This window comes from Thermobia domestica, chromosome 4 (assembly GCF_964235325.1).
Source record: "Thermobia domestica chromosome 4, izTheDome1.hap1.1, whole genome shotgun sequence".
Taxonomy (NCBI): Eukaryota; Metazoa; Arthropoda; class Insecta; order Zygentoma; family Lepismatidae; genus Thermobia; species Thermobia domestica.
The window spans coordinates 140819805-140891893 of NC_137457.1; the positions used below are offsets into that span (position 1 = coordinate 140819805).

At 36.7% G+C, this 72089-nt stretch overlaps 1 protein-coding gene and 1 pseudogene across 1 annotated transcript; both read right to left on the reverse strand.

Annotated features, from left to right (window-relative positions):
• Positions 1-4357: 4357 nt before the first annotated feature.
• On the reverse strand, positions 4358-10946 carry LOC145682890 (ATP synthase subunit a pseudogene; annotated as a pseudogene).
• A 27996-nt stretch (positions 10947-38942) lies between these two features.
• On the reverse strand, positions 38943-39716 carry LOC145682891 (uncharacterized). The gene has a single exon (XM_081754253.1). The coding sequence runs from the start codon at positions 39714-39716 to the stop codon at positions 38943-38945; it is 774 nt and encodes a 257-aa protein (XP_081610379.1).
• Between the last annotated feature and the right edge of the window lie 32373 nt (positions 39717-72089).

Sequence of the window (72089 nt, forward strand, 5' to 3'; positions counted from 1 at the left end):
TCTATATGGAGTTGGAGGAGGCAAATGGTATACAAGTGATACCTTTCAATTAAGTACCTGTTAAATCCCCAGATGCAAGTCCTATGGACTATTGTGCATTTGGATTGTTGAAGAGGTCTTTGGGGAAACAGCGTGTGGCAACTGTGGAAGGACTTTGGAAAGCTGTGCCAAGGGAATGGGATAAGATTCCCCTCCCATTTCATCAGAGAAGCCTATTACAGTGAAAATTACGCTGTTAGGCTATTGTAAGAACCAACGGAAACATCGCGGACTTACGAAAATTGTGCCATGGATTCTCCTAAATTTTTAGGTAAATCGAAGTTGGCCAATTGTAGACGTAACAACCTCTGTATTTTATTAACCATGCAGCACTGATTTCGATCATTATAAAATACTATAGTCCAGAAAATTCAAATTTTAAAAAAATGACCTACAAACACAAAAGAACATGAAGCAGAAAGTGGTCTTAAAAGTAATTCGAATCCTTAACCTGGAGCCACAGACCACTTTTTTTTCCGATTCACTGAAATTATCTACGTAATTTATCACTATTTTATTCGGTTATTCTGGTTTTATAGTTATTTGCTATAACCTCGAACGATGGGGACACGAACACAGATACATAGAGGATATCTAATATTTCAAATGCTCTCTCATTGGGAATCGATACTGAGACCCCGCCTACAAAACTATCTAGTGGATTTCAGCAATCGCGAAAACCATGGATTTGACACTAATAACGGTCATTTTGGATTACTTTTATATGTTTTGGTGTCTCACTGCCCTTCCGATGACCCCCGGCTCGGAGCCGAATAGCGTGAATTTGGAAGTTAATGCGACTGGAGTTTCACCATTGATTTCAGCGACCGCGTAAATATGAATTCGACACTAATGGCTGAAGTGGTAGAGCGTTGACTTCGCATTCGGGAGGTTGTGGCTTTGAATCCCGCTTCCTCCCATCCAGATTGAGGATTTCTAGGGTTTCCCTCAAACCTACCAGGCAAATGCCAGGATGGCACCTACTAAACAGGCCCTGGCCGATACCTTCCCAAATACTTCCCATTTTTAATGTTGTAGGATATCCGATGTAAAATGGCCTCTGATCTGTATCTGGTGATTGTTAAATAAATAGATAAATAAATATCGGTCATTTTCTACTACTTTTACATGTAACGGCAAAAGCCCCCCTAAGACCAACCCTGGGTCGAATTTCCACAAAAACGTTAACTCTGGTCTGGAGCCTGGACCAAGGTATTCGTGACTAAAATTTTTTAACTCTCGATCAATTTGTCTGGTTCCCAAGCCGGTTCCGGTAAAAGCCCCCCTGAGACCCCACTGTTTCGAAATTTAAAAAAAAGCTTCGTCCTGATCTGGGGCCTGGGCCAAGGTACACCTGTCCAAAATTTGGTAACTCTCGGTCGACTCGTCTGGTCCCCAGGCCGCACACCGACTGACAGACAGACAAACACACAAACTAACTCTTTATTTTATTTATATTAGAAGATATAATAGTTTACAAGACAGTATTCAGAATGTACTTTTTATAATAATTGAGGTCAGAACGAAAGGAAAGTTGTTATGCTTGAATAAACAGGAGATGGACGTAAATATTGCAAAATATTTTTCAATATCTTTTTTTTTATTATTTTGCTCGAAATTTCTTCATAGTTTGTTATTAAAATGCTTGCCAACATATCCTAATTTTATTGTCTTAACAAAACAATATATTTTGATAGTAAAGTAGTTTAGATTGATCGAGCTCCTGGGCCTTCAGAATGTCATGTCCCCCCCCCCCCCGTTAAAAATCCTGGCTAAACGAACCAATTTATGTTCCAGTAAAATAGTTTAGAGTGATTGATCCCCTTTTTGTGATAACCACAGTATTTCATGTCACGGACCTCGCCCCTTCACGAAATCCTGGCTACGTGCCTGCAACACTGTCAGTAGCTATGTCCTCGACTAATATGCATTTACATGTACAGCTTTATGTTCGTATTTTTTTCAACAGTTAATCAATTTAAAACTGTATTATAATTCAAAGTACTTATCATATTTCTATCGTAAACAAGAATATGTAGGTAACTTCTTAAATACTCCGCTCCGCAGGAACACGTTCAGCGCGTGCAACAAGGAAAAACATGTTTGGCGTTTCACGAATGACAGAGGACAAAACGAAAAGCAAAAGCAGCACAGCAGTGCCTTATCGCGGTCAGAGCTGACAATATAGTTTCGGTCATCACTTACGCCAATACACCTACAAGCGGTTATACAGGTACAATATACGTTGTGCAACAGTAGCGCTACTGGCGGAATGTGCACGAACTACAAATCAATATGTTTCTTACAAGTATCAGTCACTGTTGCACCCTCTTTACATTCTACACATCCTTTTTCCCCACTTTTTGACCTTGACAAGCAGAAGTACCAGGCTTTTTAAGTTAACAATCATAAAGTGTTTGTGTACAGAGTACGTTTTCAGTTCTTCGAATGACTGTGTGAGCGAAGAACAAGGGTGATGATCTGACAACCGTATATGGCAGTCAGATACACCCGGTTGCAATTTTAAATGTAAAATACAAATATAGAGCCTTGACAATGCCGTGAGAATGTATATATAGGGTTACGCATACACAATTCAAAAATGTATATTACATCAATTTTCAATGGGTGTGCAGAGTATTCCATGCAGGATATAATTCTCAAATATCCTCTCAATAGAGTTTCCAGATGCAGTTTCAATTCAAGGGAGATCCAAAGGACACGGGTGGTAACCTTGACAACATTCGACATCCATGGTTCGGAAGAAAGTCGGAAGTGTTATGAACCTGCAGCTCCATGGTTTTTGTGTTCGGAATAACGTGTGATGCGCTGTATTTCGTCACTATATTTTTCACGTTTTCTTAACTAATAAATATACTCCCTGAAAAGAGCACTCTCTTCTTTACCGCGAAAAGGTAATGTAACATTTATACTAAGGGGGTGTAGTTGTTTTGAGTTAAGAGATGTTAACGGTCTAATCCGCTAAAGATAGAAGTTAGCAGCTTCTTCTTTATTATTCACATCTCTTTAGTTGGGGAACAAGGTCCCAATGGTATCATTAACAGTGAAATGCCTCTTTTTGGCTTCAACTAAGCAAATAGGGGCCAAAGGGACCAAAAGTTCAGGTCGAAACTGAGTGCAATTTTTGCTTCCTACTTATGTGATAAGTTTACAACAACACCTTTTGGATGCAACCCAAATATTATATTTAACTATTATCCCGTTTCATTGTTTAGTCGGCTCATATTAGAGATCTTTGATTTCATTCATGGTAAAGACCTCCGAGAAGAATTACTAGAAACGTTAGTCTGACGAGAGATCAGGATACTGTATTGGTGTTATTGAGGGTGATTGTTATTGGGAGTAGGAGGGCAATTTCTACGTCGAAAATGAGGAAAATTACGGCGATAAGGAAGAATCGTAGGGAAAAGGGAATTCGAGCGGATGAATTAGGGTCAAATCCACGTTCGAAAGGAGAGCTCTTTTCTTGGTCGTTAATAATTTTCTTGGAAAGAACAGTTGAAATAGTTATAACAATTAAACAAATAATGATAGTTAATAGACCAGCTGTTAAAATTATATTAATTGCCTATTTCATTTAAATGATCTTTTTGATTGGAAGTCAAATGTACTGTATATATTAAATAGGCTAACCTCCTCATCAATAAATAGAAATGTATAGGAATAATCATACTACGTCTACAATGTGTCAGTATCAGGCGGCAGCCACAAATCCGAAATTGTGAGCAGGAGAAGAGTGTGATAGAAGATGACGTAATAGGCAGGTGGCTAGGAATGTGGAACCAATAATAACGTGGAGACCGTGGAAGCCTGTTGCTATGAAGAATATCGAACCATAGACAGCATCTGCGATGGTGAATGAGGCTTCATAGTATTCATATGCTTGTAGAGCAGTAAAGTATAGGTGTAGTAGGATTGTGAGTAGTAGACCTTCTGTGGCTTGAGTGTGGTTGGCTTCTTTTAATCTGTGATGAGCTCATGTTACGGTAACTCCTGAGGCTAGGAGAATTGCAGTTTTGAGTAGAGGAATCTGCATTGGATTAAAAGGTACAATTCTTGCTGGGGGAAATAATAAATAGAATTATAACTCAGCGAAGACCTAATGTAACTTGTATAGTGTGCAGTCCTTGGTATGTCCCCTCTTGAGTTACGTCCCGTCATCACTGAATTATACTTAATAACGTGATTATAAATACCGAGGAAGAGTAAGGAGGGGTCATATAGATGGAATCACTTAGTGAGGCCTGTAGTTGTAATTAAGGCTCCTAGAGCTTCAGTGAGTGGTCAGGGGCTTTGGTCAACAAGGTGGTACGGATGATTTTGTGGTGCTGACATAAGTAACTTCTCTTGAATGTAGTGTGACTAAGACTGCAAATACATAAGATTGAATTACTGCAACGGCAGATTCCAATATTAGAAGGGTAATTTGTCCAATTATTAGTAATGAAAGTATGGAGCGAGATAAAGAAGGGCCAGTATTACCTAGTAAGGTTAGGAGAAGATGGCCAGCAATTATATTTGCTATTAGTCGTACTGCTAAGGTCCAGGGTTGGATGATGTTACTGATTATTTCAATACATACTATAAATGGTATAAGAGGGGCAGGAGTTCCAGAAAGAACAAGATGACCAAATATATGTTGAGTATGGTTAATTCAACCATAGATTATAAAACTTATTCAGAGAGGGAGAGCTAAGGTTAATGTAAAGGTTAAGTGGCTAGAGCTGGTAAATACATAGGAAAATAGTCCTATAAAGTTATTGAACAGGATGAATAGGAAGATTAATCGGGAATCGGGAAATAAATAGGAAGATTCTTTCTTGATGGCTAGTGGGGCCGAGAATGGTTTTGAATTCCTTGTGAAAAAAATGCAGGATTTTTTTCCGAGGACGAGAGACAGTGCTGTTGACGATTCATAACGCTTCCGAATTTGCGCCAAAGGATTCCGTGTTACGGCTGTCATGGCATATCGTTTACCTACTTTGGAGCAATCATAAAGTCAGTGCATATATCAAAATTGTTTGATGGCAAGTCTGGCAATTTCACCTTGCAGCAAATATTCATCACACCCATTGAATATTAATGAAATATGCATTTTGGGTTTGTGTAGGTATGACTTCCTTTACGCTGATATGATCCGCTACTCCACGATTTCTCGAATTCGAAATGGGGCCTCTTAAAATTTGTTTTTTCGCAATTTTGGACAGCCATAGCTCTGAAACTATGCATAATGGCAGTTGATTTCACGAGACAATAATAACATCAACTACAATCTAGGTACTAGACGTGTTCCACCATACTTGGAGTGGGACAGTGGTTCAAGTGAGTCGAGTTTCTGAGTGGGTCAGTGGAGTGTTGGTCAACAGTATGTGATCCACTGCGATCCACCACCCACCGTAACCCACCTCGACCCACCACCCACCATGATCTACTATGACCTACCGACCAACTCTCCTCAATGCAATTGTAGATAGCATCTTCTGAACTGCATTTTTTTCTTCACCCACCACACTAGCCATAGAAACTAAAACACGTTTCTGATTGATTGCAGTTTGCGATTGTCCCAACCTTCTGGTGTATGTACGTATTGTCTCATAGTAGTAATAAAAGAAAATTGTCACTTTGTTGGAATTGAAGAACAAGAACATTGAATAAGCAGTTGTGGTTAAATTTATATCATGGTAGTCTAGGTGGAACAAAACCACCCAATCGGGGATTCTAATCCATTCCTACTACTACTACAACCCCTACTCTTACTACTACCATTACGTATACAGTTTAATCGTATAGCAAAACTCAACACGTAAGCAAATCACTTTTTTGAGTATCTTCTATAAAAATAAAAAATTATGTCAGGGTTTGAACCCACACCAAAAGCTATTATAATTACTAGCTCATGCGCTAGTACGCTCGCCCACGAGGACCACCAGTAACAGCCATTTTATTTCAGCTATATCTATGCTACGTGGCGAGAAAATGATAAATCCAACTAAAAAGAACCAGGTATTTAGCTCCTATAAGTAGGGATGAGAGTGATTTAAAAATATGCTTCTGAACACTGGTAAATGTTTCTACATTTTACTTTCAAGGCCTTCATTTTCCTTTTTCATTTGTTTCTTTTCGCTTACCTGAGATGAGTACCTCTAAGTGAAAAAATAAAACTTGAAACATTTTTGGATATTGGTACTTGTAATTGTAACAAGAGCAATAGAACTAATACTACTACTTTACTTTCGGGACATACAGCTTGTGAGTTTTTAGAGGAGCCAACTACTGGAAAATATACCTTTTTAATCACTGTTACATTTAAATTATGATATAAAAAATTGAATGTAACTATGCTTGTCTTTTCATCACGGCCAAATGGCAATCAAATGAAATGAAGTTTGGTATACAGTTAGGCCTTAATCCAAACTGGAATGTTACCATATTGCTTTCATGTTCTAAGGGATACTGGGGATACGAACTTTTGCGAAAAAAATTAAGTATCTCACATGCCATTCAACTTACGAATCTGAAATTAAGTATATTGTCTCTTTATTGAAAATGAACAGAACATCTTCTAGCACCTTTAAACTTCTCCTTTATGGAGGGGCAGTATTTTTTTATATATGGTAAATTTATAGTGGGTTAGTTTGTAAAATATAATCGAAAACGATCGATATTATTTCTAGTTGAGAAACAAACAATACAGTACTTCGTATCATATATCCATATATGCTTACCATGCGCTTTCTACTATAATTGCTGAAGCTTGTTTATTATATGGAGCGCTTAGAGCTGAGGGCAATCAAAACATAAAGTTGTGAGAAAAATAGACATAAAATTTGTCATGTAAGCCTCTGTACGTTGGTCAACTTCCTTTGATTTGGGACTTTAATAATTTCATCCGTTTTTCCACTGAAAATTATCGATAATTCAACAAAGAAATAATTAGAGCATGATAATTGAAATTCATCGAATTTTACCCATGATAGACCTACTATGTTATATCGTAAACGTCAGATCCATCGTTATTTTCAGTGCTTGAGAGATTGACCACAAAAATTCAATCTCCGATTATTTAAAATTTCACGACCTGGTTTTACTTTATGTATAAACAGTTTCCTCGGTAGAGAACAGGCCGTGGATCATGTTCTAAAGTTGATGATGATGTGTTGTCGTGGGATATTGGTTCATGGTGGGTCCTGAGTCAGAGTGGATCACGATGGGTGGTGGGTCTTAGGTCAAGTTTTCATTGACTCGGTTAACAGGTTTGAGTTCGGTTAAAGATTGAAACAGAATGTGTCCGTTTTTTTCAGAAAAGGAACCGTAATTTGGTTGCTTTCTTTGAAAATAGACACTATATTGCCATTTTTCAGAATACCCGTATGTATTTTGGAAACGTTCCAAACGATATGTAATGCCTTCGTTTTAGGATAAGATATTTTGAGTCTGTTGTTGCACCTTTTAATGGAATTTCAACTACCCATGCTTTTTCTCTATATATTTTCTTTGTAAAAACGTTAATGAGCAAAAGAAAATATAACTGTTTTTCAGTTTGCATTGGTTTGTGTTAGCAGCTTCAAAATGTAATCTTTACTTTTAATATCTGACGATTATGCGTGTTAGCTTGAGGAAGACTGTGATTAAGGCAAGTGAAGTATGATGTAGGAATTGGAATGAGAACGTGGGAGTGGAATGACAAAGTGGGAGTGTCCTGAGAAAAGGCACGAGCACGATGTTGACCGTCTCAAGCTTACTTGCCTTGGGAACGGACCAGGTACCCCACATATCAGATAGTTTAGTAGGCGTGGTCTCAGTCTCGATTCCCGGCGAGAGAGCCTTTGAAATATTAAATATTTCTCGATGTATTTGTGTTCGTGCCCCTGTCCTTCAAGGTTACAGGAATTAACTGTAAAACCAGAATAACCGAATATAATTGAGATAAATTAAGAAGATACTTTCGGTGAATCAGAAAAATGTGCTCTGAGGCTCCAGGTTAAGGATTCGAATTACTCTTAAGACAATTTTTTCTTTCATATTCTTGCATGATTGTAGAACTTTTTAAATTTAATTTTGAATTCACTGGATTATAACATTTCATAACCGCCACCAGGTTATAGAAGTATTTTTTGTTGACGCCCTGTATATTTTGTGAAGACAGTGATTATTATTTTCGATTTATACTTTATTCTGCAACGCATATAAGTTCTTTCTTTGGTGGGAATTGCTTCTTTCCCACACAATTGGACAAAGAAGTCATTCATCGTTTTTTTCATATATATATTTAAAACATTGCTTTTGCTGAGAACATTTCAGTTAGTGACTAACCATTTCAGTGTTTCTCTCTGACTTATTATATGCACAGTATATATTCTGCGGTTATTTGGAACTGAATTAAGTGCTTTCGTTAATCGCTTATGGAAACATTACAATAGATTAGAGAAATACGGGCTGACCAGATGTCCCAGTAGCCAAAGTGGCACCAGCCCAGTGTTGCCAGACCAGCCAGTTGGAAAAGCAGGAGATTCGAAGACAAAAAACAGGAAAAAGCAGTAGACACATACAGTAGTGGCGTTTGAATGTAAATCCGGGGAAGCAATAAAATTTGCCATTATTAAGGGGGCAATAGTCAAAACAAGCAGTCCAGAATTCATTTCCGATGAACTACGTTGAGCAAATGAAAGGGAAAAGTCCCGATTTATATTAATATTATTTGATACACACATGTGTGAAGTAAAACGTAGTGAAAGATCAAAGTGGAGTGGGAAAATGTCTTTTCATGCACGTAGCGATAACGTAGCTGTGTTGTGCACTCACACGTGATCGTGGCGTAAGACGATTTCTTGCTGACGATCGTGGAGAAACGATCTAAGCCACTCTTCCAACCCAAGTCCCAATCTAAACAACACTCATTTGTTAATCTTCCAGAAAGTCATAAAAACGCTAACCATAATGCATATAGAAGATGACGTACAGCTGTATTCTTTGGATTCATATTATATACAGTAAAGCTCTACAACTATACGCTCTATAGAGTTTTGTGTAAAAGAGAAATTTCGTCTTTTTATATGAAGAAACATTGAAAATTCAATATTAATAATATATTTCTTTAACTTCTCGAAGTAAGGAAAAAGCAGGAGATTGTTTACTTTTCATTTCCTTTCGCAGTAGATCAGTAGAACGTTGAAAAAGCAGAAGATCTCCTGTAAAATCAGTAGATATGGCAACACTGCACCAGCCTCACAATTTTCATAGTTCGTTATCTGTACTTTCTCACGCCAGTGTTATCGCCGTGTCTAGTGCATTATAGGCAGTTGGCTAAAATTAACATAAATTGTTTTCTATATTCTGTTTGTATGTGCATACAGGTGAGTAACTGAGTGAATTTTGAAATGAACTGCCAACACTTTTCCGTTGACTATTGCAACCCGTAGCTTGAGCTTGGATGCTCGAGGAGTTTGACTCCAGGTCTGGAAGATGTAACCACGCATCTCGCGTTGAACTTCAAACATAAGTTGTGTTAAGGAGCACAAGCTATTTAGCCGGTGAAGGACGATTTCTTACGGCTAGCCCCAATCAGTGAAATCCCAGGTCCTCAGACCTTGTGCGTTTAAAATGTTATATACGCGCCCTCCAATATCTGTATTCCATTGTGGAGATCTTCTTTTGTGTGTTTGCTGAAGATTCACCTTTACGCTGCAGGACTGTTCAGCGTAACAACTGGATTCATCGTGGGACGATCCAGACAACTTTTCCCCAGTGCGAATCCCCCAAGTGTGTTAATGGTGTGAGCAAAGTATTTATAGGGATATCTGAATTATAATCATATATATATATATAAAGGGCTATATTTTCCGAAAAGGGCAAAACGTAATTTCAGCGGCAAAATTTATTAGTGTCCAGTGTTGTGTTCATTTCTCTTCGTTATTGTTTTTCAAAATAGTGTTCTAATAAATAAGTATAGTGTCATTTAACCCAGTGTGTTTTGGTTGTATGTATGAGTGGTGTTTGTGTGCGTTATGGTCTGGATGACCGTCTGATCGTCCGTGAGGTTTTCGAGACGAGACACCCGAACCTCTCGGCGCCTAATGCTCATATTATTGAGACCGACGGCCAATTTGGAAACAGTTTGTAACCTTTTCTTGGAGAGGTCCTTCATCGTCCTGTCCAGGTAAGTTAAAGTATCAGGAAGATACTTATTGGTAGTACCACGAGCCCGAACATGGACCACGAACTCCAGCCGGTTACAAATAAATGACGCCCGAACTACCGACCCGAGTCGAGACTGTTGGTGCTCGAATATACTTGTAAGATCAATATTTTAATATACCATTTCTCTTTCAGCTTAGTACCAGGAATCCGAAAAAAACCTTCTCTTTCAGGTGATTTTAATCATATGTTTTGGTGATAATATATTTTATTCTATTCATACGTTTTAAATTTTACTTTTGTCCATAATGGAACATCAAGAAGTAGATATTATAACTAGAATGAGTTCACTTCTCGAAGAATCGATGAGAGACAATAAAAATAATTTTGCTCAATTTAAAGAGAATTTTGCTAGATTAGAACAGGGAAATAAAGAGAATATTGAAGATTTAAAACAGGAAAATAAAGAAAACCTAGCTAGATTAGAAAAAGAACTAAAGAGTGAGTTAGGTCAGAAGTTAGACGCTGTACAAAGGGAATGTCGCGAAAATAACCAAAGATTAGAACAAAGTATTAGGAATGTGGAGGTCGAAAGTAAACGAAGGATCGAAATCCTCGAACAAAAATACGATGGCATCACACTTAAGATTCATGACCAGCTTCTCGAAATCAGTCATAGTACTAAACAGGCAATCGAACTCGCCACACAGACCAGCGTCGACGTTAGGCAACAGACTGAAGAAACATGCCATCGCGTAGAACAAATAGAAACAAAGGTCTGTAAAATTCAGAATCATTTAGGAGGCTTGCACGATTACACACAATCCCTCCAAGGGCAGTTGGAATCAGCCCGAGATGTGTGTCAGGCTAATAAGGAACGCTGCGTTAGTTTACATATAGATACAATTGATAAATTAGATGAGATGCATGACCGTATTGAGGAAATTTCTGAACGCGTAGAAAGGCAAGGTAAAGACATTAAAATGGTATATGAAGAGGCGAAACTGATAGATTACAATATGAAGGTAAAAAATGAATCTAACGCAGAATGTCGCGCCGAAATACGGGCAATAGATAAGAACATAAAAGAAATTAGGCGTGATATGGTAGAGCTCGCCCAGAGAGTAGAAAGTACCGAAAATAGAGCGTCAGAATTCGAACCCCAAGTAGAAACAGATACTCCTAGACAAGTTAGGCATTATAGTGATTCGGCTTATTCGGAGTGTAAGAACACCAGTAGTAGTGATAGCACAAGTGATGATTCAGAAATCAAGGTTGTATGTGACCGAAGGCGCAAGCGCGACAAAAATGTTACTTTCACTAATCGCCAGAGAAAAAATACGAAATTAAAAGACGATGTCATGCTTAAGGAAATTCAGTGTTTTCCTAAATTTCAGGGTGATCCTTCTAGTGAATCAATTCACAATTATTTACAAAAGCTAGAGCTTACAGCTCAATTAGCCAACCTTTCTGATAAAGCTCTGTTTAAACTCATTTCACATTTGTTGCAAGGAGTTTCATTAAGTTGGTACAATATCAGGAAAGACGACTTTACTAACTATGAGCAAATCAAACAAGCACTTATTGAAGCTTTCGCGGGAAAAGCTACAGTACAACACAGGCTATCAACCTGTAAGAGTTCTAGGTTCGATCCCAAGGTACATAGTTCCGTACACGATTTCGCGCTAGATCAATTCAATAAACTTCGTGAATTGACACCGCAATTGCCTGAGTTTCTCATACTTACAGATGTAATACAGACTTTGCCTAATAGATTTAAAACTGAACTCTTTCTTCATTCATGTAATAATATCAGGGAGTTTTTGGCCGCAATTCAAAAATTTGAAACTTTACATGCTCAGCAAAGTCGTAGAGAAGAAAGATACAAGCAGGGTAATAATTATAATGGTAATCAAAATTTCAGTTTCCAAAGTAACCAACGAATTTTTTCGTATAATAAGAGTAATAATCAAAGGTACCAGGATCAGCGTGTAAATAATATGAGAATTGATAGGAATCAGAACCGAGGTCGTACGCGACATGACAATAGTAGAAATAATAGGAACCGACCCTCGAGCTCACGTGATCAGAGAAATAGTGAGGAACGGAACAGGAATCGCGACTCGCGCGATAATTCTAACACTAGACCTGAACGAAAAAACGATAATTCTAGGAATCGGCGAAACAATAGTACCAATATTGAAAGGAGGAATAATAATAGTAGAAATAACAACAATAGGCAAAATCATAACAATAGGAACAACTCAAACCGGTCAAACCGACGTAATGAATGGAATTCTGGCCACTCGGAAAACAATTAGAAGGCGGTACTGAGGACCGGGTACCGGCCAATACATACTATCCCACTGTAGGTCCAACTAAGCATTTTCTGGTATCGCATACTCACATTTGTAGTGTAAATAATCCTGATTTAGCTAGAAGTGATTGCGAATCGGACACAGACTGTCTAGACCATTATATTAATGCGCAACCCAACCCTATCTCTGCTAAACTTAAAGTTTTAGTTTGTAATACTGAAGTTGAATGTCTGGCGGACACAGGCTCCGATACGTGCCTCATGTCTTTAGCGCTTTGGAAACACATTAGCGCAGATGTGACGTCACCCAAACTCACTCCAGCTGATGATGTACTTCTAGTGGATTTCAGTGGGTCAACCAGAAGAAAAGTAAGAGGTTACACATTAGTCACTATTCAAATTGATAACATTTCTGTTTATGTAAAAGTTTATGTTACAGAATCTCTTAATCAAGATCTTATTTTAGGACTTGATGCACCTACTGCTTTGAGAAGCCAAATTAATCTTTCGGATGGTACGATTTCCATGGAATATAATAATTTGAAAGCCATTATTAATATTTACCAGAAAATTTTGACTTTCAGGAAATCTTCGAAGATGAAGAGAGAGATACGATAGATAACAATTTTTCTATTTCAGCTGCCACTTTTGTAAAACAATGTGCTACAGACGAGCAGATTAGAGATGCTGTTAACCGCACTTTTAATTTAAACAACCGACAGAAAAAGCGATTATACTCTCTTTTATCACAATATAGGGATATTTTTACGAATTATCCAGGTCTCTGTAAAGACTTCGTTTATGAGATGGAGGTGAAAACTGACAAGCCACTGGTACGTAAACAATATCCCATCCCTCATAAGTATCTCCAAGATGTACGAGATGAGATTCATAAGTTATTAGAATTAGGATTAATTTGTCATTCAAATTCTGTTCACAGCAATCCTATCCTTGTAGTTCCCAAGAAAAACGGGAAACCAAGAATATGTGTTGATCTTCGCTTGCCGAACCAGTTTGTGGAACTTCGCCAAACAAAATCTGAGGGCATACAGGACTTATTATTAAAAGTAAAATGTAAACCTTTCCTTAGCTCCCTGGATCTTGTCAGTAGCTATAATCAGGCCTTGCTTACTCCTAAGTCACAGGAATATACAGCATTCAATTACGAAGGCCAGCATTACCAATATCGAGTCACATGTTTTGGTTACAAAAATGGTAGCAGTGTTTTAAACAGTATGCTCCAAAAAGTATTGGGACCAGAGTTACATGCTAAAATCTTACGATACATTGACGATTTGGCTTGCTTTACAGATAGTTTCGAAGAACATCTTGCATTGCTGAGACAAATCTTTGAAAAGTTTAGAGAACACAACGTTACTCTCAACATTGAAAAATGTTCGTTTTGCACTAATTCAATATCTTTTCTAGGTTTTTTGATTACTCCCGAAGGCATCAAAAAAGATCCAAAAACCATAGAAGCGGTTCATAACTTACCCAGACCCACCAATATTAAATCTTTACAATCTGTAATTGGTCTCTTTAATTGGTCACGAAATTTTATTCCTCATTTCTCAGAAAAAATGCAACCTCTTTTTCAGCTTCTCAAAAAGGGAAAACGGTGGCAATGGCTTGAAGAACACGAACAATCTTTTCAACAAGTTAAAGACGATATTTGTAAAGATGTTCTCTTGTCACATCCTGACTTGAATTTACCTTATTACTTAGAATCGGATGCATCCCGCTTGGGAGTCAGTGCAGTCCTATATCAGTACAGTGATGGACAGAAAAAGGTAATCCAGTTCGCTAGTCGGACTTTAACACATGCGGAGTCTCGCTATAGTGTGAGTGAGATCGAATGTCTTGCAATCGTATTTGCGGTCCGAAAATGGCGTCAATTGCTAATTGGTCACCATGTTATTTTTATTACAGATCATAAAAATCTCAGTTGGTTGGATAAGGCTAAGCCTTGGAACACTCGTCTTCTTAGATGGTCCCTGGAATTACAGCAGCTGGAGTACGAAATACGTTTCCAGAAAGGTTCCGAGAACCTTTGTGCAGATGCGCTTTCACGTCTCTTCCCTTCCAAAGAATTACCAACTAAACGTGTTCATCTTTTACAGGCTATTCAAGACAAAATCAAAAATATTTCAGTTTAAGAGTTACAGAACGCACAAAAGGAAGATCCTGATTATCTCCCCATTATTTCTTTCTTAGCAGGCGAGAAGATAGAAGAGCTCCCAAGGAATTCACGCAATTGGGAAAAATTTTTCAAACTCGATAATGGTATTCTTTTGTACAGAGATTTTCATTTCCCAGACTCATATAAAATTTGCATTCCCAGGTCATTAGTGAATAACGTTCTTACAGCTTACCATGACGATTTAGATCACCCGGGAGTAGACAGAACGCTTCGGATCATTTCAAAATCATTTTATTGGAGCAAAATGAGATCAGATGTGAAGAAACATTTAAAGGATTGCGTGAAATGTATGCAATTTAAATCCGATCACCACCCACCAGCTCGTTTCTTGTCCACTAATCCTTATTCAGAACCTAGAGCTTTATTAGCCCTTGATTTTTTAGGCCCATACCCATCACTCAAAAATGGTGCGCGCTTCGCACTGGTTACTGTTGATGTGTTTACTCAATATTGTACAGCTTACCCCTTGAAGAACGCCACTGCTACTTCAGTCATCAAGTGTTTATTTGATATATACATGCTACATTTAAGTATCGTTCAGGCAGTGCTGACAGATAACGCTGCAGTGTTTCATAGCAAAATGTTTCAATCTAAAATGCAAGAGTACAATATTAAAGTCCATCATACAACACCGTATCACCCAATGAGTAACATCACAGAACACTCTAATAAAATTCTTGTATCTACTCTTAGGTTATTATGTTGTCAGTCACATAATAAATGGGCCGAGAACCTGACGCAAGCAGTTCTCTTACATAACTACTCCATCGTTGAAAGTCTTGGTGTTTCACCAGCAAGTTTGTATCTTAATATTCATTTTTCTCGTCCCATTTTTAAGCATTTTGGTTTACAGGTATCTGAAGATTTTGATAAGGAAGACGGGATTAGTTGGTCGAATAAATTACTTATGGCAGACCACCGACGAAAAGCCATCATTGAAAAAAGGAACGCACGATGGAACGATAGTCAACAACAGCGACGACGTTTAAAACAAGGAAGTTTGATTTTTCTCAAAAAGCGTAACATCAGTAGTCTATTGAAAGGTGAAATATCAAAATTTTTTGATTTGTACCGAGGATCCCTTTTATGTGTTAAGGTCATTAATGACCGTGTTGTTGAACTTGTTGACCCTTCCACAGGTGAATATTTAGGACTTCACTCGATAGACAGGACCAAGTTATGGGAACCTACCCCTGAAACCCGTGAAATTTGGATGGCCTTGGCACGTCGCCAACTACCAGAAGATCTTTTGCATGACCTTAATTTGTCACCTGTTAATGAAACTCAAGAACCAATCTCTTTTTCCCCTAGTGGAGAAGTCAACTTGTCAAAATCCGAAAACGACAAGTCCGATGAGAATAATTCAACTCCTTTACAGGTTAATAACTTATCAGCCACCCGTTTGTTATCTCTTTATTTAGGAGATCCTTGGTTACATTATTACTTCAATTCAAAATATTGGGAGCCTACGTGTATCCCATTAATCACACCTAACCTTACCGGTGGACTACAATTACGTAGAAGCTATACAGAGAGCAGGAATTAAAACAGATGTTAAGTGAGGTTCACTTCATTAAAAAAAATCCTACACTGATACGAATTTTCTTTCAGGAAAGCAACGCATTTCTTTTAATCTTTCTTTCAACTTTTAAGCGATAGATATTCATTCATTTTTCTTCCTTTTTGCTTTTAGTTTTTGATAGAACACCTGGATACGAAAAGAAGAACTACGCATTTCTCTCAAACTTATTTTTGCTTCTAGCTTTTAACTGTTCGGCAATGAGCAGATAACACGTTTTTCTTTCTTTATTTTGATAAGATAGTCGCTGCATTCTCGACCACCTGTGCTTATGGTTACGAATGACGAACGACACACAGCTGATTCTTTTCCGCTTTTGGTCTTTGCTCCGTGTAGCACTTCATACCTCAGTCAGCTGTGCATTTGTGTTGCAAACCTTATCACTGACTTACTATTAGTTTAATGTCATTAATTTTTTCTTGTTTTCATTTCAGATGTTTGAATTTAGATCTTTTAGTAAATAATTAACGTATCACATACGTAGGGGAATTGCATTTTAAAAGCAATTTGAAATCTTGGCGCGATTTCCGTATCCCCAGCTAGTGGGAAGATATTTTAGCGTTATAATATATTTCTATTGTTTTTTAAGATTAAAAAAATCTTTTTAGAATCCCTTCCCACTATCCAAATCCTTAAACATGTTATCATACGTATGACTCACAATTAGTTTGATTTCCCTTTAAGAAAAGTGGAATGTATAGATAAGAAAATTTTTAGTTGTTAATTATATATACTGTACACGTGTATATTTGTCATTGAAACTTAGTATGTAATCTCATGCGTAGAACATGGAATTTTACACTTATAATCAATGTTAAATTTCTTTTCAGTGTTAATCTTAGATTTTCGTTTTCATTTTGAAGTGTTTACTGTAATTTTATTGAACCTCATTTACGTCATTTACCCGATTTTGACTTTATTTGAATTTCCAGGATATGACATGATATATTTTGTTCGAAGAGAAAAGTTTAGAACGGAAAGTAGGCTAAGCCTTAAACGAGTGAAACAGACATTTCCTTTAGAAGGAACTATATGAACAGATATTCTGATGGTGAACGGTCGTTTTTCCCCTCATATTAATATATATGCGGAAATATGTTTAACTTCTATATTTTCTTGTAATTTCTAATTAACATTTTTTTTCGTCTTCTCTAGACCACTGAACGACCGTAGGGGAACTTCTTCGGGTAGGATATTTTATGGGGATAAAGATAAATATTTTTTTTCAGGGAGGCAATTTTTCCTGGAATTGCAGATCTGTTGCAAAAATGGATGTGGCTAATCCATTGGATATTCCATAGCTAACTGTATTTTCGCCATCAATCGCAAAATATAGTTTTTCATTTCTCTTTTTCCTTTATGGTACCCGTAATTAAGCATGCGTATTCTTAGGTTAGATTTTTGAGTATATTTTGATGTCTAGTAACATTTCAGTGAATATTTTAATGTTTACGAACCGTAATTCTATTAAGTAGATTTGTATGCTAATGTGTTACAATGTTTAGTTTATACATTAATTTTCAGAAAATTATATTTTAGTCACAGTATGTCCCAAAACTATTTGGAATTTAGTAGTAAAATTGTTATTGTTATGGAGGAATTTTTTTTTAAAAAAATCAACATGGCCAAAGGTTTTGGATAACGAACCTTTAGGTTTCAGCCATAACAAACAGTATGGAGGATTTCCTTCAGAAATCAACATGGCCAAAGGTTTTGGATAACGAACCTTTAGGTTTCAGCCATACTACCAACGAAGGATGATTTTCTTCAAAAATTGACATGGCACATTATTTATGAGGTTTCAGCCGTCTCTGAGATATTGATATAGATCCCGAAAAATATACTTATTTTCTTTCCAACAGCATGAAGCCATAACGATTTTTTAAAATTATTTTGTTAATTATTTCATATGCTCGATGACTTTGAATTTTAATGTGTTAATAAGACCATTTTGAATATTTGTAGCGAAGATGCCTAAGAAAGTTTAACTGTCGTGGTATGACATAACCGTCTTGTAGGGAATTTAATTTGGATGTTTTCAGACCAACCAGAAAGTTGTAATGTCGTTGACAGTATTTTTGTGTTTGTATCCCATGTTTTTCTTTTAGTAGGTCTCACGTATTTTGTCTTATAGAGACATATCTTTACGATGCTACGAAAGCATTTGTATCTTGTGTGTTTACACATTATTTCTAGGTGGAAGACACGTTATGTTCCAGGGAACATACGCGTAATTTACTGAATATTAATGTTTATATTTCAGTTTTGTGCAGAAACATTTTGTAAGTGCCTATGGTTGCAGGCCTACGCTCGTTTCTAGTTTTTTGCCTCGCAGGTGTTGATGGCATATTGTGTGTGTAAGTACGTGTAGTATTACACATTTTTCCCACCTATTCTTTTGATCAATTCATGGCGTAATGTTTGGACTAGTGAGTCAACTTCCTTGATTCAGACCTTCGAAAAACATGGATCAATATTGAATAGTTTTCAACGCTTTATTAATAAATTCTTTGCAGATAATACCCACCTATTCTGGTAACCCTACAATGTTTACGTTTTTGGAAATGAACAACAATCATTATTCTAGGCCTACGCTAATAATAACTTTGTTTCAGAACGAAACCATTTGTTGTACTGAGCATTATTGAATTAGTCTCGATTTTCACGACGAGCAAATGGCATTTGATCTTATGGCGTGCCGAATTTTCTTCGTACATGTCAACGAAATCACGATCTTTTATTTGATATGCAGAATCATGCTTATTTGTTGGAATTACTATGAACGTCAATTTTGAAACTTAAGTATATTTTTTTTATTTTGAAAAACGATTTTTCGTTCTTTTCTGCCAAACAACACGAGGCACAGTAAAAAAAAGGACATACAGGTGAAAATCTTATTTTGTTTATATATTGTCAGTTTATCATGTGTTTACATTTCCATTCATTTTACTTTTTCAATGATTTTCATATTTTTCAAATATATCAGAGTGATATCGAAACTTTAACAATAATTTTAATATTTCAGTACCTTTAACATGTTTTGCTATTTGCTTATTCATTCATATTATTATATTTTAAATACAAATATCAGTATATTTAAAAAGAAGACATTTAAAAAATTTTTTTGAAATATTTGACAATTCTTTAAGTCGATGTTTTCATGAATAGTTATTGAGTGTGTATCTTTATTTCATATTATATCAAATAAAGTGATCGAAACGGAACAGTTAAACATTTTATGAAAAGAATTTATTAGTGTCAATTAAAAAAAATTAATAGCCCTACAAACGCTTTCTGCGAACTTTAAAAAAAAGTTATCATACAGGTGTTATAACCATATCTCGTTTCTCACACCAGTGTTTAAAAAAAATCTCCGCTTCTCCCCTCATCAACTCATCGTTGGAGAATCATGGAGGATACTTACACAGGAAGGCAGCATGGTTTCAACATGTGAAGAAACGGAAGATAAGGAAACCCAACTGCACCAATTGTTCAAGAGGATCTTATTACTTCATGGAACATTTGGGTTGGACCTCATGCAGGAACCTCATCATGTTGTAGTGAGTGGACAAGTTATTTAACTATTTTAAATAGCCCTTTTTCAGGTGAAAAACCATTCAACGTCCATACACGTAAGTCTCACACCATATGACAGTGTTGCCAACTAACTTATTTTACATTTTCAGGTGAAAAACCTAATTTTATTCATACTTCGTCATACGGCCAAGGGTTCTCAACCTGTCTACGTGTGCACTTAACAGGTCGTTCCCTTCCGGACCCCAAATCTATAACCGCCACCAGGTTATAGAAGTATTTTTTGTGGACGCCCTGTATATTTTGTGAAGACAGTGATTATTATTTTCGATTTATACTTTATTCTGCAACGCATATAAGTTCTTTCTTTGGTGGGAATTGCTTCTTTCCCACACAATTGGACAAAGAAGTCTTTCATCGTTTTTTCATATATATATTTAAAACATTGCTTTTGCTGAGAACATTTCAGTTAGTGACTAACCATTTCAGTGTTTCTCTCTGACTTATTATATGCACAGTATATATTCTGCGGTTATTTGGAACTGAATTAAGTGCTTTCGTTAATCGCTTATGGAAACATTACAATAGATTAGAGAAATACGGGCTGACCAGATGTCCCAGTAGCCAAAGTGGCACCAGCCTCACAATTTTCATAGTTCGTTATCTGTACTTTCTCACGCCAGTGTTATCGCCGTGTCTAGTGCATTATAGGCAGTTGGCTAAAATTAACATAAATTGTTTTCTATATTCTGTTTGTATGTGCATACAGGTGAGTAACTGAGTGAATTTTGAAATGAACTGCCAACACTTTTCCGTTGACTATTGCAACCCGTAGCTTGAGCTTGGATGCTCGAGGAGTTTGACTCCAGGTCTGGAAGATGTAACCACGCATCTCGCGTTGAACTTCAAACATAAGTTGTGTTAAGGGACACAAGCTATTTAGCCGGTGAAGGACGATTTCTTACGGCTAGCCCCAATCAGTGAAATCCCAGGTCCTCAGACCTTGTGCGTTTAAAATGTTATATACGCGCCCTCCAATATCTGTATTCCATTGTGGAGATCTTCTTTTGTGTGTTTGCTGAAGATTCACCTTTACGCTGCAGGACTGTTCAGCGTAACAACTGGATTCATCGTGGGACGATCCAGACAACTTTTCCCCAGTGCGAATCCCCCAAGTGTGTTAATGGTGTGAGCAAAGTATTTATAGTGATATCTGAATTATAATAATATATATATAAAGGGCTATATTTCCCGAAAAGGGCAAAACGTAATTTCAGCGGCAAAATTTATTAGTGTCCAGTGTTGTGTTCATTTCTCTTCGTTATTTTTTTTCCAAAATAGTGTTCTAATAAATAAGTATAGTGTCATTTAACCCAGTGTGTTTTGGTTGTATGTATGAGTGGTGTTTGTGTGCGTTATGGTCTGGATGACCGTCTGATCGTCCGTGAGGTTTTCGAGACGAGACACCCGAACCGCTCATATTATTGAGACCGACGGCCAATTTGGAAACAGTTTGTAACCTTTTCTTGGAGAGGTCCTTCAGGAAGATACTTATTGGTAGTACCACGAGCCCGAACATGGACCACGAACTCCAGCCGGTTACAATTTCATCATGCCCAAAATCAGTGTTTCGTTGTTAATAAAATATTGGAATCTTGATTCTTACATAACACAGCAATCTTAGGGTAGTCACTTGAGAATTCGTTTCATAACTAACTTCTCCGCGGACCGATTCCCTTTGAGGAAATTAAGAAAACATATCATTTACAATGTTCATAATTCTGACATATCTTAACATGAAAAATAGTCAATTTCTCTGGTTCTTATAAATTAGAGTTGCAACGACTTCCTTCATATGGTAAACACTCACAACATGACGTCACAGTCTACAATCTTGATCCTTAGTCTCTGAAAACTTAGCGTGTTTAGAAAGAAATTCATAAATATATAAAGTATGAGTCACCAATGTATCTGAAACGTTATTGTATCATTGTGGAATTGTTTCTAAGTTCCTTCAATCTTACTAGAAATAATAATAATAATTTCGTTTGCCATTTCCAACACGTTCCATATATCTATTCAACTAAATGTTTTAAATAGGAACTGTTTTTTTATATATGTGTATGCATATTTCGTTAAAATTTTAATATATCGTTAAAATATCAGATCTTACATAATCCAAAGTATTTTACCCAAAAAAGGGCGTAACTATGTAGTTTCATTTTCTAACTGGAAATTGCATGAATCTAGCTACTGGAATCGTTGGTATGAGGAATTGTATTGTGTCTTACCTTTTAGTGAATATACAACCCTGCAAACCACTTAATGTCTAAATGGGTTTCGTTAAATCCAAGTTGTAGTACTCTCAGTTACATCAGTGTGTGTCTATATGATCTGGTTAGTAAACCTTTCTATATGATAGAGTTAGTAAGTCTTTCTCTGCTCTCCCGTAAAGTTGTGATACGATCTACTACAGGATACAGAACGAATTGTCAATTTAACTAAAGTTATAGCATTACTATAAATCTGTTAATCCGCTGTTAACTCTGGTCGATCTCGTTGACGCGACATGTTTGCTTTCTATACCCCTTTCTTCGTTTACTGAACTAAGCAGTAGGTATTCTGAATTATGTTAAAGCGCTATATAAATTATTTGACATAAATATATAAATTATATAAATTATATAATATATCGACATGATATAAATTATCGACATTTTGTCTAAAGAGGGCTCTTCCGTGGCGTCATAACTCCCCATGAGAATGCCTCTTCGTTATTTTTGCATTGAAATCGCTTATTTTCTGAGTACTATGAGTGCCTACTGTCCAACTTTGCTACCATCACTCTACCATTTCCCGTTCTCTCCATATGAATTGCTAATATTTTGTTTGTAAGGGAGAGATGGAGTTTCATTCATTACGTTTGATGAAGAATTGAGAAAGATATTGCGTTGGATCAAACAACACCTTTTCGTTAAATATATATATATAAAATTATTATTGTTGTTTTACTTGCCGGTAATGTTGCCTACCAGTATTTGCAATGCTATGTGTTACTAAAAAGCAAATCAAATAACACTCCTCGTCATTCACGCTCCCGAACTCGAAATACATGATTTACAGTTCTCTGCGTTAGGGGAAAGCACGTTTATTATATATTCTTTTCAATAACACGTTTCACAACTTACATCACTTTCAATGTTTAACTTCATGTCATTACTAACAATCGTACTGTTCCGATAGGAAAATATCCCCCTGCATAAAAGCCTGACCGTAGTGAAAGGGGGTGATCCTTCTTTAGGTGATTAATCGGGTCCATATATTTCAATAAAAGAGAATAAGTCCCTGCACACAAATATTTCGGTAAAAGATGAAAAGTCACTCAAACATTATGAATACCCATTTATGGGTGAAATTTTGTTCCCTTGGAACTTTTTAAGAGTTTGAAGGCCCGCCATTTTAAACATTTTCATCTGGTTATTCTCGCTAACGAACTCATTCAGATATTTCAACAATCTATTAATGTATGTGCCAAGTTTGTTTTCTATCCGCTGATAATGACGGTGGTTATGGCATTCAAAGATAGCATTATATATATATATATATATATATATATATATATATATATATATATATATATATATATATATATACAGAGAGAGAGAGAGAGAGAGAGAGAGAGTAACGTGCCTCTTTGCAAAGCGTGTTGTCCAGCCTAACCTAAACACAAGCCTCACAGTAGTCAACGTAGAAATCGTGCTCGAGAGGTTTAAGGCATGTATTGACTGCACTTTTAATTACTGTGAGTATGGGCTCGAACCCTTCCACTTCTATTGTTTCACTTTTTGCTGCTACATTGGAACGTTCAATTTTTATTATTTACCAATTGCAAATGTTTACATTCAAAATAAGGGGAGTATTTTTGGAATTTGTAGGGCTATTCTCTTTCGAAATGAAGACAAAAATAAAAGCAATACGTTAAGACAAAAAGTAATATCAGTAAAAAAACATTACCAATAATAATTGCTACGAAAGACTAAATACGATCTCTTTCACCATCTTTCATGAGCTGTATACATTATTGAGATTTTTTAAAAAAATCAACTTGCAGGGGATTCAAACTGACGACTTTTGCATTTGTAAGCCAGCACCTTAACCCCTACACCGAAATCATTGCTTTGTAAACTTTTAGTTGTCGGCGTATTTGCCGGTATTTGTACTCTATGTTCCCACATCGAGAATTTTAACTCTTTTTCTCCGTTTAGCAAAGTGTTTCTGGCTTTCTCTTTCGGTGTCGTCCTTTATTTCCACCACGCACTATTCGTATTCATAGCTTGATCCCTCTGGAATGTCTTCTTCAGATTTGGCTCTTCTTCTTGCTCCTCAGTAAACATTTGATTGATTTAATTCTCATAAACTTTGCGACGGACGATTTACTTTGTGACGGATGGTATAACACTTCAAAATTTATCAAAATCAATTTCGATGGTGTATCTCGTTCTCTTTCGTGGATAAAATATCCAAAATGTAGTACGACCATATGTTTACTATGAGGTCAGTTATTTACTTATATTTCCTTTATAATATCTTTTTCTCTTGTATACTTATATGAGCGTTGTTTGGAGTCCATTCTCTTTCATAAGAAATAGGTACATTAGTGCAACCTTTCAAATTTTTGGAGGAGTACATTTGATTGCCCCTTAAATTATGGAAATTATCTAATTTTAAAATTCGGTATAATAGTATGTGATCTTAGTATGTCTTACTCTAAGATTCGGTGGTTAATTTCGTTTCCTATTAAATGTTAAAAATTGCCTAAAATTAGTACGACCACGTTTTCTGTTCTCGACCCAATGTATTCTCTTTGATATAGTAATATTATAAGTTTATATGGACATGTCCAGAAGTCTATTAACTTTCTTAAAACATAGGTACATTGGCCCACCTCTTAAAGTTTAGAAAATTCACAATTTAAAAATTGGTACAATAGTATTGGTACCCTTACAAATACCATTATAAATTTTGGTGGTTTATCTCGTTTCCTTTCATGGGTAAAAGAAATTTATCTAAAATGTAAAATGCGGAAGTTATTGACAAAATTTAGTCCATTTGATAAGGATTTAATACTTCATTTGTATTACGAAATTACACTTTCTTTATAGTAACTATATAGTTTGTTGCCCATCTTTTATATTTTCTTGGGGTACATGGTACCGTTTCTCAAAATCGGGAACTACCAAACAAAAATAGCCGGTAAACGGTCTCTATTATCCGTTGTAAATTTTGGCGTTCTATCTTGTTCCCTCTTTTGGGTAAAAATGACCAAATATTTAAGTTTCAAAAATTGTTGGTCCACTTTATGATGTTTGATAAGCCTTTATTACTGAATGAATACAGGGTGTATTACTTTCATAAGACGCAGTTATATTGTGCACCAATCTTAAATTTTGAGAGAGGTACATTCCTTCAATATTAGCATTGGGAATAGTGAAATCAATATTTGGTAATTGTTCTTGGAATATGAATACAAAAATTGGGTTGTCCGGTTTATCACATTCTTTTGGTAAATCATTTCCAAATATTAGTATGGTGGAGTTGTCAGTTATTGACTTATGGTGTGATTTTATTATTTTATCGGCATTCATGACCTTGGTGCATTGATGCGTTCCTCTTAAAGTTTGTAGGATCACTCTGCTTATATTTGAAAATTCTCAAAATGAAATAGCATAATGTACATTTCTGTACATTTCATTGGTCTTGAATATTCCCACATATGTTTAAAAAGAATAACAAAATATTTGCTTAAGCAGTACATTGTACCACGTGGACGGTGTTATTGATCTTCATGAGATATGAATATGTTGTTGGGTACAGTGATTGACTTCCTTTAATGGTCCTTTCAAAAATTGGGTACATACGATCACTTATTAAGTTTGTGTCCATAGGACTACTTCTTTCCCGGACTTAAGTAAATTAATGCACCTTGTACCTCTTTTAAATTTGGGAATTGTCATAAAATTTTAGTATGAGTTTCGAAGATTGAATGAATGATACTAGATTGATATGAAATAATTCTTTGAACTTTAGACACAACTCGTAGTCTAAGATCAGTGTTGGAAAGTTTGCAATAGGTTATAGAGAACATTTACCAGGTTTTTTTATTTGGTAGTTAGCAATGTTAAGAAATGTTGTCATGTACCGCAAGAAAATTTAAAAGTTGGGCGTCAAAGTATATAGATACTATAAAGCAATTAAACACCAGATTCCCCTTCAGCAAAATTAGAGGGTGTACGGTTAGTCTCAGCCAAGCAAGACGCAAATACAAATAACGTGTTAAATTCTTATCAAAGAGAATAATTTCGGCCAATAACTTCCGATATTTACTTTTTTGATATTTTTACACATTAAAGGAAACAAGATAAACCACCAATATTTTTATGATGTTACTAGGACTCTATTCCATTATACCAGTTATTAAATTGTACAATTCTAAAATTTAAGGAGTGGCCCAATGTAACTATGTTTTAAGAAAGAGAAAAGAACTCTGGACATTTCCAAATAACCATATAGTACAACAACCGAACATGTGGTTGTACTAATTCTTAGCAATTTTTAACCGTAAAAGGAAACGAAACGAACCGCCGAAATTTAGAGTGGCATATATCAAGATCATGTACTATTGTAACGAATTTTTATTTTCAAAAATTTGCAATGTTTAACGGTGGACAATTGTACCCCTCCCAAAATTTTAAGAGAGTGCAGTAAGGTACCTGTGCCTTATGAAAGAGAATGGATTCCAAAGAAGGTTTATTTAACCATACAAGATAATAAGACATCATCAAAGGAAATTAATTGGGTAAATAACCGACCTCATGGTAAACATGTGATCGTATTAAATTCTTGAATTTTCTAGCCATGAAAGGAGAGAGATAGACTACGTAAAGTCATAGTGATACATATTGACGTCCTATATTATTGTACCAAACATTGAAATTTGGCAGTTTCCAAAATTAAAGTAATCGACCAATGTACAGAAACCAAATTTCTAAGAGGTGCACCTATACGGTAGGAATAATATTGGACCTCTGTACAGGACCATATAACCATATGAGGTAATAACCATATAACCTTCAAAGGTGATAGATTAGGTCAAGAAACAAACACGTGGTACAGCTACCAGCAGAAGTGCCTCAAACCTAAGTGCAATATTGTCATTGCTTGCGTTTCAGATCAATTGCCGTTGTGACAACGACTGAACAAATGCAACCCAAGTTACACGAAACTTTGTTGATACTTACATGATCTAGTAGCCCTGTCCTATTTGTTTATGCAGATAAAATTGTAAAGTACATGGAATTAGTTCTCCATTCTTAGATAAATAGGGTTCAGAACGTGTGGACCAATGAATATCATATATTATTCTCTATATTGCTTTGTATGTAACATATTATTTCGTTATAAACTGCACGTTCAGAGAAATAAAAATACTCACAACGCATGAATCAGAAAATGTTTGAAAGTAGATGAAAATATCAAATCTAGAACAACTGTAGGAAATAAGCTTCTAAATGCTTGCCTTCATTGACAGTCCTTCTACAATTTTCCTCAGTACCATATTCTTCGTTGTGAAGAGGAGAATAGATTGATTGTTAGACTGAATATGCATCGATATTGAAATTAAAATTGAACCATTTGAAAAAGTTTCAACCTGGCCAGAATTTGAACCCGGGTTCGCCGAACAGAAGTCCAGTGCTCTAACCACTAAACTACGGCGACACTTATGCTTCCACTCAAACTCTTAGCTAGTAAATATCGTTGCATGTAAGACTATACAAAAGGTACTAATGGTCGTATAAGAAGACATTCGTTTTGCTAGTATCACAATGACTCGCTCGAGATTTCTTTCTTTAACTCAAAAACAAGTTATATAGATTCCCGTGAATAAGGAAGATATCACAAAATGATCTTCAAGTTGAGAATACCTCATAGATTTAACGATGGTCACCTTAACTTGTAATTTCCAAAGAAGAAAACACGGCAGACCTTATTTTCTCATTCTTTGAATTGTAGAACTCGTGTAGAAATAGAAAGTTCTATTCTTAACTTCCATAACTACAGGTATATTTTCTTATTCTTTTATGAGGAATTTGTAGTAGAGTGATAAAGTATGGAACTCGTATGACAGATAACCAGATTGGAATCCCCTGGTAATTTGTTTCTTAATGAAAGGTATTGTTGATGTAATTTATAATGTAATTCTGTTATTCTTGTATTATTATTATTATTATTGGAAAGTCGAGATTTGACAACTTGTTTTCTATTTCATGTGGTTTTGTTTGAATTTTAAGTTCTTTTTGGAATTGAACGTCTATGAAACGTATCTAGAATGTTAAATTGCTTAAAACATTAATATTTCTAGCAGTAGTTGTAGAGACGTATTGGTTATATTTATATTGGTTATATTTATATCTTGGAGCATCTGTTTATAGTTATAATCTTTCACAAAACCATTAACATACATAGCAGATTTTTGATTTCAACATTTTACCAGTCTACTCGATATTGGAGAAATGAAAATATCTAACCGTTGGCAAGCGAAAACATGTGTTGCCCGCGTACACAAACGCTGTATTTAAACATATTTTCTGTTTAGTATGTTTTTCGTGAAATGTAGAAAAATAAATTTAGTAATGTAAACAACCTAAAACTTAAGCTACCCATAGAGAAAGACAAATGCAGCGATGGCCTGCTTGCGATCTATAAACAAAAATTGGATGCCTTGCAGCGGCGATACGATGTGGCCCCACTTTCAGTTTGGAAATTACCCTACGAGCGTTCCACCAGCGGAAGAGACGCGACAAAACGCCAATAAGTTACAAAATTACTCCCCCAAAATGTGTTAAAGCGTAAATTTGTGTTTTCTTTACCTAGAAGTGTGAATTAAAAAGACAGTAAAAGGTATTTTTTTACCTTTTTTGTCATATGGGTGCAAACCGTCAACCTCAGCAGTAGGCGGATGGTTTTCCGACATCGCCATGCAGACGATGAAGACGACGTCGTATGTAGAAGGATAAATCGTTGATTTGTTTTTAGTTTTAGTCAAATCAAAGTGTTCCTTAATGTAAAAAGCCTGAAACTCAAGCCATTGGCTTTCACAAATATCTAAAATAGTTTAAAAATAAATAGCATTTGCATTAATGATATCCATTTTGAAATAAAAAGTTAAAGGATTGATAAATTCAAAATTGCACATTTTCCATAGAAATTCCAATAGAGTAAAATTTTATATTTGTATTAGTAACTCTTACAATTGAGACAACTACTAAACGCAAGTTTTTGGCATTTCACTTTTCCAAAAACGTTGACACGTTTTTGAAAAAGTTAATTTTGGAAAGACACTACTTTCATTCTTTTAATTGTTGTTAGCATCTCCTCACGTTGCCCTATGAGTTCAAAACAACAATAGACAATAGAAAGAAAAACTGCAGTATAGCCACAAGAAATAATGATGAAGAATTGTTTCAAGGTTTCACGGCAATTCATGATGACAAAGTTTCATTGCAATTCTTGGTGTATTCATTTATTTCATCTGAGGAATCTACATGCCAAATTTTATCAAAATCGGGTCATTACACTTGGGAAGTGTTACATGTTTAGGAAAACGTTAATTGTCAATAGAAAACAACACCATTTTTCGGTTGGGTTTGGTTTCGCTTAGAAGTTTCAAACAGGTTTTATTAAAAACCAAACCTACTGTTTACGATACCTCTACACGTCCCGTTCTACTAGACTTGCGCATACCGTGTATACATATATATATATATATATATATATATATATGTGTGTGTGTGTGTGTGTGTGTGTGTTTGTGTGTGTGTGTGTGTGAAACAAAAATAATGAATATGGTACTTTTTATGTCAGGAATGCTCTACGTTGATTTGAGTCCATCGAGGCAGTTGTTCAGTTGGGTATCACATTGTGGGCTACAAATAAATAATAACAGATATATACTTCCACAAATCACTTTTTTCAGAAGTTGTCAATGTTTATGTAAAAGTTAAATATCAAAAACAGAGATTTAGTAGTGGTTTAGATTTGGAAAGTTGCAATATGATTTTAAAACATTACTCAGTCCTAATTTATATGGAAAAGTGGCAAATTTGAAAATATCGTTGTTTTAATATTGTATTCTATATTGGACATCATTAATATAAGTGTTTTTTTTTAAAAAAAACCGTTATAGGTTTCCTTTATTGCAGAGACAATGGCTAGAGTTTCAGATAGTTCACATAACGGAGCACTATGATTTTCCAAATTATAAAGAAATCAACGATTTATATGTATTCCTCAAACTCTTGGGAGATAATTGTCCCCTCTTCCTCTCCTAAATAACGCCCTTGGCCACAACTGTTATAGTTTCCTATGCTATTGTCGTCTAAAATGATGCCCCTCTTTATAGCATACATCCAGCATAAAGGGATTTCTGCTTACCCTTCTTGTAAATTGCACACTGTCCACTGACGACACGAAGCGCCAAGAACATTTTTTTCACAACGACTCTGGTAACCATTATATATCTAGTGATATCAATATACAGTGGTGTATTTTGTATTTTGTTTTGAGGAGGAGCTATGTACAACACGTGAATAAGCAATTACACAAGCAAAGAAGGGAAATCAAAACGTTATGAAAATGTGGGTTAGCAGGCCTGTGTTATGCAGTCATATGGTTAGCGTATTGGACTGCGGAATCAGAGATCATAATTTCGAAGTAACAGTTTTATGTATACTGTTTTCTACTCAAATAAGTTCATACATTTTAACTTCCATAAAAATAATGTATTTATACGTAATTTACTAATATGCAAGAAAAACTAGTTGCAACAAAAATGGTTTCTATTTGCTGCAAATAACCCGACGACCTCTAATCATAATAATCCTATTACTAAGGGCCATTTCATCAAGCTAGTTTGCAAAAATTATTATCGAAATTTGTATTGTGTGTAATTTGAACGAAGTACTAATTGAAGCTAAAATATAGATTATTATTTGGGAAAACTAATAAAGATGTTGCCTTGCGCGGGGAAACGAACTCAAGAAAAAATGAGGCCAGACTCCTGTACGCTTACCATCTGATCACAAACGACGGGACTGATAACTTCTATTTTCATAGTCATTTCTTGCTCCCTTTTGTGTGTCATTTCAAGCGCAATCCGTTGAGGGCCTGTCTTCTATTCCGGTTGATATCATTGATCATTTTTAGTGGACAATCCACATATGCCATAAGAAATGTGGGTAAACATCTAAAATTTGAAATGAAAAATGAAATCTTTATGTTTTACGTCCCACGGTTATGCCGGTTAGGCTAAAGGAGACGGTGAAGATGAGAAATGAATGAAATGGTGGAATGAAGAAAGTGGGAGGAAACGGGGGAACCCCGAGAAAACCTACGAGCACGATGACTGTCCACCACAAAGTCCACACCGCGCGATCTGGGATCGAACCAGGGACCCCAATCACCGGAGGTGAAACGCTCTACCACTGAGCCACCGTGACCCCCCATTTAAAATTTTAAAGTTATCCCCCTACCCCCGATGGAGGTAGACAAAGGTGTTGCCTTTGGTATCTTTGGATAGCCTTTTCAAAACTATTTGCCACGTGTTGTCTTTGTTTTCCTGATCTCTATATTTCGAGAGATATTTGATCGTTCCGGGACTATGAAGACATACACACACACCCATATATATATATATATATACAAGGTCTGTATGATAAGTAATGAGACTCGCCGCGCCGCGGCGCGCGTGTCGCTGGAGCGGGTTTGTCGGTGATGGAGGATGTAGGGGGGGGGGGTCCGAGCAAAGCAACGCACCGCGCGTCAGTTGGCTCCGAGCCTTAGTGGAGCGCGGACAAGCCTTGGACAAAGCCCTTGTGAACATTCTTGTCACGGCGGAAAATCAACAAACATGGAGGGTTCCATCGAACAGCGTTATGCGATCAAATTTTGCGTTCGCCTGGGGAAAACGGCTACTCAGACGCTTTCTCTCATCACGGAGGCCTACAAAGAGGAAGCCCTATCCAAAGCCCAGGTGTTTCGTTGGCACAGTGCGTTCCGGAACGGCCGGGAAAGCGTTGAGGATCTGGAGAGGGCTGGACGCCCGACAACAGTGACTACGGACGAAACTGTGGCAAAAGTGAGGGATCTCCTGAACTCAGACCGTCGATTATCGTTGAGATTGATTGCTGATGAACTCGATATGAACCACACAACAGTGCACAAGATTGTGACGGAACAATTGGGAATGAGAAAAATCTGTGCGAAACTGGTGCCGCGAGTGTTGACTGACGAACAAAAGCAACGACGTATTGATTGTTGTCAGGAACTGTTGAACCTCATGAACAGTGACCCTAACTTTGAAGATGACGTCATAACAGGTGACGAGTCGTGGGTGTTCCAGTACGACCCTGAAACGAAACGTCAAAGCGCGGAGTGGCACACTCCTGCGTCCCCGCGCCCCAAGAAGGAAAGAATGTCGAAGTCAAAGGTGAAAACAATGTTGATTGTTTTTTTTTTGACAATGTGGGGGTGGTCCACAAGGAGTTTGTACCCCAAGGACAAGCCGTCAACGCCGCCTTCTACAAACAAGTCCTTGAGAGACTGCACAGGAGCGTCAAGCGGAAAAGACCGGCGATCGCTAGCCGGTGGAAGTTGCATCACGACAATGCCCCTGCCCACACCGCCTTCTTAGTGACCTCCTTTTTGACCCGGATTGGGGTGGAAGTCCTTCCACAACCACCCTACAGCCCAGATGTGAGCCCGGCCGACTTCTTCCTCTTCCCGAAGCTGAAGCCACGCTTGAAAGGAACCCGTTTTGCAGACGTCACAGCCATCCAAGCAGCCGTGACCACATTTCTAAAGGACATGCCGGCTGCTGACTTCCAGGGGGCGTTTGCAGCGTGGAAACATCGATTGCAGAAGTGCATCGACGCAAGAGGAGAGTACTTCGAAAGCTTTTAAGTCCCTGTACAGATCAGATCAATAAAACAATGTTTCCAGACCTGGTCTCATTACTTATCATACAAACCCTGTATATATATATAATATAGTGTTCGTGCATCAATGATGGAAAATTTGAAAGATGAATCTACAGATAAAAAGAAGTAAAAATGGAAAAATGGCATGTGAACATTGCGTGAATGCGGTTTCGTTTAGAGGCTGAGGTATCTAAAATGTCACCTTCCTAGCTGGCAATTTGCAATATCGCGAGAAGAGAGAGGAATAGGAATGTCGGATCAAACGTTATCAAAGGAAATAACATCCGAAGAACCCAATATGTATAACTAATGGCCAAACAGTGATGGCGCTACAGAGGCACAAAAAAGTGATGAAACGGGAAGAAAAGTTGAAGTTGGTGAGAACACAACTACTTGAAAGCAGTCAGGAGACAAGGAATACAACTCCAGGTGTACTGTATGGTACATGTGCGTCGACAGAGGGAGCATAACTACATTAGGTGGAACAAGGGGGCGTGTGGAGCGTCGCGTAGTAGAGCTAGACATAGGAGTACTGAAAGCGTGCGTAACGAGAGCGTTCGCAAAGAAGGTGCATAGGGCAGCGCACAGTTCATTCGTATTGAATGGGGTAATCACAGTAACAACACAAGCACGTTACTGCTAAACTCTACAGAGACGGCAGTGATCCAATACGTAATTGAGACTCTTTACTCTGTTTACTATCAAAGTAAGTTTTAGCTATTAGCGAATATAAATAAGACTACTTAGGTTAATTGCAGATTAATTTTAAGCACACTAAAGAAAACCACTACAAACGGTAGTATTTTGAAAGTAAGGATAACCAAATTTAGTTCAAGTTATATATGTTGTGTAAGCGGCACATAGGGAGAGAGTAGTAAGGTAGATATAGCTCATATTCAACTACCGTATAAGTCATCGTAAGAGAAGTACTGGATACACCATTAGTTTCCCCCATGGGGAGGTTAGGAATTCGGCTGCCACTTGCTAAAAGGCATAAATTTTACATTTCTTATTAATCTGCAAATGCACTCAGAAGTTTCTTAATTAATTGATGCTACTCAGCAGGTACGTACATATATACAATGTGTATGGAACAATGCAACGAAAGGAACTGAAATAAACGATTATTCCAATATTTTTGGTTCACTTTTACGAAAATATTTATTTTTTGAACAAATAGAAAGTGTGGAACGGAAGTGAGCAGACGCAGAAGAAAAACAGGTGGACAGGAAACCGAAGACACAGGGTTGGGCGCCATTTGCTAACATTGTGTAGCTAAAAACGATATACAATTATACTCTAAGAACTAGTGTGTCGCGAACGATACTAAATCCTAAAACATCTATCCATATTCTTTAAATGAATGAAACAACTGGGGATGAAATTGATGCACAACACGGTACTTGAGTGTGAAGGTTATGATTGAACTAAAATGAAATTTAAATGTTTTAATTTTGAAAAGGACTAGTCGTGGAAAAGGTGAAAGAAATAGAAATGATTAAGTTATAAAATGAATGATGAGCATTAGCCTAATATTTCAATAAGACTGGTGTGGTCCTGGTCATCTGGGACGATGAATGACTTTATCTGGAGGAATCCTGGAAACGCTGGAATCAGTGAACAATTAGATCTCTATCCTGTTGATCTGCAAGGATCGTTGAGTTCTCTCCTCACGATGCGTCTTCTATGATATTTTCTTACACCTTCATTCCATTAGTCTGATATTAAATGTATCTGCGGTGATGAACCAACAGTATTGCATTATCAAGACATGGAACTGGTTGTTCTCCAATGGTGAGATCCGCTTCTCTCCTCGATCCTGTCCAAACCGTGTGTTGAATACCCCTTGTCGATGTGTCCTCCGTAGTTTTGTTTAGATGTAAAACGACGAGTCTAGCGTTTCGTGAACTGGGAAGTCTCAAGCTAGACGGAAGGGAATGTGGAAAATCAACATTGAAACTAGTCGTGTTTATTGAGAATTTCAGAATGACAATTAACAAACACATGCTTATACAAGCTGCCTAGAAATGCTAATCACTAATAAAAGTATTATTGCGTTCAAATTTAGAGTTCATAATACTGTCGTGCATAGACGTAATTTCAGAAATTAATCGAATTTAACGAATTAAGTTAAAAGTTTACACAGTCATCTCACAATTGCTTCACATCTAGTTCACAGCTACTTCACACTAGGAACCAATGTGTTGCACAAGTACTACAGTAATTTTTGCCCATTTGCTCCGCTGATGCATTTTTCAATTTCTCATTTATGCTTATTTCACTTGTACCATTATGAATTTCAGTGAAATCACTATCGATTTATCTTATTAGAATTTGAAGAATGTATTTCAGTTTAGCGTTCCATTCCGAATCGATGATTTATGAGAAGTGGATCTAGAGTTTAACCTTTTATGGGACAGAATGAATTCCCATCGGAAATCGAACGCCGGTCTCCCGCAGCAAAACGCAAAGTGAGCATGTAAAAGTGTAATAATTATTGGGAGCTCCATGTTACTAGTGTCATTATAATTATAACATATCGTCAGTGCATACTTCTGCTACTGTAGTATCCCAGATTGGTGATGACGTAATCTTTTTAATGCTTATAAATTAATATTTCACCTACGTTTTCAGTACATACATAAACATAGTCTTCATATTTCTAGTCTTCATACTTCTACACAGAGCTCCTACATGACTTTATAGATAACACACACGCCGTTTGTGCGGGAGCCCGACGTTGATTCTCAGGTGAAGCTTATGTGGTTCGGTTCCTATGTTAAGCTATAATTTCTATTTCATTCAGCCTCACTGTTGAAAGAGACGCTGTGCTCAAGCCAGATTTAAATTAATTTATGTTTCCAGGAAATTTTAAAATATTGGCACTAAGATTTAGTTTGCACCAAATAAACCACAATTTGTATACTTTAGAGTTCTCTACCTTTTACGTAACTCTCCTATCATTAGCTATTCGTGTGTCTACGCTTTCTCAAGGCCCCTACAGTTCCCAGTGGGTTATAAAACAAAACCTTTTCTTGCAATCATTTGTAACCAAAGGGAAATCCACTGATGAAATTAGCCTATTTAAAGCATTGGAATATAAGTTAGAAAATACACACGTTTGCATGTATGTGAATTCGAAATAAAGAAATATTTTTGACATGTCATTGTGGTTTCTTTAATATTAAAACTTGTTCGATATAATTGTGTCGTCAACTTCGTAACGCACTCAGCTATGCTAGGTGGTCACTACAAACAAATATTGTATTAAACTTGCACGACTGCAGAGCGAAGCAGAAGGGACACGCTGTGTTTATATAAAGCAGGTGATACTTGCTTTATGTATACAAAATTTAAAACAGTGGTTCCCAACTTTCTTTACCTAGCGCTCTCTTCAAGCTAACCTTACAAGGGAACATCTTATATTGAGAGTGGCATTGGCCAATCAAACAGTGCGCAATTGATAAAGGAGTAAAGAACAGTGAGAAATCTAAAGTCTTACGAGCCGATACAAAGAAACAGAGGAGATACAGAGGAAGGACGAATCAAGAATTATGAGAAGATAGCAACCCAAATGATACGTTGACACAGAAAGAACTTCAAAATGATTAAAAGCAATAAAAACTATTTACTCAACAGTATAGTAAGTAGGTATTATACCCACAGACATCCTCAGTAACATCATATTTAATGAAGTGTTGTCAACGGAACAAAAAATGAAGTTTTCTTAAATGACACGGAGCACAAATTATAACATCTAGCAAATCTAAGTATGAGTAGAACCATAAATGTGAAGTCGTGATGTACAGTGTTACCAACGGTTGAAGATAGGCATATACGAATCGTTCCTCTGTATCTCTTGTGTTTCTGTGTGTCGGCCCGTAAACGTTTGGATTTCTCACGTTTCTTCACTCCACTATCGATTGCGCATTGTTTGAGTGCTACTATCAATATAAGATGTTCCCTTGTCAGTTTCGGTGAAATTTTCATACAGTAGAAGTATTTCTTTTTTCCATGATCCATCTGGATCACAAACTGAGCCACAACATACCAAATTTTCAATATTATTAATAACAATAACTGTAACAGAGATGCAAGGGCTCGGATAAACGTTTTTTTGGAAACACACGGTTTTCCTGCTTGGCAAATTTTGGTATTTTTTCAAAACTCTGCTTAAATAGATAAAGCAGAATCTGTTACACTTCTCCGCAACACAAAAACTCGTTTAATTAGTAATTGATGCAGTAATAAAATCTAGGAAATAAGACATGAATTTCGAAAAGATTTTTCAAAGAATTTTATTCTTAACATCAGCAAAATTGTATGTAGTATTTTTCCTTCATAATATGCCACACTCTCTTTTTGAAACAAAATAAAATTAAAACATAAGAGAAATACATTTATATGACATTCTTAAAAGCTGTACATTAAGAGCTTATTTTTGAGTGGTTATGTAAATTCTTTAAATTTTACAGTTGTTTTAACTTTCATATGCATCGTATGAATATATCGAACCAATTTCCCATTCATTAATCAGATATCTAATAATCCCTTACCAGGTATCAAGTGCTTCAGATCTGCAAAATCGGTAAAGTCACGAAATCCGTAATGCACTGACTGTTCGCTAATTCTGTTTACGATCTAGAAAGAACCGAATTTTCTGTTCATGGATCATTATGCGTAATATACTGTTCATCTGAGCGTGTGGTTTTCTAGGCTCTAGAATTTATAACTGTTATCACGTAATGAAGATTTCTGAATTTTAACAAGAGGAATTAAACGTATCATTACGGACCTCTCCATTAAAAGCATACTTAATACGTTTAAGAAGAATCAATCATTGTTAAGTTCACAAGAAAGGCAACAAAACTGATTGTAACAATTATCGGAAAATCTTTCTTCTGTCAACCTCCTAAAAATCCTCTCAAAAATTCTATTGGTGAGATTGATCTCACACGGAGGTGAAATTATTTGAGATTATCAATGTGGATATAGGCGAAATCGATCAACCATATATTTACAATTTGACAAATATTCGAAAACAAATGATAATATAATAACCAAGTACATCAACTATTTATTGACTTGAGAAGGGTATACGGCTCAGTTAGGAGGGAAACAGTACACAACATTCTTACAGAATTTGGAATAACGATATAGCTAATTGGATTAAATAGCATAAGCTTAAACGAATCCCAAAGTGAAGTCCAGACATGAATATTTTAGTCCACGGGCTTTCACTTCGAGAATGGCCTGAAACAAGAAGATGCGATGTCGCCATTATTATTCAACTTTGTTCTGGGATACATTATAAGGTAAATGAAAGATAGCAATCAGATCCTAGAGTTGAATGAGGTTCACCAGGTCATGGCATATTAGTCCAGTCTAGCTGGCATAATTTTAGGTCCAACCCGGACATAATTGTTGAATTCCTGAAACTTCACCCACAGAGTCTTTCATGTGAATGTAATAACATATTAAAAGTCCTCGCCCCTCCCATGCCTGCGTCATCCAATATGGCCGCCAAGGAGTATGTTAGGTACATAGGGTTTGAAATAGACACCCTGCTCCTAAACTACATAACATATTAACATCCGGTAAACACAATATTAAACAGCATACATGTAGCTATTATAAACTACATTTTCATATTCATATGATAATTATTTTCTATGTAAGAAAACTTTAAAGCTAAAATTACCTGATATATTTTGCTATTCAACACAGTTTGTACTTTCATACAGACACAACTAAAGAGATTTATGACTTTTCTCTAATATTGTTGACTAGAGCACTTAGTTTGCAAAGATTATAATTTTGTTTCATGCTGATAGGCCTATTAGTAGCTGAATTATAACGTTTTTCATAACATGTTACAAATAAGCAATTCACATTCAAAAAACGTTAGCGGTCGTCGACATGCCCAGTCTAGCTAACAGTTTATTTTGCACATAACTGTTGAAGTCACGAAATCTTGCACACCGAATCATTACTATGAATTTAATAACGTAATAAAAAGTCCTCATCTCTGCGATGATCACTATGCTATTAACAATAACAAATACTGTCTGTGATTTCTGAACACTAATGATTAGTCAGCTTAAATCGTTTAACGTTTGGTTCTTTCTGAGAACGCACATTTGTTTCATCATTAAGCTCATCATCTGAATTGTCTGTATCAGAATCAGTAATATATGAATTTCCACATTGCAGGCCATGGCAGTAAGTGCAAATACTTGTGCATCGAAGACCAACACTCCTACATTTGCAGCGCGTACATTCAGCAGTTTTGCATGCACATGAAATTAATTTCAGGAGGAAGTCTGGTACTGGAGGCTGAAGGCACGGAATAGGAAGAAGCTTTCCATTTAAAGTCTTCCATCCCCATTCATTTGGATTCAGATTGTATCCTAACCAGGACTGCACCTGGTGATACACACGCATGAAGTGTAATATACTTGCATCTGATGTTGGAGGAAGTGTGGAAAGGTTAAATTGTGATGTCAAACGTTGATTTGTTACACATTTCACGTACATCAAATAACGAAGAGAGTTCAATATTCCGTCAGAAGAACCACCATATAGATGCAATAGAAATTTCTCCCCTGCAGCTGCCACTTCCTCTTGTGTTTTATCTAGCTGTGTGAGTACTGAAATAAGTTGGCGAAGAGATTCACTTCTCTCTAACAACGAAAGGAAGGACTTTTTTCCTTTTCCGAATGGTGCTGATGTGGTGTCACAGCCTGAAGCAGCATTCAGGAATAAGAGACTGTTCTGCAGATCACAAGATTGATTCTGAATTTGGTTTATGTTGTATACTTTCTCAGACCGCACAGTACTGCCTGGTTTTACAAACATTATATTTGAGTTTGCTGGTGCCTTGGAAAGTACAACATTAACAAGTCTGTATCTTCTCCAACTACTCCTACAAAGTTATTAGTTGTAGATAGACCTATAGCATGTCAATAATTAGACGATCAGCATCTGAATCTGCTTGTTTCACATGAATGCCACTTGATACTAGGATATCTGTGAGACCGGAAATGAATCTTGTTTTATTGTGTTCATTGGCAAGGAACTGCGATTGGTTTGTGGTTACCATCATATTACTATGAAACAGGATATCAGCAGACTTCTTACCCAGCTCTCGTCTTCTTCGCTCTTCCCCTTTTGTTGTCAGGCTGTCTAAATAACCATCAAAATTTACTATTATACTGTCTCCATATTTATTTTGCAAATACTGAACATAAAGATTGTACAAATCAATGTAACAACATCCTGATGGCCAGACAACTTTATGCAGTAAATAACCACAATCACAGACATAAGCAGAGCAAGGCACTGAAGTCTCACAAGGCACCTTGTTTTCAAGAACTGGTATGATGGTAGTCTTGTTGGTTTTCCTCATGCAGCCATTAACAAACAGAGATGAAGGAGTTTGTGAAAGCTCATGTGAAAAACATTGACGTAATTCCTCTTCACTCCTTACAACACACAACATTCGGTGGAAGATCTGCAAGTGATTAATTGGAGATTCTTCTCCTCTGATATTGACAACCTGGTTTGTAACTGATGATAATGGTCTCACTTTATCTCGTCTTTGCAGCTGGACGGTAAAAATATTTTTCCCTGTCATAGCTAACATAGCCTTTGTACCACATTCAATAGCAGAATCACAGTTAATTTCAACCCCTCCTACAACTCCAGTAGAAATAGATAAAAGTTTATTTCCTGTAGTCTGAAAAGGATAATGTTCCAATAGCCAACTCTGAAACATGTTAAGAGCCTTTTCGTCATGTCCTATGCGAGAATCTCTTAATTCTACATGTTGATCTGATGTGATGTTGGGCATACTACTGAAATCTTCAAGGGCAGCAGAAACTTGAGAACACGTTGGTGCTGACAAAGTCCATTTAGCAAGTGTGCTATCTTTAAAACCACGGCCGTGCGTCAGACCTCCAGAAGTCTTCATGGATTTCATCAGAACTTGCTCTATAATCATGTCAGTCCACACACCTGCCCATGGCTTCTGTGATCAGCGCACTGTCAAGTAACCATTTGAGTAGCCTGAGAATTCCTCTGGAGGTAGATTTTCTCTGAGTTGAAGCATTTCTTGCAAATACAGCTGGGCACATTTGGCGTAATGTATGTGGCCTGCAGCATGGAATTGTAGTAACATTTTCTGCACACAATACAAATGCAAATCCCAGTCTCCAGTTCGTTCTGCCCTGACATACAAGCACATGAGATCCACCTGATGTATGTACTGAAGCCAGAGCTTGCTAGTACGACTATTGGCAGCCAGTAAGTGCAACTTGTCCTCTAATTGTGACATTACCTGCTCCAATATGTCTGATGATACGGCTGAAGATGGTAGTTGTTTTCCTTGGAGTATTTCCACACCAAGATTTTGTAGTGCAGATGTCAAACCTTAATCAATCTCGAAATGGTGAGCTCCTACTTTCACAATTGCTGTTTGAGTTAACATATGTGCACGAAGAGCTCTGGCATATGACTGACCTGACATTTTGATAATAGATGATTGTGCATACACTACGCTCCACAATTCCTCAATTCCACTCCAAGACAATATGTATTATACAGCTCCCAAATATGACATGAAAAGATGAAATCCTCCTAAGCGAATTACAATATTATGCAATCCATCATTTTTCTTAGAAACTTCAACAATTTCCCGACATTTAATATATAACGGTTGGTCGAATGTTACAAAACACTTGCGTCCTTGCTTTTCACATATATGAGATGCAAAGCTCAATGCACTATACAATGAACTGGGATTGGAGGGAGACAGGTTAATAAATGGCAAGATGAAAATGCTGGAAGGGGAATATTCCTTGTTGCTTTCTTCTATACACTGCATGTATCCACTCCATCCAGGAAGCTTTTGTGGTCCTGTTGAAAAACATTTTAAATCCACAAGAAGTGAAGAGCCATTCCAATAGATACAGTAGGCGGTTCAAGTATCTCCAAAGTAGATATATCTTCAATTTTGATGACTGGTTTCTGCGAGACACTTTTGTATTTCTAGATGGAAATAGCACCAAATTGACCAATGCTGGTTCCAGGTGTTACCTTTCTTGGGCGCTCAACAATACCAGAAAATTTGACAGCACCAGCTGGCGTCACACATTGCACACCACCAAGGCTGTGAAATATTCCATGACCATCCATGGTTTTCCCGTTGAAATTTGCATTATTGAACACAAACTGCATAAATGCTTTTGGTTCCACAGTGATTTCTGCAGGAAGTGAAAGAGCAGATATTTCACAACGTTGAATTTCACTGTAATCTTCACTGAAACCAATGCTATGAAGAAGATCTGCCAGCTGTCGGGATGCGTACCGACGATGAACATGAATTCCTACAGCCAGAAGTAATGGTGATATAAATGAACGAGGCCTGGTTGCTTTTACTATGCAGTTTGCTATAGATACGCATTTTCTTTCCCATGTATCTTTTTCTTTCTTCATCTTCATTATTATTTCCTGAAGGAATATTAGAAGAGAGTCTGGAATGTAAGAAACTCCTCCTTTTTTCATATCTTCAATAGTTGGATATGTATCCACTGAGTATGTGCACTCTTGTGTTCCGTAACCCATCCCAGAGGTTCCGGATTCGATTCCCGACGATGTACACAAGGAAGATTTTATTTATTTTTTTCCTTACAATTATTGTTGTAGTCTCAAGGCTCGAAGAGCACGCTGTAATTTCTCTTTTTTTTTTCCTTTCTGTTAATAATAAATGATGGCACAAGGCAAATGTCCTTTCCTACCCAAGCTTCCGCAAAGCTAGTTAATATTTCACTTCTGGATTCCTTTATTCTCTTCCTGTCTGTCCTAACTTCCCTATAGGTCTGCATTCTTAAAGAATGCTGAAGTATTGATCTAATGTTCCTGTTTGGTTGTCTACAAGGAAGTCATAACTTGCTGAGCTACGTATCTTCCGTATTTATGATTTGTTGCTGCATTTAGGTTTTGCTTGCTTACACGTCAGAATTTCTACCGGGTTTGGTGCCCGCTCGTATGGTCAATCCCCGGACATGTTTTGGAAAAGATCAAGCTGACGTTGGGCTTCATGACGTATGTGGGAGGTGCCAGTTTGGACACCATCGTCCCATGTTCGGATTAGGAGGAGGAGAGAGGCGGAGTTTGAACCAAACCCCGGAAACGAATGATGAACAAAATCAGGAGGATGAGGAACGATCGGGGCCTTTTGACGAGGAGTGCATGAAGGTGACATCGCGCGCTTAAGGATCCTTTCGACGATGGAACTACATCAAGCTCAAAAGGTAAATCACCGCAGAAACAATCAGGAACGAACACACCAAAAGTCTCTCTAAATTTGTCAAAGTCAAATCTCGTCTTAACCTTTTCCTTAACGTTTGCCGTGCCAATTACCTAAAACCAATTCAAATTGCATTTTATTTCTAGTATTAGTAAATTCAAGCTACATCTCAAAGTTATGAAGAAAATAGTAATTTATAAGTATTTCAACTTAAGATTAGAGCCTGTCTATCATAAGAAATTCAGCTAAATAAGGACAACATTACCCTTCCTTCTATCCGAAGATTGGTAATGTTTCATGGTGGAAAGATGCTGTTGTTTGATCTCTGTTGTGCCTCCCGTTTAACTTAAGTTGGCTTGAAATTTTAACTTATTACGAGAAATTGTGTCTCTATATCGTGTTGCTTTTATTGTAGTCCATATTATTTGGTGTATTGTTCTGAATTGTTTTTGCATGCCTCTGTTTATTTATTGTTTTCTTTTTAATTATTTATGTTGCGACATTTTGCTCAGAATTGTGAATTATATGATGATTTGTGTGACAATTTAGATTTGACCGAATATTTTGAACATATAGCGTCTTCATCCCCTGGTAAGATTCATTTTACTCGACAGTGTTTGGATCGCGTTAAGCGTAACTTACAATTCAGTCAGTCTCTCTCCGATATCGAGTACCCATCGAGTTGTGCTTCCTCTAGTTTTGTGATAGATTCTGATATGGCGGTAGGGGGTACTCACGAGAACATGAGATTGCTTAGCCACATACTCCGTCCGGAACCTTTCTTTGGGCGCATGGGTGACGATGCGGCGCGATATGTGGACCAGTTTGAAGTATTAGCTCAAGTAAATAACTGGCCTGATGCCAAGAAAAAGTGGATATTAGGGTCTCTTTTAAAAGGGCCAGCGTCCTACTGGTTCGACACTGTTTCTAAACAACCTGATTTCCCGGACATGACCTACGATCAATTTAAAAATAAGTTCAAGGACGCGTTCAATAATGTGCTGTTGCCTCAGCTTACCGAGCATGAGATGAGGAGTAGGGAACAGGCATCCAACGAGTCTGTGCTTTCCTATGTATACGCGAAACGTAACCTGATCCTCAGAAATGACAAGGATGCTCCCGTTCAAAAACAGGTGCAGTTGATCATTGACGGGTTAATTCCTGAATATATGAAAGTAGCAATAAAGAAGAAATATGATTCTGTAGAACAATTAGTGCGGGATTTGCTTGATGAAGAAAAGGCTCGTGTTTTACTTGAAAGGAAATCGATAGAAAAGTTGATGAAGCAGAATCCTTTTCTTTCATATTCTGCTTCTCAGCTTAATCCTCCAGACAATGTTGGAATTCAGCCTGATACTGTTGTGCAGAATCAGCAAGCTCAGGTTTCCGCGCGGACTTTGCCCGATGCTGCCTCAGCTCCGAAGGCGGCAACGGATGACTTTAAAGAACAGTTGTCAGCTATTCAAAAGCAACTGACACAGCTTTCTTTGCAAGGTCAGTCTTCGAACAAAAGTAATAGCTCACGTAATAATTTTCGCCGTAATGGCAATAATAATAGTAACCGAGGTAGACGTAATTTCCAACAGCGTCAAAACAATACTCAGCAGCGGCCTTCACGTGGGAATCAGGACAATAGTAGTAATAATAATAGTAATCAATCCAACAGGCGTACTGTTATATGTTATAAGTGTGGTAAGGAGAATCACCTTGCTGCACATTGTTTGAGTGCTTTAAACTGATTGGTAGGGTTGATGAAAAAGGGCCATCGACTCTCAAGCGTTTCAAAGTCCCTCTGCAGATTGATAAGGCTCTTCCCCATGTTTTGATACAGTTAAATGGTAAGGAAGGCCCCATCCTCTTAGATAGCGGGTCGCAAGTCTCATGTATCTCTGCACAGATGCTTCCATGTAAAGCAAAAATTTTGCCTACTAATAGCGTTTTGAGAGGGGTTACGGGGAAGACGTTACCTGTTAACAAGATAGCTTTAGTTCGATTCCGGCTTGGGTCGGAAGTATTTTGCCATCCTTTTAGAGTAATTCCTAGTTACCCCCATCCCCCTTTTTTGGGTCAAGATTTTCTACTTGCGCATGAGGCAGATATAGATCAAAAAAGTTGTACGTTGGAAATTACTAGATTTGGGAGAATCCCGCCCGCCACTTTACCGCACTCCGAGAGTGTTAACATTATTTCCTCTGATTTAGCTACTCTTGTTACTCCTGTTTTTAAGGTAGCGGCATCTATTTGGTTGCCCCCCCCGCGCTAAAGTTTGTGTACCTGTTCGTAAGTTTTATGATTTAATTGGATCCAGAGATTGGCTGCGGCCCACGACTTTTATTTCAGGGGTGGCTAACCTATTAGTGCAGGAGTGCAAAGTTGATACAGTTAATTCTCTTATTTGGGTTTCTAACCCCACCAATAGAGGATATTTGTTGTGGAAAAACAAAATTTTAGGGCAAGCAGTGGACGAACAAACCGAATTTTTCTGCACAAACGTAACGCTTAGTCATGGTCCTCAGACAGCTGAGAACCCTAAATTTGATTGTAAACGTGTTGATGTAAATCCTGCGCTTTCTGAAGCAGAAAAACAGCAATTTTATGACCTCATCTCGGAATTTAAAGACGTGTTTAGTTGGTCCCCTGAGGATTTTTCTCAGGCCAGAGATTATGAACACGATATTCAGCTTAAAGACCCCCAACCCGTGAACGTTAAGCCGTATGTAATCCCGTACCATCTCCGGGATGCTGTTAACGAGCAGATAGAGTTATTGTTAAAACAAGACGAAATTCGGCCTTGTCGATCCCCATGGAATTCGCCCATTACATTGGTGCGTAAGAAGAATGGCTCATTTCGATTTATTGTGGACCTCAGATCTGTGAATTCTCACGTTATCGCCAAGACCTTTCCGGTCCCGGCGATGCAAGATATTCTGGAACGGTCTAGTGGTCATAAATTTGTCAATAGTTGTGATCTCACCTCTGGATTCTACCAAATTAAACTCACTAAAAGAAGTCAATTGATTACTGCTTTCTCTGTTCCTGGTGAGAAACAATATTGTTTCAAAGTTTTACCTATGGGCCTGGTGTCTAGTCCAGGGGCATTGAATGATTTAATGAAACTTACGCTGCAAGGTCTAGAAAAGTATTCCGTCTATTACTATTTGGACGATATAGTGTGGAGTGGGGATACAATGGAGGAAGTTTTGGCAACCACCCGTAAGCTATTTGAGAGGTTAAGGGATCGAGGTCTCAAGCTATCCCCAGAGAAGACCAAACTGGGCCACTTTTCGTTGGAGTTATTGGGGCACACCGTCTCCGAACAAGGGATTTCAATCTCTGACAGGATTACGGATTCTATTCGTAAGTACAAGAGGCCGAAAACGCAGAAACAACTTAAGAGTTTTCTAGGGCTGTGTTCTTTTGTTCGAACGTACATTAAGGACTTTTCAAGTAGAGCGGAACCCCTTCAGATGCTTCTTAAGAAGAATGTGCCTTTTAGATGGGGTGTTGCGCAGCAACAGGCTTTTGATAACATGAAGGAGGCGGTAATATCTGCCCCGACCTTAATGCGTTTTCATCCGAATAGGGACGTGTATGTCTTCTGTGATGCGAGTCTCCGCGGCCTGAGCGGGGCCATCCTGCAACCTGAGTCAGATAAAGAAGAGGCTCCCTTGGTCCCAATAGCCTTTTGTAGTAGAGCAGTTGGTCCCCATGAAAGACGCTATCACCCCCTAGATCTGGAACTTTCTGCAATTGTGTTCACGTTACGGCGTTTTAAATACTTTTTATTGGGCCGTCATTTCTATCTAAAAACGGATTGTCGCTCTCTGACCTATCTCCAGCAAACTAAGAACGTAGCTAAGTTCGCACGTATATTGGCAGAACTGGAACAATATAACTACACCATCTCACACCTGCCAGGGAGAATGAACACCTTAGTGGACACACTTTCACGTAATGTCGACTGTGAACGCGACATTGTTGACGAAGAAAGGAATCTTCAGGATCCCCGTGTGTTTTTTGTCCAGTTGGATGAGAAGTTGAGGGATGAACAGCGGAAGGACCCCTACTTCACCGAGATCATCGCCTTTTTGGAAGGGAAGACGTCGCAGGATTATGCTATCGAAAGGAAAGCCTTATGTTATGAGCTGAAGGACGGTGTTCTACATCGTAAGCATCGGCTTCCGTCCGGGACGCAGCTACTTCCAGTAATCCCAGTTTCACTGCGTGACAGTGTTCCAGTCTGCACACGAGTCGACATTCGGAGCTTCGCATTCTGGGTACGGTAAGACGTACCAGATGCTGTTAAAGACGGTCTATTTTCCCTTTATGAAGCAGTACGTGGCTGATCGTTGTAGGAGGTGTCAGATATGTCAGCGTTTCAAGAAGCCACCGGGGAAACCTCCAGGAATTCTCCAGACGATGCCCTCTGTGCCCCAACCTTTCTACCGCGTGGGAATTGACATTTCGGGGCCATATTCTGATGCTAATATTTTAAGGCACAAATACTTAGCTATAGCCGTTGATTATAATACTCGATACGTCTTGACGGCTACTTTGGGTGACCAATCTGCATCTACACTTGCCGACTTTCTGTATCAGAATGTGTTCTTGAAGTTTGGACTTTGCAAGGAAATTTTGGTGAATCGCTCCACCGCCTTTACAGCATCATTATTTCAAGAATTGTGCAGTATTTTGAGGGTGGAAATTAAGTTTGTCAACCCCTATCAACATCAAACAGCGGGCCTGGTTGAGGTGACCGTTAAGAACTTAGAAGCTCTCTTAAAACGCAAGTTAGATCCGTCCAACCAGGGTAGTTGGGTTGAACATGTACCTGCTATCACTTTTTCACACAATATTACTATTAATCATTCGACTTCTTTTTCGCCTTTTTACTTGCTTTTTGGTTTTAACCCGTACTTAGAGCATCAAGCTATTATCAATGGTCCATGTTTACACGTTTCGAATGAAGATCGGTTAGCAGTACTACAGGATGTACGCGAGAAGGCGCAGGACAAACTATTCGATCGCTTTCGTACTTCTGAGAAGTCGTATAATCAGCATCACACTCCAGTTAAATATAATGTCGGCCAACGAGTCTGGATTTTTGATCCTACTAGACGCCGTGGACACGCGAAGGCCTTTTCAGGACAATACTTTGGACCAGGTGTTGTCATCCGCATGGATAACGCTAATGCGTACTTCATTAAGTATAAGACGCCGAAGGGGCGAGAAAAGATTGAATCTATTGTGGTGACCAGACTTAAGCCCTATTACCCGGATGATCCACCACCCGAGGAAGAAGACCTACAACGTTCCGATGATGTGTTACATATTAATAAGCAAGATTTATGTGTGAAGGACGAACGAAATTTGGATTTGCAACAGCTGACTTTGACTACAACATTGCACGAACCCATGCAGTTTATGGATGTTGTTGACGTGACAAAGCTACCGTCACTCTCGGCGTTGGCCTATAAACCTGGAATTGTTAAATCACTATACAACATCAATGATGAAATTAATGACAAGGTTAAAATTTACTATGGAGACATTGTTAAATTGAAATGTGACGTTGTTGTTAATGCTGCCAACGAGACGCTCACTCCTCTTTCTGGAGTGGATGGTGCAATACATAGAGCCGCTGGTGAACAACTAGCTGAAATGTGTAGGAAAATTGGTTCCATTAAACCGGGAGAAGCGAAAATTTCTCCGGGGTTTAACCTACCAGCAGAGCACGTAATATTTACCTGTGCACCTAGGAATAATGACAAGCGTATTTTGAAGCGTTGTTATGTAAATTGTTTGCAGCGAGCAATTGAAAATAATTGTCGTACATTATCTTTTCCATGTCTTGGCACGGGTGCGTTTGGTTTCGACAAGCACCAAGCCGTGAAGGTAGCCTTATCCAGTGTACGCAATATATTAGAGACAAATCTAACTGATTTTGACGCTATTGTGTTTTGTCTATATGATAAGGACAATAAAATGATATATGAAGACAATCTACCTGTGTATTTCCCCAAAGATATTAGATGTGGTTAAAAAAAAACTTATTTTAATGTTAGTTCAATATATAATTCCTTAGAGATTTTCTTCCTTATCTCTGAGAAACCATATGGAGAGTTAAACCTTTTACCAATTTATGGTTTCATACAGTTCCTCTTAGTGTATACGACCGATGACTTGTCCATACTTTAGTTCGCCTGGGAGGAGTTTTGAAGTTCCTTACCTGCAAGAGAACAAATACCTCGGATTACACTTAGTAGTATATGTGCAAGAGATAATTGTTACCTATATTATCTATACGCCTTTATACCTATATTATTTGATATGATAAACCTAGGTTTTATTATCTTCGGGCATTGGCCAAGCCCTGATAAATCAGAATTTGACGTTTTGTATACCAGATTTGACAATTGCGCGCAAATACTTATTTGACTTATTAATTTACCTATATAGGATATATTTTTCCTGGATTTGTTTTTTTTCCCTGATTTGGACATAATTTACTGAAATTAGACATTTTAAACATCATATGTCATACTTTCCATGACATACTATCATCTTAAAACTGATAATATAGTGTTTAGTGTTGATCCTGTTAATGCGTTAATGTGTTGACTGTTGTTGTTAATGTATATGTATTTATCAGAATGAGTATTGGAGTAGACATGTTAAACTTCGTACTTGGAGTTTATTTATTATGATAAGAATATATTATTATTATTATTAATTCCTTATTGGAATTGCATGGTTGTGTATACTCGTTCTCTCACTGTTTATTTGATATTCGTTGATGTTTGATTCGAGCCAGGAGCGTCTACATTTTAGTAACCCAAATGAACGATTAGCCTAAATGTAGGAGTTATTTTGGTTTATATACATACATTCATATACATATATATATATATATGTTTTCTCGAGGCAACTAATGGCTATTGTGGTACAAGCTTTGTTATTAGTATTACTATTATCACTACTATGTGTTTTTTCGTATTTTTTTTTCCAGACGTTCCTGGGTTTTACTTTATTATCCGTTGCTTTGGCGTCCCTAGATGTATCGATATCTAGCGGCTTTTATTTTTCCCAACTGCATGGACATGTGCTATATCAGTATGCTGTGCCCTTACTATTTAATGTGAGTTTTGAATTTCCTAAGCCTATTTCTGCGTCTTCTTTGTTTAAGTCATTGCATTGTAATGTGAATTCAACCTATCCCGTTCAAATATGTAGTTTGGCTTCAAGTTTAGATGCCTTGCATACTCATCTAGCTAACAATTTGTTAACGATAAACGAGCCTTATAGGCTTCATGGACACACAAAAACTACCCGTTCTATTTTTAATGCTGTGGGCTCTCTCTTTTCTTGGTGTTGTGGAGTTGCTACCCACAGTCAACTTTCAGTTTACCAACAGAAGCAGGATAAAATACAGGCTACAGTTCTTGAATTACGCCAACAACTATTACGTAACTCTATTTTTATTCAAAACGCCTCAGCGGAACTGACGAATTTTCAATCGAAATTGGTTAAGGATTATCAGAAAATGGAAACCTTTTCAAAAACACTTTTAGACCAATCTAAGATACTTGCTAAAACTTTACAAGATTACGTTGATAAGGACCAGTTAGAGACCTTCTCTATTTTGGGAGAAATTTTTCAATTATCTATGCACATTTTAAAATTGGTAGATTTACAACGTTATCAAACTTCAATTCAAAGCTGTAGACTTGGTAAATTAGACCCTATTTTAATACCTTATAATGTTTTAGAAGCTGAGTTAAGGACTCTGGAAGAATCGTTAGTACCTAAGCGTTTGCTTTTGGCTATACCTAGATCTAACATCGATATTTATTACACAGTAAAATTATTGTCCTGTAACATTTTTGATTCACATATTTTGGCACATCTTAAAGTCCCACTGCGTGAACGTGATGCAGTGTTCAAACTTTATTCAGTCAAAGCTATTCCTTTTGGATACCATAACCAAACTTGTTCTATTAGCATTTCCCCTAGCTATGTTGTTTTTCAGTCTCAAATTTTGGCTCTCCCTATTGTTGGATCTGACTTACTCTATTGCGATTTACAGACCTCTAATTTGTGTAAAATTCCGTCGCACATTGCTGTCTCTTCGCAATTGGCGCGTTGCCTTTATAAGGGTTTTTTCGGAACTACTGTCAACGATATTTTATCAGCCTGTTCTTATATCTGTCACGACAATAACCACAGTCAGCTTTTGGAACTTGAACCCCACACGTTTGTTTTGACGCACCCGCCCTCTACTTTACAGTTAGTTTCTGCAGGGAATACCACTCTTTTGGATGTTTCGACCAAAGCCAAATATGGATCTTTGTTAATCTCCTTGCCTTGTGACGTTACCTTAAGAGTTTCCGATCACTTATTCGCTAAGGCAGTGTTCCCCTGTTTCCAGAATCATTTCACTTCTCCGACTGTATTGCATCTCTTTCCCGCATTTTTGACTGCCAACAGTTTTGTGCATCTAAATCAAAAGTTTAAGTCTCATGAGGTCTTTAATAGCTCAAAGTTATTGAATTTAAATTGGAGGTTTACAGTTCCGCATTTAAATTTGTCATCCTACTCTGTAGTTCCAACACAGTCGTTTACGCCTATCTACTATCGTGAGAATTTTGTACCTACACTCCTAGTTTGTTGGAACGTACTTCTAACCTTAGCTATTGGGTATCTGCTTTATCGGCACGATTTTTTTCTGTGCGCTCTATGTTTTCGCAAAGCTAGGGCAGACCATGTCTCCTTCGATCAGGATGTCTTATGGATTATTGTTCACATAGTGGAGATTTCGTTACTTCTATTGGCAGTCTTTTTACTTTTTAAATTGTATAAACGTCGCATTGCCTTTAGACGCAATATTCATTTACCTCGCCGAAATAGTCTGCCTCCCCCTCCCCCCGCTGCTTCCGCAGACAATCAACGTACGATTGTTACCGTTTCTAACCCTGGTTCATATTTGAACGATTATGTCCCGTATTTCTAAGTTTCCTAATTTTAGTTACCTTTTTTTCCCTTTTTTTTTAATGCACGTCTGGGATAAAACAATTATGACCTAATAGTAATTTTAGTCTATATTTGTGATGATTTGTTAATACTGTATAACTATGTATATTCGAGGAATATTTATTTACATACATACATATACATATAAATATATTTTAATGAATTGCATTAATATTTCTTATTATAATTTTTCTTTTTTTGACATGCTACATTCTCTACGACAATAAGCCATTAGTAATTATGTTATGTTATCGAAGATGATACCTTTTTTTTTTCCTTTGAGTGAGTATGGTTGTTCTTCGTTGGTACTCCCCGGCTTCTTCGTCTCGCATTTTAGTAACGACGGAATAATGTCGCTTTCGCCACATTTTATTAGTACGCCTACAGTACATTGTGTTAGTGTTGTTTACTTATTAGTCAATATGGAAGACCTATATTATTTAATTACATGCTACGACTATAATTAAAGGATCTACGACAGAGTGATTAGTTGTTATTTATGGTTGGGTTAAATAAGTTGTTACTAGAACTAGTAACGTTAATCGATTTATTTTCGCATGCATTTTATACAAATCTTTTTTTTAGTAAATTGTTAGTATATACGTTAGTAGGTGGCCAGTTCCTTTTTTTTCTCCCTCGGCGTTGTCTGCATTACCTGTGGAGAGAAGAGAGTACTATTAGTGCACTAATATTTCGAGATTTTCAATATATATTATATTTGTTATGGAGCAAGTACTACTTATGGAAGTTATATTTGCATACATTTTTATGAACTTAGCACTTACGTGCGTGTCGCTGTTGTTAGTGACCGAATATACTATTTGCACTTCAACATTGTGGATTTTTTTTTTCACTTTATTTATATACGTTATATAGGATTGTATACGGATCTACATTATCGTACTTGTGGTAATTATATACTGTTATGTTTTAAGTTTTGGATGTTTGATTTTTACACTAGTTACCATTTAATTCCGTGTTGGGCTTTGTTTCTCGAGTACTTGGATTTTCTACGTACCTTTGTACATCGGTTTCAAATTTCGCATGTATTCCGTGACATTGCTATCTTTTTTTCGACAACCTCAATATACCCTTGAAGATATTATTTAGATACATCTTAGCAGATTTCGCTGCCGCCTGGAATTTCATTTGTCATACTTTCCGCACCTTAATGCTATCTGATATCGAATTTCAACCTTTCTACTTTTCGCATATGCCGTGTTCCCTTAGTCCGTGTTTAGATATAGTTAGGAGGGTGTGGTCTATCGTTTCTGAACTGCATGCTGCTTCAAGAAGCGAGTCAGCCCGCTATAAGGCTTAAGAATCGTCGGACATCGTAGGCCCAAATACCCTGCGATCTTCCTTTTATTCAGGTGCAGTTTAGAAACCCTTCCCCCATCGCGTTATTCTACCAACATCTGCTATTTGTCTTTCACTAGTTAGATTAGCCCGTTTTTTTTAATTTTGGTTGTTTCTTCTTTTTAGAGAATATTATTTTTTTTAAAAAAAAATATATGCTTATTATTTTATTTATATATATTATTTGATTACTTTCAATTTTCTATATCCGTACCGTTGAGTATCCGGTACGTTGACTCATGCCGGTATATCCTCAGTGCAAGGCTAATTTACCTCCTACCCGTAGCGATTCCCTCCCTACAAATATAACCTTCTACCCCTTGGTTTTCATGTACCCTTTATGTTATTCACTCCCATAATGTATTTTTTCCCCTGTACATATATTTTTCAAATGCTTTTTGCTATACTAAGCCTATTCGCCGACCTCATTTCCCAGTACGTCTCCCAACCTGTTATTATGGTGCTGTTTTTTTTTCATTCGCTTCCTACCCTCTTCCTTCGCACGTTTGTAAATCATTTTTTTTTATTATCACTCCATTTTTATTCCTTTTTACGCCTTGCTGCTTTAATTATTTTTAGTTTGCACCTATGGGCGTTGCTTACGTCGTATTTTCCCACGACTGACGCTATGTTAATATTAAAGTTCATTCGCACATATACGTTATTTTCACTTTAAATATATGTTTTAAACCTTATACCTTGTTTTTATGTTACGTTAGTTATTTATTATACATATATATATATACATATTTATAATTATATTTATGCATTACTTACACTCCTTTTTTTTCCTCTTCTTGCATCATGCTGAGGCCCGCAGCTACAAATATTCAATGTTGCCAGACACATTATGAGGCCTCCTTTTCGATTCACCTGGAAAAGAATCGACTCTTTGTTCCCGTTCCACGCAGTCACTTGGTGCCGCATTCCAGTACAACCTGCATGTTCTGAGTTCGACCGACAGAGTGTGTCCCTGCTTTGAGGTGCTGTCTAGTGCTGACATCTAGCGTCATCAGGATTGTACTACATTTGCTATAGTTTCGCTCTTTTATTTAGGTTTTGTTTGCAGTGAAATATTTAAAATTTATTTTAGTTTTTTTGCAGATCTTATGGTTCGGCTTTTCCATCCATGTATTCTGGAAAATCCTGCACATTATTTTAGGGGGCGGGCATGTTCCGTAACCCATCCCAGAGGTTCCGGATTCGATTCCCGACGATGTACACAAGGAAGATTTTATTTATTTTTTTTCCTTACAATTATTGTTGTAGTCTCAAGGCTCGAAGAGCACGCTGTAATTTTTTTTCCTTTCTGTTAACAATAAATGATGGCACAATGCAAATGTCCTTTCCTACCCAAGCTTCCGCAAAGCTAGTTAATATTTCACTTCTGGATTCCTTTATTCTCTTCCTGTCTGTCCTAACTTCCCTATAGGTCTGCATTCTTAAAGAATGCTGAAGTATTGATCTAATGTTCCTGTTTGGTTGTCTACAAGGAAGTCATAACTTGCTGAGCTACGTATCTTCCGTATTTATGATTTGTTGCTGCATTTAGGTTTTGCTTGCTTACACGTCAGAATTTCTACCGGGTTTGGTGCCCGCTCGTATGGTCAATCCCCGGACATGTTTTGCAAAAGATCAAGCTGACGTTGGGCTTCATGACGTATGTGGGAGGTGCCAGTTTGGACACCATCGTCCCATGTTCGGATTAGGAGGAGGAGAGAGGCGGAGTTTGAACCAAACCCCGGAAACGAATGATGAACAAAATCAGGAGGATGAGGAACGATCAGGGCCTTTTGACGAGGAGTGCATGAAGGTGACATCGCGCGCTTAAGGATCCTTTCGACGATGGAACTACATCAAGCTCAAAAGGTAAATCACCGCAGAAACAATCAGGAACGAACACACCAAAAGTCTCTCTAAATTTGTCAAAGTCAAATCTCGTCTTAACCTTTTCCTTAACGTTTGCCGTGCCAATTATCTAAAACCAATTCAAATTGCATTTTATTTCTAGTATTAGTAAATTCAAGCTACATCTCAGAGTTATGAAGAAAATAGTAATTTATAAGTATTTCAACTTAAGATTAGAGCCTGTCTATCATAAGAAATTCAGCTAAATAAGGACAACATTACCCTTCCTTCTATCCGAAGATTGGTAATGTTTCACTTGTATGTCCTGTTGAATTAGATTTGCTGCAGTTCTAATAATGCGCTCCTTCTCCTTTTCTGGATCTTTGTTGCGTTCACAGTACCAAGCCTCATTTAAGATATTTGATGCTACATCTTTTAGAGTAACAATACTTCTTCTACCTGGAATATCTGTGATTATTACACGATCCTGAAAGTAATCCTTCAATTTTCGTTTCAACTGTTTGTCACTGTAAGTCACAACTTCTTGTCTAAATTCATTTAATTTTTCTACCAACTCCTCCATAGATACTGACATTCATCTTCACTTTCCATAAATGGCACAATTTTACAAAATTTTGATGCTTCTCTGTGAGTAATGGTCTCCCAGGATTATGCAAGGAATCACTTGTTTCTCGAAACGGTGGTGGAGGCACTGATCTAGGATTGCAGAATGACTTATAGCATTGCTGGTGGTATCTTCCTTCTGCTGCAACGAGATCAATAGCACTATTGACACGTGTCTTCACAGCAACTCCCCATTTGTCTACACGAGCCGTACCATACTTATTAATATTGTCTTTCACTTTCAAGAGGGTTACTTTACTGATGCACTTTCTCTCTTGCTTAGCTTTCTTGCTTTCTTTCTCTATATCTGCTTCTTCACCACAGAAGAGACAATGAATTTTGTAGTCAAACTGAGAGGATGTGGAACGAGTGGACATCCAGGAAAAACAGTGTCTGGATTATCACAATCGCTATTTCGCAAGTCAGATTTGATTGATGTTTGCCGAGTATATCGTTTCCGACATTCACTGTGCACTACTATAGATGTATATTTGGATAATTCTTCACGCAAGCCATCACTCCTTTGCTCATTTGATGCAATTAGAGTTGACAGACCTCTCTTTACTACAACAGTAAGCGACTCTGTAACGGCTCTCCCACACAAAATACATGTCTTCCTGTATATGCTGACATCTTCAATCTAACTTCCTACTTACAAATAGTTTTCATGTAAACCTGGTGTCCACTAATACCTGCAAAAGATAAAATTAAAATAAATGTAGCCTGCTACTAAATATATATGTACAATAATAAAAATATATTATATGAAATATACAATAAAAATATGCAGTACCTAATATAAAATGCAAAATGTGGGGGAACAAACAAAAAAACACACAAAAAACACACAAAACTACACAATTTCTTTAGTTTAGATAGAAATGAACCCAGTTACAATATTGCAGCTTGGGAAAATGATAAAAAAAGATCGGATAACACAGTTTTACTGGCTGCCATATTATATAAAGTAAACATCGCAGAGGACTTTTTATTACGTTATTTAATTTATAGTAAAGACTTGGTGTGCAAGATTTTGTGACTTCAACAGTTATGTGCAAAGTAAACTGTTAGCTAGACTGGGCATGTCGACGACCGCTAACGTTTTTTGAATGTGAATTGCTTATTTGTAACATGTTATGAAAAACGTTATAATTCAGCTACTAATAGGCCTATCAGCATGAAACAAAATTATAATCTTTGCAAACTAAGTGCTCTACTCAACAGTATTAAAGAAAAGTCATAAATCACTTTAGTTGTGTCTGTATGAAAGCACAAACTGTATTGAATAGCAAAATATATCAGGTAATTTTAGCTATAAATTTTTCTTACATAGAAAATAATTATCATATGAATATGAAAATGTAGTTTATAATAGCTACATGTATGCTGTTTAATATTGTGTTTACCGGATGTTAATATGTTATGAAGTTTAGGAGCCGGGTGTCTTTATTTCAAACGCAATGTACTTAACATACTCCTTGGCAGCCATATTGGATTAGCCGCCATATTGGATGACGCAGACATGGGAGGGGCGGGGACTTTTAATATATTATTACATTCACATCAAGGACTCTGTGGGCGAAGTTTCAGGAATCCAACAATTAGGTCCGGGTTCAGCTCCTAGCTAGCCTGGACTATATACTGATGGCATATATTTAATAGAGGATGATAGGAGAGCAATCGCAAGAAATTCTGAGGCAAAGTAGCGATATTGGTTTAGAAGTAAATATAGAGAAAACTAAGTTCATACACATAATACATTAGAGTTCATCGGGATGGAAATACGGTAACACATTTCAAATATCTAGGATCAATATTAACATACCAAAATCATATCCACGAAGAAATTAAATGTCGATTAAAAGCAGGAAATTCGTCTTATTAAGTTAAAAAATATATTGTCGTTGTGAATTCTGTTGAAAAATTTAAAGCTCAAAAAACATAAGACGAAAATCATGCTTGCTGTGCCTTCTGGTTGTGAAACAAGATCGCTCAGGCTGAGGGAAGAAAGCAGACTGTAAGTATTGAGAATAAAATCCTGAAACGAACATTTGGACCGAAGAGGAACGTAAATGGTGGAATCTTCATAACGAAGAACACCATAGTTTATAGGGTTTACCAAACATTGTTAGGGTCATCTAGTCTAGTAGCCTGAGGTGGACCAGAACCAAAATGAAGGAACGTAGGAACGCTTTTAACGTTGTAACTGGAAATTCAATCGGCAAACTTCCATTAAGAAGACCTAGACGCTAATGGAAGGACAACATTGACGCTGATGTTGCAGAAATATTAATACTCTGACGCGGAAAATGTCATTTCCGTTTCTTGTTCAGGTATCTGATTACAAACAAGCCAACTTTGAGTGGGTTATATAGAGACGTTTGCATGGTATTCGCCTATGAAAATGATTTGTTTCGTTTTCATTTAATAACTATAACAGTTTAAGAGGTACATGCTATGTTTTATGTTTCCTAAAAACGGAATTAGATATGTTGTACTATATAATATATTAAAGAGAAACACTAACGAAGCCACACTGTACAACAAGCGATTTATTTATTTTGCGAACAGATATATCTTAATCTTTCTGAAGGACACTTTCTTTCCTTGCATATTCTGCCGGAAAGAAATTAAAATACGCTTATTGTTTTTTTTTTTTTTTTTTTTACGAAAAGCTCCCTTGCTCTGTCTTTTATTGTTTGTTTGTTTTTGTGTAGAATTTTTAGCCTAATTTTGCTGTTTAATATTTAATAGTACTCTGAACACTAAAATATCGTTCCTTAGTAAACTGATAACTTAATCACACGCTTAAAGACACACTATAATTTTTTAACGATGTCTGTCCTAGCATGAAGTGTGATATTCGTCTGCCTGAACTTTTTCGAGCCTCACCAGCTCACGAATGTTACCACTAGCGAGCCTCACGAGTTTTACTTTTGCGGTAACATATATGTGTAGAAATTTGAAACTCTTGATACAATTGGAATTTGCAGGCAATACATGATTTTAAAATTGGTAAAACGGCGTTATACATATATGTAAGATAACCGCATTTAAGCAAGCACAAGCTAATCTAACCGTACCTTACCGCATATGAATGCTGGTAGAAGAATAGTACAGGCAATATAGTAAAGTTAAAACCGGACTTGTAAATTTGTCTCATCTCGTTTGACATGAACTATAATTGCTCCATCCGATCGATTTATAAAAAGTACGCATGAAAAATGCGAGATTATTTTTGAAAATTTATGTCTAATCAACGAAAATAGTTCTGTGCAAGAAAATTATTTAGTAGGGGGAGAACATAGAAACAGCGTTAGAAATGTGTCATGATTACTAAGTAATTGAAATACAAATCAGTTGTAGTGGTTCCTAGTCCAGGCTAGTGTATACTTTTCGTACCTGTCTTTCCTTCCACGCATAATCAAATTCAGTGATTCGGCTGGTCCGTATAGATGCATCCTTACATGCACTCGAGCTTCAAGCTGCTCTTAATCATCATAGATGTAGTGTTCGTGAAGTGATCACCTAGCGTAAGTTGGTACGTGTTTTCCTTGTGAGTGCCAAGCAGGGAATGGACACCCGCTAACAAAAGAATGAAGAATAAATTAAGATATTATTTTCACGAGAAGATTTTAAGTCTCTAAGATCAAGTATTCGTAATTGTATGTATTATATGCTTTCGTTATTTTAGCGCTGTGCTCCTTTGCTATGAATTATCTGATCACTAATTTTAAAAAATCAAGTTTCTTCCATAATAAATATTTTCCCTGAAGCTAGAAAAACAATATGACAAAAATATTTGGTATTATAATTTTCAATAATTTTAAATAAACTCAGTCTAAAAATTTATTTAGGCGCGCTCATGAACGTGCTGAGCATTCTCACTCACTTTCTGTCCAGCAAGTTATTGGCGATTGCAGTAATTAAAATATATGGTAATTTTGATTCATTTTGTTGATAAATATAGGATTCCTGTACACATAGAGTTAATAAACTTACTGCTATTCGTGAAAAATGTCGCCTTTATCATAGTGTTAATTTCGTCTTACTCAAGACTCACCGGTGCTATATATAACGTCATTAAAACTACCTTAGCAACCACCCTATCAACGGATTATTTGTGACCAATATGGCTGTGCCCAGCAAACTTCACATCAGACGACTTGAGCAGTGCATACACAGTACAAACTGAATCCAATAGGCTAAGAACAGTGGTGAATGGAGAGCTTTTGTAAAACCATCATTGAACATCCTGGTTCCGAGAGAATATATTTATGTGAAGCACAATTGCACAACAAACACGTCTGAGTTTTTTGCGCTTCTATCGGGAAGTCCGTGATTCAGCCCATCATTCGACCGTTCTGACAAGTTTTTCTTAATTCCATCAGTGAATATAGAGACACTGTGTGTACTCTGAGTCATGGCCGACTTTCTTCTTTCTTGTTTTTAAACCGTTCTTATTACTATTTACCAGCAGTGACGGATATGCGTAGGGCTTGGATTGGGCGGTGTCTTTCAGTCTGAAGACTATTCCCCGAAATTACGGAATTTATAAAAAATGAAATATTAATTATGCCTTTACAGAAAAACTTCAAGCTTCTCTCAAATAAAAAATAGAAATGGTTAGAAAAACTAAACATCAACCAGAGAAACCCTCACCATAAACACTTCTCTAAATCTGCTATTGATTATCTCTATAAAATAGTTCTCACGCTCGTATCCAGAAGATAATTGCTAAATCATTGCACAGCAGCAGTATAACAGAAATGTAGAAATACGTTTTGACAGATATATGGAAAAACACAAGTTCTCATTGTGCTAGAAGCTAAACGAAAAAAAATGTTGATAACCCAGAAGTTAAAACAAAGTTAAATAGCATCTATAATTTCCCTCGAATACTACGTGCTTTATGTTTAGTTCATAAACCATGTGTTCCATCCATCAAGATTGTGAATTCCAGTTCGAAATATGGCATGTAGGTTATTTAACTATACAGTATACTACAAGAAAGCTGTTTAGAGAGAAAAATCATGAAAACAAAAGATCCAAAATTTCATTTTTTTCCAAAAGCCGGCTTTTTATGTGAAAGAAACCATCGATTCAAAAAGGCGGCCTTTTTGCATCTCTGAATAATAATAATAATAATAATAATAATAATAATAATAATAATAATAATAATAATAATAATAATAATACACTGAGACAAAGTTGTAGGTGGCGTACTTAAAAAGATAGGTTGCATGCATAATTCCTGTAGTTTTTGGACTTAACGTACAGCTGACGTATAACTGAAAACGCATGTTTTATAATACTTTCTGTATAAGTGTTCCATCTATACGTATTTTCCGTATGAAACAATGTAGGCGGTGAGGATGTCACACACAAATGGACGTATAAATTTATAACATAAGCTGACGAAGGTAACATAAGTATATGCATGTGATATACGGAAAACTGTTAGAAGTCATACATCCTGCAACAGCATGATGTAACACCTAAGGGCAGTGCCTACGTAGCATACGGATTACGTATGCTCCGTAATGATTTCTATAGTAAACAAGAGGGTACATTTGTACAATATACCGCATTCCGGAGAACCAATTTTTCTCTGTGTAATAATAATAATTATAACGTTTTAAATTGGAACTTAGTTTATTTATTACTAACTGAAGTAAAACATTTTGAATATTCTTCCTCGGGTAATCACCGCACGAGTCTTTTGTCCATTGTTACGTCTGCTTCCGAATACCTTATGAGATACTGGTTCAGATTCCATGTTCTCATAACCTCTGTACTGAAAAGAAAAGTAAAGCTAATAAATAACAGTCCATCGGCAAAAGTGCATTTGGAGTATAACACTCATAGGAAAAGATTCAGAATAAATAGCAATACGAGAAATTACACTCAGCTTAAAATTGGTCCGAACTTACTTTATCTTCTGTCAACAATGCCACATTATGTAACAAAATTACTTGCTTCACTCAAAATGCACTCTTACCAGCCCGTCAATCATTTTTATAAAAAATGTTGCTTTGAACTATTTCCTAAGATGATTTTGGTGTTATTACTGTGTCACATGTCCAAATAATTAAACATACCTTAGTAATATGCGTATAAGTTGAGACTATTACGTATGTCCTATTAGAAATTCGCTATTAGAAATTATAAATTGTTTCATAGACTAGGAGATGAATTTATGGGTGCAAATATAATGTATGAGGACTTCCGCTTAAGGTATAAATGTGTATCCGACGTATGTTATAAAAACGACTTTACAAAAGAACACAAACTTGCGCACGATCACAGCAGGAGTGTCAGTGACGGAGAGAATACACATAAACGAGGAAACCGAAAGAATTGATATCGCAGTCACTCATTTTAACTCTACTGTGGCACTTGTAATGTTTTAACCCCAGTGGTTGGCAAATTTCAATTGAATTAAAAATATGTAAATTTAATTGTTAATTGTAATTAACAATTGAAATAATTAATGCAATTCTTCATTGCATTTGGTCATTAATACATGAGAATAATACATTAATCAATCAATTGAAAGTAATTGCAGTGGAAAGTAATTGCAATTGAATTTAATTGACAATTAATTCATTTGCCATTGATTTCCAAACAGTTACTTCAAATTGATAGATAAATTGCAATTGATTTTCACTCATTAATTTTCAACACTGTATTTCAGAGTGGCGTGGGTCACTGAAAACTTAACCCACGACCATCTGACCCACGACCCACTGTAACCCAATCTGATCCTCAACTCACCGTAACCCAGTCTGATCCACCACACAACATGACCCACTCTGTCCTAACGTTAAATAAATGAATGAAATGTGATTAGGAAGAAGTGACCAATATCAAGTATAGAAGTAGGTGAACAAAAAAAGGATTGCTATTATTAGTGAAAGTGTGAAGTGTGTAAGAGTAGGTAAGACAATATATAGTAATGACAATGTATTGCCAATGTATAACATTTATTTGACATGGATTTACGATTTTTATTCATTTTTCGTATTTTCTCGTATATTTTACACAATTTTACCTTATTTAGGTGTATGTTGTAATATTTGTGTTGCTTTTATTCATTTTCTACTAGCAGCGTTCACCCCGCTTCGCTGCGGTCACCCCGGAACGCAATAAACTTTGTTACTTAGATAATTTTTACTTTTTCGCTTTCAAGTGATATGATAAAAACCATAGAAGATTGCAGTAAATCTTAACATTATATCGCCTGTCATTTATGTTAACCCGCCCCGCTTCGCTGCGGTCATCCCGGTGCTGGCATATTGTAAAAGTGTCTGTAAAAATAAGCAAATCAATTAAAAAATTTTAAACAGAAGATTCAAGCTATTTTCCGCTGTATATCACCTGTCATTTATGTTAACCCGCCGATCCTCACGGTCATGCGGGTTGCATATAAATACGTTTATTTTTACCTATGATGAACTAATAACAAAGGATTTGTACGTTATGGACACCTGAATGGTCAATTATCTCAAGACACTGGTAATTAAAAATTAAAGTGATATGATAAAAACCATCTAGGGTCCAAATCCTAATAACCCCCCAAAAATGAAAGAAATTGGTTCAGCCGTATTAGCGTGATGAGCGGACAAAATTTTGTACGTTCTCTTTTATATATATAGATTGTTGTATGCAAATTATATGATGCTCTTTGGGATTTTTTACCTTATATTGTGATCTTCTGATTTTATTTCTTTTTTATATTCACTCTCAAATAATACAGCTACACTAAATTGTTGCGAAATATTTTGTGAGTGTAATTTTGATATCAATTTCATTGAAATCTTAACTAATGTAATTATGTATATAATTCATTAAATCGCGCGTGATATTATATCTTCAGACATCAATTATTTATATATACCGTTCATTATTTATTAATGAATGAAACTCAATCCTTATAAAAATAATTGTCCTACCAAATTAACATATTGAATTAATGTTCCTATCTTACGAAATAAATGAAATATATTTACTGCGTGTTTTTAAAGCAGATCCATCTTGGAGAAGATATTGTGACATCCGTGATCCGTGTTGGAGAAGGTTTTTCAGATTTCAAGATGCTTTGCAGTTTGTGATTTATTTATTGCAGAAATCGATTAATATTTTGTGAAAGCGCCACATAAAGTATTATTAAGGCTCGTAAAAAATGTATACTCTATGTATTCTCAAATGATAATTGATTTTACGCTATATGGAATATTTGTATTTTTCCTTTATCTTATATAGAATAAACATAATCATTTATATGATTCCAATAATTGTTCGTATATGAGCATTTTTGCATTATAAATAAAACATATAGAAAATAGATATTAATGATTTATTTGGGATTTCGTTTCTCTTATATATATATATATATATATATATATATATATATATATATATATATATATATATATATATATATCAGGTGTAATAGGAGGTAATGCAAATATGCGGTAGGTGATTGTATGTGACTACTACATGAAAAAAGTTCACATAAACATGTATCGCGAAACCCTTAGTTCTAGAGTAAATTTGGGAAACGAGTAACAAAGAAAAACGCCACATTCGGGTTCACCGAAACGCATATGATAGTGTGTCCAAAAACTGAAGGAAGTATATCCGTTCAGATTATTGTCTAGGACGATTAGCCCCACAAGAACCAAGCGCATAGCAACCCTTCGAGGTCGGGTCACATATGGCAGTGCGGAGAACATTAGTGGAGTAAATTTGCATCGATTTCTAGAACGAACAAATCCTTCATAATGCTGTCGGAAAGAAACCTGTGGCCTTTTCTACATGGGTAAAGAAACAAGAGCTCTTAATCCCGTTTATCATGTTTACCGACAGGCTACTTTTACGTAAAATAATATAAATAATAGCCACAATTGACATTGTTAGTGTGATGCCAATCCGCATGCCTTCATCTCCAAAAATATCCAGCAGAGATTCTCGGTTAGAGTGTAGTGCGCTGTTGTGCGTGACATATTCTTTGGTCTAATCGTCTTAGACAATATCCTGAGTGGACAGACTTTCCTTTACTTACTGGAGATAATATCAAATGTGTTTGAGGGCAATACCACTGAACATTCGCCAAAATATGTACTTTCGTTAATGATAGGCCTACTACTAGTAATAAATCGGTGAACACGTACTTGCTGCATTTAGTATTTACTCGTTTTCTGTTGGGGTCGCGGTGGCTCACTGATAGGGCGCTAACGGTGCATGGGATCCTGGGTTCAAATTCTGATCCCGCAAAATGAACATTGTGCTGGACAAAGACCGTTAATTTCTCATCATCAAGTCTCCTTTAGCCTAGCCCACATAAGCGTGGGACGTAAAAAAGAAATATTTTATTTCACTCTCCCTAATTTACTCGAAAAGTAAGAATATGTTTATATGAACTCTTTTCATGTACTAGCTACTTACAATCATTTACCGCAGTATTTGCATTACCTATGTTACACGCTTTGTATAAGTTACACAAAAATAATGAATTTATGTATTAGGTGGATTATATATATATTAGGGTGGAGTGAAAAGAGGCCAAAAACATTTTTTTTTGAAATTCGATTTTGGATAGGGGCAAAAGTTGCATCATATCGTAGTACTTTACCATGCAAAATTTCAATTCTCTAAAATAATTTTTAGCCGCGGCGCAATGGGCCTTAAGTTTGATAGGTTTTGTAAATCAATACACGTTTATTATTCATTTGTGTAATTATTAGGCAGCTCTACGCTTGAAGGAGACTATAATTTGAAGGTGTTAAGATTCGATGTCGTGTCCAGGTGGATTTCTAAACCTATCGAAGTTCATATTCTATGTTACAGGCTACATAAGTATTAGATTTAATGTTTCATAAATTTCATTCACGTCTTCAAGCAAAATACTGCGACTTTATCTGAAAAGTAGTCATGTATTTTCTTAAGTCAAATTTGGAACGAATAAACAAATCTCTCGTGGCTCACATACTGACGAAGAACCTTCACTAAGTATGTTCACTAATCTTTCCACTGCTCGTGTATAACATGGAAACTCAGGGATATCAACACTTGTACTTTCTCAAGAACAAATTTTTCGCAATTTAATATCTGTAATATGAGTCAGTATTGGCGGTTCTGTTGTTAAATCCATTTTAGTGTATCACTTCTTTCTAATTACTAGCCTCGAAGTTTAAAACTGGCATTTGGAAAGAACGAGTTTCACAACGTTTACATTGTTTTCTGGATTTGAGGATTTTATCGGCAGCAAGGATTCGCGTAGCTGATCTGTAGTCACCAATCATGTCAATAAGAATATTTTCAGAATTCGCATAGAATGCATTTCTGGAAATTACTTTATTGACAAAAGTTTTTTATGGTTCTTGCAAACATCACTAAAGTCTTATGGTCAAGAACAAATGTTTAGCTCCGTATTTGACAAGAGGTTTCAGTTTTATGCTGAATCACACTGGTGCATATACTTTTACTACGAGCCTTACGAGAGTTTAGAGCTTCTCTCAAGGATTTGGCGTATATATACATAGACGCAAAAGTCTGCAAGTAATTGTTAACCAGCGAGTATGCGCAGGTTTCCTAGGTTTCTTATCTGCTAAGTTTTTATCACAGCCTCCTCTTATGACAGATTAACATATTTCATACAAATATCTTTGATCATAACTGAGATGTCGCACGTTTAGGTATGTAGGGAGTTCTGAAGAAGTCTTTCCGCCGCTGCACACTGGATTCGTCTCTCAATTCACCAATGATATACCAATAGGACCAGACAAAGTGCCAGTAGATTCATAATCGATTTCTTTCAGTAAATGACGAGGTAGTAGTTCAATGATGTGCAATAAACGTATGCATCACTGCAAGGACCTCTCTAAATGGTTTTCGAGAACTCTAATCAACTCAACATTAGTATTAGTACCATCGCAGCCGATAGCTACCCTATCTCATAGGTTCACATTATTTTCTTGTAATTCTCGGCAGATAGAATTAGCAGTATTCTATGCTGATGCTGAAACTGTCAAAGAGGCATAGCTGAGAAATTTATTACCCGTTCTTCACGGACACAATGTTATCTCCTCTTCGTATCTCCATGACTTCCGGAGCCGGACATTACGACTGTTTGGTCTTTCTTCCTATCAAAATAGATTGTACGAGGTTTCTCTTTATTAACAGTCACTTTAGTTCTTAAAATTTTACGATTTTTTGCAATCCCTCTTTGTATTTTACTTCTATCAATTATGTCTTGCAGCTGTTCTTGACTCACAATATTAAAATCTTCCAAAACTTCAGTAGCAATAGCAACATTTTTTTTTCAGTCACGCCGGTTTTCTCCTTCACTTTTGCTAATGTCGAGAGGAATTTTCTCATTTCCGTGCATCTAATCTGTGATAGCTTTCTTGTCTTTAAAGGATACCTCGAACTGAAATCAGGATCTCCTTCGGCTTTAGCGTGTTCTTTATTGCTTCGTTTCTTGTTTCCAAAGATGACGAGGAGTGTAACGATTCAATAATGTAACTAGTACTGTTTTGGTTGAAAGTTTGGCCACAAGTTGCTTTTTGGCTTTCCCTTCTTCTCTTTTCTTTGTCCAAGTAACATCAATGCCACCGATTAATTTTTTTCAATTTATCCTTTGGTCTAATAAAACACTCTCTCCGATTCAGGCATTTTGAGTGTTCTGTACAACGACACGCCGTGAAATCAAAACACTTGCATGCTGCTATGTCAAATGGTTATTGCCCTGCTTCTTCAATTCTTGTAATTTATTTCTTCTTTCATTTTTCCTCTTACTGCCAATTTTAAAAATATTTTCAGTTTTCTGTGGTGACTGTTGATCACTATTGATACACGGCCGAGCGAAACAACAGTAGTTGAAACACCTTACCAAATGTCTTCCACCTTTTCTGCTACCTTCGTGAAAACCAAATTCTCTGCTGGTTCTTTACTTCCGCCCCCTTCAGCTGCTGACGCGTAAATAAATAACAGGCCATAACGTCTTCTCCAGTCGCGACCTTTGGCACTACGAAACATCTCTTGTGCTCTTGACATATTCTACCTGGTTGATTTTGCCATCTTTCTTCTTTATAGCACAAAACATAAACACCCGATACTAGGCTGTAATACAGTAGTAGATAATAAATCCAACACTAACTACAAAAGCACAAAACTAATCAAATCACTAACTTAGCAACACGGCCGCTAACCAGATACGTGAGCCGAGCACAGGTACAACACACTAATAACAATCGTCAAGCTGCCAAACAGTTGCACAATACTTTAGCACCTGCACTTGCTAATTTCGCTTGCTTCGTTTTGTACCCTTCTATCTCCACCCACCAAACTATTGTAAGAAACAAAATTCATTTGTAGTTCGTGCACATTCCGCCTATAGTGCAGCTGTGGCACAACGTATATTGTAACTGTATAACTCTTGTACACCGCTTGTAGGTCTATTGGCATAAGTGACGACCGAAACTATGTTGTCAGCTCTGATTGCGATAAGGCACTGCTGTTCTCATTTTGCTTTACTTTTTTCTCCTTTGTCATTTGTGAGACGCAAAAGTGTTGTCTTTGCTTGTTGCAGGCGCTGAACGGGTTCCAGCGGAGCGAAGTATTTAAGAAGTTGACTACATATTCTTGTTTACGATAGAAATATGATAAGTACTTTGAATTAAAATACTGTCTTAGATTGGTTAACTGTTGAAAAAATACGAAAATAAAGATGTACTTCTAAATGTATATTAGTAGAGGTTGTAGCTACTGACAGTGTTGATTACAGATTTTCTCGTGGAATAATTTCATTACACTAGAGGTGAAAAGTAGTACTGCAAAAATACATGTAATTCATATTTAGCACTATAAGAAGCAATGTTCATTTCAGATTTTCCAGGCGGTGGAATTAAATGAACTATGGCTGAATATAGTACTGTGAAAATTCTGGTAACTCAGATTGAGCATCCTCGGGAAATGCCTTAGAGGGAATTTTGAAGCTCTAGGCCCAAGAGCCACCTCTATAATCATCACTGACTACCATTTCAATAATGTGTTTTATGGTCTTATGTCCGTGTTCCAATCCTTTCCCTCCCCCTCCAACTAGATACTTGATACTTTTTTCTATTCGAAGGTACTGTGCTAGGTTTCTACCGAAACCTTGAGTGTTTTACTCTCATCGGTTTCGAGTTACTTAATTATTTAAGTTTGGAATTCGCTTTCTGCATCTAGGTTATTTGAGACGTAGGTTCAAAGATTATGATGAAATTCACACACAGTAATCGTCCAAATTTAGTAAGAGACTCCCACTGGAACAGAAAGCGTGACTACGTGCACGAAAGGCGCGCGTGCTAGCTACTAGAACAGCGGAAAGGGCGTCACCATTTTCGAGTCTCTTCATAATTAAGTTGTATTTATATCTTACAAGTTTTGTGTACTTGCAATATAAGAAATAAACATAAATTAATATTATAAGACAATCTTAACAAAATCTTTATAAACGTTTAAGAATATGTTGAAAAGGCCACAAATCTCTCACACTCTCTTCCTCCATGTTGTAGTGCTATTTAAAAAATATACTTTAATAATAATAATAATAATAATAATAATAATAATAATAATAATAATAATAATAATAATAATAATAAACTCTATAGTCGCACCTACAACTTTGGATGGCAAATTGTATAGTTTTAGTTAATGGATAAGTTTACATTAATTAAATTCAAAAGTTGTATTCTAACTTCTTCTTTGATTGTATCAAAAGTTCCACTATTCGTCTTAGCACTAATGAGAACTATGGATTCGCCTATAAAACCGTCATTTTCGATTACTTTTAGAATGTTACTCTTCCTGATTCTTCTGGTATGAACTTGAACGGCATTGAAACAGTCATTATCTATATCAGTGACTGACCCGAAAACTATGGATTCAATACGAATATCAATCATTACTATTATTTTTAAATGTCAGTTCTCCCACCCGCACTCCTTAGGATGCTAGGGGTTCCTTACCCACCCGAGTATTTCTTTCCAGATTGTAAGACATACATGTATCAAGTTTAGTTGAAATTAAACCAAGTGTTACATAATTATGTAGGGAAAAAAGTTTTAAAATAAATGAGGTGACTCTTGAACTGGAAGTGGCAGAAATCAACGACTTCCTGTTTAAGATTGATCACTATAGAGCAAAAGACGTTAGTAGATAGCTAGAAGCTGTTTTGGAAATCGATTAAGCGTCCTAAGAATGCATATTACCTCTGTTCTTAACCTACAACTAAAACAGGAAGTGGTAGCGATTAACTAATTCCTTTTTTTAATGTGGATTGCTATGGAAGAAAAACTGTAATAGATAACAAAACGCTGTTTTCCATAATCGATTAACTGTTCGTTTACATCTCCATCCTTAACCTTATACTAAGACCTTAAGTGGTAGACATCAACCCTTTCCGATTTTGGCGTTGATCACTGCAGAGCAGAAACCATAACCCGGTTTTCTACAATCGACTAAGAATACACTTCATCTTCGTCCTTTACCCTCTACTAAAACTGGAACTGGTAGACATCAACCTCTATACGGAAGTAGATAGCAAGACGCAGTTTTCTGCAATCAATTTAGCATCCCAAAAATATAATTGTGTCACCAATACAATGCCTCTACTAACAACAGAAGGGATATAAATCTACTATCACTTCCTATTTCATTATTAATTAAAAAAAATATTGTGTGAGCCTTCTTAGTGTCTTCATCAGAGTTTATTCAATAGACGCCTTCTCAATACTCGCTTATTCAAAACTCGCTGAAAGCTTTGCCCTGAGACCCGCAAATTTGTTCGGTCTAACACTTTGCATCTCAAACCTGCAATCATCAGTGTTTGCTCGGCTTACGGCCTCGCACCTCACAAACCTGCAAGTATACTGAATTTCAGTTGAAATACCTGGGGGCTTTGCCCCTAGGCCACCGCGTTTGTTCGGCCTATGGCCTTCCACTTTATATACCTAGAAGCATACCGATTTCAGTTCAAATACCACGTTTCATGTCTTCAACTTTACGGGATTCCGAGATATAAACATCTTCGTATATTAATAATTGTAATATCCACCTCTACTCTCTTCCAATCCCTTTTCTTCCCTTCTAGGTCACAATCAAAAACGCTGAAATATGTATCTAATTATTGGGATTACAGAAAAAGATTTATAATAATATTGTACAGTTAGTACTTTGGTCCACCCAGTCCGTTACTCTGCACGAAACTCTTGAACGAAACTGAATTTGACTTTTTTTTTTGCAATTGATAGCTAGAGTAATTGTCTCGAAAGAGTTCGTTAGTAGAGGATCTTAAACCAGGAGATTGTGGATCAGAAGCCAGGAGTACTAGAAATCAATTAATTTTCCTTTTAACGTTGATCCTGTAAGCCAAAAAGGGTAATAGGTAGAAAGAAACGGTTTACGGCAGTCGATTTAGCATCCCAAGAATACCTTTCAACTCCATCTTTAATACTGTATTGAAATAGAAAGTGGCAGAAATAAACTAGTTCCCGCTTTAACATTCAACGGGGAAAAACGATAATATAAAGCGAGAAACAGTTTTGGGAAATCGACTAAAAGATTCTAAGAACACCTTTCATTTCTATGTTTAACACTTTGATAAAACTAGAACCGGTAGAAAGCAACAATTTTCGGTTTATTTTTCATTAATGTGGAGCAAAAGCTGTAATAGATAGCGAGCTGTTTTTGACAATCGACTGGGCAACTCAAGAATACATTTTTTCTGTCCATAACGCTCTAATAAAATCAGAAATGACAGGGTGTCTACTAAAATTTCAAAATGAAATTTCGTGACCTTTTCTTTAACAAACCATTAAATTTAGTAAGATTCTCAAAAGCGAATTTTAGTGCGACTTGGGCCAATTTTCACGCACGTGACAGAAGCGTGCTTTACTTGTGATTTGGTACTTGTGTCTAAAACCATATACATTTTTGGTGGTGAATTTTGACATCTTATAGAACAACATCTTCCACTATTAACTTATATTTGTACAGATAAAATGAATCGTGAC

Excerpts from the sequence above, each read along its gene's own strand:
- LOC145682891 (XM_081754253.1), bottom strand. The coding sequence starts at position 39,716 with ATGTTTGTAAAACCAGGCAGTACTGTGCGGTCTGAGAAAGTATACAAC.